The following is a 72,089-nucleotide window of genomic DNA, read 5'->3' on the forward strand; positions in this document are numbered from 1 at the left end:
TATTATTGTTACAGTATTATTATCGTTAGCCTATTGTTATTATTAACATGTAATAGGCGTCCACACTGAAAGTGTGGAACGTGTTGGAGCGAGCGAGCAAGCATGCCAGGCAAAACTGAATATTGTCTCATGTGGCTCATCATCTTCCTCTGATTTCCTTACCTGAAAGTACTAAGAACTTATTAGATTACACAAAAAATATTCCCTCACACTTCCTAAAACCAATACTCCTCTTGTATTAATTTTAGGTCTAGGGCTTGGGACCTAGCAGGTTAATAATGAACTTTCCTTTTTGCTCGCTCACAAAAACCACTTATACCAAATCTCTCGGTGCGCTCCGATTCGAATCAGATCGGAAATTCAGAGTTTCTTTAGTCGATCAGGGTATTGTAATAGTTTGACTCCGATTCACTCAAAATTTACCCTCCCCCCCAAAAAAAAAAGCCAAAAGGTACTGTTTGTTTTGAAAAGGCAAAACCTGGTTACTCTCACCAATCGTCGAAAAATACTGCTGCGGGACTCACGCAACCTTAGACAGCTACTTCTTGCGCAGCCGGCTGTTACGCTAATCTGCCTTATAAAAAAATCGTTTCATCAATTTACGGAAAAACTATCGGGAATTACGGGTTGCCTATGAAATGAAAATAACTGAGGATTTTTATGCGATTTCCAAATTGGTGTCTATTTTTCTTGTGACTTCAAAATTGGCTGAGATATCCAAAAAAGTTCGCTACTGTACATCAGAGTTTTTCCTCCCGACCCCTGCCCCCATTTCCTACTGATGCGATAAATCTTTCGCTCGGGTACATATGTCGAGGATCCAGACTGTGACTAAATTTGATATTCTCGCTCACTTCGCTCGCTCGAACAATTACGGTATAATTACTCGAGAGATATTAATGAATCTTCACAGTTGCAGTATTTTTTCGTATTTTATAGATATTAAAAGTACCACTGATATTACAGATAATCCAAGACATGAATGCATACATTATATTCTCTCCCTCTTATTTCAATTCTTTTAACGTAAATAGCTTAGTACTGTATACTACCACCAACACCACTACTATTTTCTTATTACTTCTACTGCCACTACTACTACTGCTACTAGCAGTAATAGCAGTAGTGGTGGTGGTGGTGGTAGCAGTAGTGGTGGTGGTGGAGCTGTGGTGGTGGAGGAATTGTCGTGGTGGTGGAACTGTGGTGGTGGAGGAGCTGTTGTAAAGCTGTGATGCTGATAGTCGGAGCTCCAGCAGTGTTAGTGGTGGCTGTGATTGTGATGATGGTGGAGGCGTTGATGAGGAGGGGTTTATGGTGATGATGGTGGTGATGTTGATAATGGAGGTGATGATGATGATGGTGGAAGTGGCGATGGTGCTAACAGTGGTGGTGGTGTTGGTGGTGGAAGTTGATAGTGGTGGTTGTGATGGTGGGAGCTGAGGGGGTAGTAGTGGTGGTTGTTGGTGTTGATGGTGGCGGTGATGATGATAAAGGTTGTGGCAATGATACTTTCCGTGGTCATGGTATAATGGTGTGTGGTGATCGTCATGTTGGTGGTAAAGCTGTGGTGGTGATGATGGTGGCGGTGGTCGTCATGTTGGTGGCAGAACTGTGGTGGTGATAGAGCTCCAGTGGTGGTGATGGTGTTAGAGCTGTGGTGGTGGTTTTAGCAGAACTGTGGTAGTGGCGGGTGGCAGTGGTGGTAGAGTTGTGGTAGTGGTTGTGGTGGTAATTGTGGTGAAGCCGTCTTACTTGTGTGGTAGAATTATCGTGACTGCGGTAGTGGTGGTAGTGGTGATGGTGGTAGAGCTTCTTTAGTAGTGGTGGTGGTAGTGACTGAAGAAGAACTGTCCCAGTGGTGGCGGTCGTGGTAGAGCTTTGGCAGTGGTATCAGTGGTGGTAGAGCTCGTGCTGTTGGTAGCGATGGTGGTGATAGAGCAATAGTAGCGTTCATTGGTAGAATGTAATAGTTGTGGTGGTGGTTGTGTTGTTGTTTACAGATTTCCTGCATCTATAGTGCAGGCCGGGCCATACATTAGCCGGGTCAGTGGGGTATGGGCTGATTAAAAAAAGTAAGGGTGGAGATAGGGCCTGGGGATTTCGCAACACACACGCCCTGTCTCCTGGCTGGCTTTGTTGTATGTGTGGTGGTGGTGGCTCGTTCGAAGATTTCCTGCACATATAGTGCAAACCGGGCCATACATTAGCCCGATCAGTGGTGTATGGACTAGTCAATAATAATAAGTGGGGAGGATAGGACCTGGTAATTACCCAACACAGACGTCCTTTCTCCTGGCGGGCTTTGTGGTGGTGGTGGTAATATAAATGATAGGACTGTGGTAGTGTCGGTGATGGCAGAAGGGCTATGGTAGTAGCTGTGGTGATGGTAAAGCTGTAGTAGTATTCAACGTCTAAAGAACACAACAGGTCAAACCGCGGCCGGACGATAACGCGTCTATGTCACGCGGCCTGCAGTGGTGCTCGCTCACATAAGTTCTCTTACAGTCACCGTGCTGTTCACAACTACTCAATACCTACTACTAATTGTACAGTATTCGGGTGCTATGAGGACTCCAGAAAGAAGGTGAAAAGTATGTTTCTTTACAGTCCCAAGAAATGAAGTTCGTCAAAAGTGGATACATTTAGGTAAAAGAAAAGACATCTTTAAACCATAGTGCGAGTATGCAGTCGTTATTTTGTGCAGAGAGCATTTAAAAGGTCACTCAAATATGAACTGCTGGATATGCCAATACCTCAAAATCAAAGAAGACTAGAGGATGATGCACTTCCAGCGCTGAATTTACCAAATTCTAAAGGGAAGAATGTCCCACTACTACTAAAAAAAAAGAAAGAAAGAAAGAAAGAAAGAAACACTGATGGATATTTTTTAAAAGATACTTTTCAATACTCATGAAAATATTAAATGGGCGGACATATTCACTACATTTTTCTTGCAATAACTCTTTTTTACAAGTTTGTCTATCTATCCATCTTTCTATTTATCTATCTGTCGCTCAGTTTATCTAATCTTTTCTGATTTTACATTGCATGAGCTTCGAAGGAAAACCTCAGTAACACCATCTCTCTCTCTCTCTCTCTCTCTCTCTCTCTCTCTCTCTCTCTCTCTCTCTCTCTCTCTCTCTCTCTCTCTCTCTCTCTCATTATATACTGACATGTATATAATGTTATGTAGATATATAAACGGGTATACAATATAAAGAATTGTATATATAAAGGGGGCTAATAAATAATCACTACATTGTCTTTGCAAAAACTATTTTATACAAAACTTTCTAGCTATCAAATATATAATGAAGAGAAGACGGAGAGGGGTGCAAAGAGCAGCGTGGTGGACTGAAGAGGTGAGACAGGCTGTGGCACAAAAGAAGAAAGCATACAATGAATGGATGAGAAATAGGGGCGTGGAAGAAGTTGAGAGGCGGAAGAGAGAGTTATATGTAGAAAGAAAGAGAGAGGTGAAAAGATTAGTAAGAGAGAGTAAGAAGAGAGTGGATGAGGAATTTGGAAGGAATTTGAGTGTAAAGTGGAGGGACTGTAAGAAAATGTTCTGGAAAGAGCTGAAAAGAGTAAGACAGGGTGGAAGTGAAGTTAGCAGGGGAGTGAAAGATAAAAATGGTAGATTACTAGTGGAGAAGGGAGAAAAAGTGAGCAGATGGAGAGAACACTTTAAGGAATTGTTGAACATAGAGGATGGAAGTAATGCGAGTATAAGTGGCTGGGGAATGGCTGGGAGAAGGAGGGAGGTGAGAAGACAGGAAGAAATCAGTAGAATAGAAGTTGTGGAAGCAATGAAGAAAGTTAAATCGGGGAAAGCCCCAGGAATTGATGGAGTGTTTGGTGAAATGCTGAAGCATGGGGGATAGATAGTAGTAGAATGGATGTGGAAGATGTGCAGATTGGCCTGGAAGGAAGGTAGAGTCCCGGAGGATTGGAAGCCAAGTATAATTATTCCCTTGTACAAAGGAAAAGGGGAAAAAGAAGTGTGTGGTAATCATAGGGGCATTTGTCTTCTTAGTATAATAGGAAAAGTGTATGGTAGGATACTTATTGACAGAGTTACAGAAAGAACAGAGAAATTAGTTGGAGAAGAACAGGGAGGCTTTAGGAAGGGAAGAGGTTGTATAGAGCAGATATTCATTCTTAGATCTTTAGTTGAAAAGTTTCTAGAGAAGGGAAAGAAGTTGTATGCGGCTTTCATGGATTTGGAGAAAGCATATGACAGGGTAGATAGACAAGGATTGTGGAAAGTGTTAAGAATATGTCGAGTAGATGGGAAGTTGTTGAATGCTGTGAAGAGTATGTACGATGGTGCGAAGGCTGCAGTGCGTGTGGATGGTGAACTAAGTGAATTTTTCTATTTGAATGTTGGGTTGAAACAGGGATGTGTCATGTCTCCATGGTTGTTCAATCCGTACATGGATGGGGTAATAAAAGAGGTACAAGGTAGGGTAGTGGATGTTGGAGTGGCCCTGGTGAGAGAGGATAGTGTTTGGAAACTCACTGTACTGTTGTTTGCAGATGATACTGTGTTGTTGAGTGAAGACGAAGGGAAGCTGCAAGGCTTGGTGGATGAGTTTGGGAGAGTGTGTAAGAAACGGAATCTAAAGGTGAATGTAGGGAAGAGTAAAGTGATGGTCTTTGAGAAGGGTGAAGTCAGTGAATGTACAGCGAGGTTGGATGGTGAGGAATTGGAAAATGTGAGTACGTTTAAGTACTTGGGTAGTGTGATGAGTAAGGATGGAGGTTTGGAGGGTGAAGTGCTTGAAAGGGTACAGCAGGAAAGAAAGGTTGCTGGTTCTTTGAAAGCAGTGATAAGAAACAGGGAAGTGAGCATGGAAGTGAAAAAGTTACTACATGACAGTATTGTGATACCAACTCTAACGTATGAAGGTGAAGCTTGGACGTTGTTGGAAGGACACAAGTCAAGAGTGAGAGCAGTGGAAATGAGTTATTTAAGAGGAGCCTGTGGAGTCACATGGAGAGACAGGCTGACGAATGAGGATATAAAGGAGCATTGTGGTGTGGATGTGGATGTGATAGGAAGCATTATGAGTAACACACTGAGGTGGTTTGGCCATGTGGAGAGAATGGAGGGTGAAAGACTGACGAAGAGAGTGTATGTGAGTGAGGTGGAGGGGAGAAGAGGGAGGGGGAGGCCGAGGATGAGATGGAGGGATGGGGTGGAGAGGTATATGAGAGAAGGGGGTGTGAGCTGGGAGCAGGGCAGTGAAATGGCGGGGGACAGGGCGACGTGGAGGCGATTTGTTTGTGGCCACCCCAAACGGGATTGAGGCGTCTGACAATAGATAGATAGATAGATAGTAAATTATGAGAGAGAGAGAGAGAGAGAGAGTGAGAGAGAGAGAGAGAGAGAGAGTGGCGAAATTAGACAGGGGATGCAAAGGCAAAGGAATTTTTAGAGATGTTATAGGATAATTTCCTTTATGATTATATCATGGAGCCCACTAGAGGTAATAATATACTAGATTTGGTTTTATCTAATAAAGAAAATGTCATTAGTGATACAGAAGTTAGTGGACGACATAGTAATAGCAATCATGAAGAAGTTAAGTTCAAATTTATTTGGGATGCTTAGTCTTCTGAAAATCTCTTCGCCGTTCCTAATTTTCGTCTCGGAGATTTCGATGGATTGAGCATATTTTAGAACCGTATTCCATGGGAAGACTCGTTACTTCAGGGAAAGCCAGGTCAGTGGGGAACCCCAGGTCATAGGTGAGGGGCAGGAAACGGGTGGGTATGTGCGCCAGGTCTCTGGGGAAGGTCAGGTCATAGGTGAGGGGCAGAATATAGGTGACAGTGTAGTTCAGGTGACGGGGATTGACTCAGCAGTCGTTCTGCCAGTGAGAAAGATAACGAATTAGCAAATATAATACACAGGGGCCCAGATAGGTATATCTCTTTCAAAACCGTTTAGAACGAATAATTCAGAACCAAGATGGTTAGACAACAGAATAAAATCTCTCACGGGCAAAATAAAAGAAATATATGTATATAAACAATAAGTTGAGAAGAACAGTTACGTAACCGGTACGCGATTTTGAAAAGAGAAGTAAAGACGGAGATACGAAAAATAAAGCGAGGTTATGAAATTAAGGTTGCTAGTGAATCGAAAGAAAACCCCAAGGGTTTCTGTCAAACGTACCGTAAGAAAAATAAAGATAGGATAGGACCTCTCAGAACAGAATCAGGTAACATCACCAGTGAAGATTAAGAGATGTGCTTCATCCTAGATAATTAATTATTTCATATCAGTAATTACCAAGGAAAATCTTGACTTGGTCCCTCAAGCAGCAAATATTTACAATGGTAGTACAGAAAATATTCTTAGTAAAATAACCATTAGTAAGGAGGACGTATTGAAAGAAATCAATGAGTTATAACCTCAAAAATCGCCAGGTCCGGAGAGTATAACTATAAAACAAACCAAAGACGAGTTATGTCAGCCACTTTTAACGTTACTTAATGACTCTTTAATTTCGGAGAAGTTCCAGAAGCGTTGAAGACGATAAACGTAGTGCCCATTTTTAAAAAGGGTGATAAAGCATCTGCGTCGAATTATCGTCCGATAAGCGTAACGTCAATAGTAGGAAAAATGCTAGTCAATTTTGGTAAATAAAATTTGGGAGCACTTACAAAGATTTAATCTTATAAATGAAAGTCAACATGGATTCAGGCAAGGACGATCACAAACTTGTCATTCATCTCGGAGGTCTATGAGGCAGCAGATAGCAATAAATTTACGATAATATTTATCTGGTCTTTAATAAAGCTTTTGACAAGGTCCCACACGAAAGGTTAGTTAGAAAGGTTCGAGCACACGGTATAGACGGCGATATCTTAAAATGGATAGAATCCTGGCTGGAGGGACGAAAGCAGAGAGTATTAACCCGTCACGTCCCGAGCTATTTCGCACCTCCAGCACCCCCCAATCCCGAGATATTTTCGAAAAAAAAATTTTTTGCTAAAACCTCTGCTTTTGGTGAGAAACATCGAAAAATCATAAAGAAACCGCTCACCTGGGGTTTAAAATAGTCGATCCAGGTAGCAGTACCTCCTTACCTTACTGGGTTTTCTAACAGGCTGGCACCAAAGAAAACGAGTTCTATGGGAGGGTAACTATTTCACACCACTCATAAACGATATTCATTTATTTACTTGGTACGAATTTATATGTAGTACAAGAGTATATTGGTTTTCAAACAGTATTATAGGCATTATAAGCATTGTTTCACTCACCAACTCATCACCATACCTGACCTTTTTTTGCCACATTACCTGATCATCATTTCTGACTGTTTCTTCCTCTAATGCTATGTAAACTTTGTCCTCCACATTGTCATCGATTGGGGAATCACTCTGGCCCTGAATGTCTTTTTTGGCCAGGTCACTGATAACAGGTGAATTGCCGAGACAATGGCATGCAGGGGGGGGAGGTTATGTGGTGTAAGGCATTGTCCCTGCTTGGCATCTTGTAGAGGAATAGAGGAAGGTGTCCCGTGTATACGTAGGAAAAATCACGCGCGAAAATTGAAAATTGTGCAAATTATGAACCTTGCAATTGCGCAATGTACCAGTACGTTGTCAGAACTGGCAAATGCAAAATGTTGCAACGTATCCATACATCGCCGGGACGTCTCGGGTTAATAAGTGGAGCTAAGTCGGATTGGGGATTAGTAACTAGCGGTGTACCACAGGGTTCAGTACTCGGTCCCTTAGTATGTATTATATATATAAATGATTTAGACTTAGGAATCACTAGCAGTATTAGCATATTTGCCGATGTTACCAAAAAAAAAAAAATAGGGCCTATCATTAACTCGACTGACGATTGCCATAACTTACAAAAGGACCTCGATATATTGTTCAAACGATTTCAGGCTTAGCAAATGGAATTTAACATTGACAAATGTAAAGTACAGTCTCCAGCAAAAGTCGAGCGACCGGCTTGACGAGCTGGTTGTTATATGTGGCACTGCCACACCCCCATTTTCACCCCCCCTCCCTCATTCCAATTCATTCGTCTACCCTCAACCCTCCCCATATTCAAGGGCAAGAGAGTAAGGGCTTGTCGCATTCCCTCAACCACTCTTCCGTCATCCATTTGTCTTGGGAAATAGTGGTTTTGTTATGATAATGAATAAGAACACAATAGTTATTTATATACCACGATCTGAATGCAGGGTGATATAAAATAGTAGTATATTCGTATGACAGTAAGCTCTGTAATCATACAATTTATCATTTTGACGATTGTATCCAGTCAGTGTGTCACGAGTTGGCACGATTCTCTCTAAATAAACTCGTGACATTGAACTTTGGTGGGAAACAGCGAATTCTAGTGAATTCCCATAAGTATCACTCAGTCAACCGCCACGTATTCACCCGACCGGGGAGTGTTTTCATAACATTTTTCACTGTTTCATAAGTGATCGTCCTTGCGCGTGACATTAGCGCTTTCGCTGAGTGGTTTATTATGGGCGTGTTTCGCTCACTCTCTTTTCGTTAGCTGTTACCAGTTGGTGGCTGGCCTCAGTCCTCGCCTCACTTGTTTGAATTCAGTCAGACTTAGAGCGCTGTGGAACTAGGTTCGTTGGCCCAGCAGCGAATTCCTGAATCCCCACCTAGCATGAATCGGCGAGAGGTTCAGCGTGTGTGGCAGTGTCCTTCCTCAGTAACAATGCCCAGTCCATTCCGCTTAGCCCACTCTCTGACCAGTATTTCTTTTTCCTAGGCTTAAGAGTTTAGTTTAGCTTGTGAGTGAGCGAGTGAGTGTATTCTCTTTGTTATTTTGAATTCATTTTGAAACATGTAACATAAATTTGTTTCATTGTAATTAATAAATTTTCAGTTCTTTTCTTTGAGCCTGATGTAATGTAAACTTGTGTTTTATTTCTCCACATTATGCTTATTTTAGTTATAGCTCCTAGTTTGCATAAACACTTTGCATTATTCTTAACTGGTACTTAGGCCAGTCCTTTTGTATTAAGCTTAAAATCCGTTGTGCAACCAGGAGTTAATGCACCAGCAAGAACCTGTTTATCATTAATAGCATTAGTTATGAGTCACTTTCTCCAGAGGCCAACAGTACTAATAAACAGCACATGTGAGTAATTAGTCTCTGCTGTGTACTGTTGAGAAAGTTTGTAAATTCTCGTCCTTAGAGAATCGGCAAAATAAGCCGGCATAAAGAAATCATTGCTTGATTTTCACAAGTCAGTTCATTGTCCTGTTCTCAAGTAACATTTTAAAGTATCAAGTATTATTGAATATTATTCTTTAATATTGTATATTCCCAAAAACCCCGTGACATTTGGCGACCTCATTCCAGGATATTAACTCCTAGCTCTAAAGTTATTCACGAGACAATACTCACTCACTCATACGTAGGTATTTATCATTAAAGTCTATAGGCACTATCCTACTGGTGATTATTAATTCATTTTTATCAATTTTAAGTAATAGTTTTCACAGTCAGTGTTTTGTTTAATTTTCTTTCTTAACCAGTCTAACTACATAAAACTGGTCACCACTAACCTGTGCCTATATTCTTTATTCTCGATTATTGGCATCTTTCTCTGCAAAACAGCAGTCAGTGCTTATTCTCTAGTTCACTTAGCATCAAGTCTACCAACTTCTGTGTACAGGAAGCTAAAGATATGGGGCTTACAGACCCCAAAGAAGTAAAAGATTATGTCCTCTCTCGGCTTAGTCACGAGCAGCAACGCGAGAATGATGCTCGTGAAGAGCGTAGAATCCAACGCGAAAACGAGCGAGAACAGCGCGAGGAACGCGAGAGAGAACGTCAACACGAGGAAAAACAACGCGAACTCGAGTTAGAACAATGTGAGAGAACGTCAACTCGAGTTAGAACAACGTGAGAGAACGTCAACTCGAGTTAGAACAACGTGAGAGAACGTCAACTCGAGTTAGAACAATGTGAGAGAGAACGTGAATACGAGCGAGAACAACGTGAGAGAGAACGTGAATACGAGCGAGAACAACGTGAGAGAGAACGTGAATACGAGCGAGAACAACGAGAACACGAACGTGCCGAGCGAGAAGCACACAAAAAACATGAACTTGAAATGTTGAAGCTCAAGCGAGATTCCTTGGCTTCAGACACATCTGGTGCAGCTGGCCCAAGTTCCACGAGCGCTCTCCCTGCATATGTTCTGGCGACCCCATACATCAAGCTTCCCCCATACAAGGAAGGCGAGCGAATCGAGCCATTCATAGGTCGTTTTGAAGACATGGCTCAGCTTTACCAGCTGTTTGATGCAGCTAAGCGGCTCCAGTTCCTTAGCTTGTTTGAGGGCCCTGCTCTTGATATTCTCCACAGAATTCGTGGAGACAATCTCACGTATGAGAAGATGAAGGCCGCACTCGTCAAAGCATATGGTCTCACAGTTGACGACGCCAAGAGTCAGTTCATGAGGGCGCGTTTACAGGAAAAAGAGACTGCAGTTCAGTTTCTTGACCGTCTTACTGCTTACTTAGATGAGTGGATGGAGAAAGATGGAACTCCTTCCACGCGTGAGGGGGTGATCGACCTTATGCTGCGCATGCAGCTAGAAAAGTCGTGGCCTACTGAACTTATGGCTCAGCTTAATATCTGCCAGGTAAGGGATGCCGGCCAAATGGTGGAGAAGGCTGATGCATTCTTCACTGCATACGGGTATCAAACTTGCAAGCAGCATACCTGGAACAGGAAAGCTGATAAATCTGTAAACCGTCTCAGACTGAACCCCAGCAAGGCCGTTCTCAGAATAATGGCCAAGGTCCAAAACCGCAGAGGAAGGACCAGGGGCAAAACACTCAGAAGCCTGAGTGGAAGGGGTACAACAGGTACCCTAACCAGCAGCAGTATCAGCCACGCAACCGACCGTCAGGACTGTCCTTTTCAGCACCAGCTCAAGTGAATAGGAGGCAGGAGGCGAACGCAGCCTTCATTCCTCAGCAGCAGCACGGTGGTCACTTCCCTACCAGTAGGGGTACTCCCCCACAGTTCTCTAGTCCCACAGCGACAGTGAACACTCTGCCACAGGAGGTCAATGCTCCATCTCCCCTGACATAGAGTACGACCCCTCAAGTGTCTAATTCTCAGGGCACCATGTTTGCTGCATCATTTATTCAGCAGCCTAATCAGTGGCTGGCTGCTTCCTCCACAGGCTCTCCCACAGGTGACAGTGCCTTCCTTGTTCAGCCAGGGTTTGTGGGAGGCATTCCTGTGAAGGTCCTGAGAGATAATGGATCCTCAGGTTGCTTTGTCAAGCAGAGTCTAGTTCGGCCTGAGGAGTACACAGGTCGACAGAACCAAGCTCAGCTTATTGATGGATCATTGAGATTGTTCCCTGAGGCACGTATCCAGGTGGCATCTCCATTTTACACTGGTTCAACAGTTGCAGTTGTCATGCCAGAACCCTTATTTGACCTTATCATAGGCAATATTGCCGGTGCCAAGGATAGTTGCACTGAAGATGACGCTACTCAGACTTCAGCTACAGTAACATGAGCCATGGCTGAGGCTCCAAACTGTGTCACCCCGGTGACCATTGAATCGCCGCAAGATCTGATGTGTAGCCAAGTTGTTGTTCAAGAACAGCATTCTGACCAGACACTTGCTGCCATGCAAAAGAAGCAAAAGGGTAGAGTGATAAAGTATTCACAGGAAGGTCGAACCAAGTTCCTTCACAAAGACGGCTGTGCCGTGAGTCACGAACACCGCAGGGCGAGGTTCGACTGCAGTTCGTCGTCCCCGCAAAGTACCGCCAAGCCGTGTTAGAATGGGGTCATTGTTCAGCCTCAGGAGGTCACCTGGGCAAAAGGAAAACCCAGGGCCGTATCCGTGCTAACTTTTTTTGGCCAGGGATGGGACAAGAGATAAATTGTTTTGTGCATTCCTGCAATGTGTGTCCACATACCACTAATCAGGGACATGTCCTTCCTGTACCATTTGAAACCACACCCATAATCTCTGAGTCAGTTGAGAGACAGGGCAGTGGTGAAGTGGGTGCAGACCTGACGTCTCACCCATTGGCCCCACAGGACACAGTATGTCCAGGGCCTGTACATACATGTGTACCATAAGTTAAGGGGGAAGTTTGAGAACCCTGCAGAGACAGTCCGAGGTTGTGTAATGTGACCTGCCCGAGATTGCATGGGGATTCTCAGCTTTCTGTCATTAATCGTAAGTCTAGAGTTAGAGTTTAACCAGTAAACTGGTTTCCATTGGCGAATCGCAGCGTTTGATGTCCTGCACAGCCACCCAGTCTTTCCGCTCATGACCACGTTCCCTGGTTAATTTAGTGAATTGCAGCATTTGATGTCCTGCACAAACGCCCAGACTTTTCGCTAATTAAGTTTAGGGTTTAACCTGTCACATCCCGAGGTTTTCCGCACCTCCGATATCCCCCAGTCCCGAGCCTTTTTGGAAATTTTTTTTTTTGGCTCAAACTTTCGCTTAAGTTGAGAAACGAAGGAAAATCACCAAGAAAGGGCTTACCGTGGTCTATAAGAGGTCAGAACAGGTGAGGTTCCCCATGCCAGGTATTGTATTCTTTTATGGATGTGTCAGGTGCTCACGTTTTCTATGGTAAGGAATACTGGGAGAAACAACACACAACACCTCTCTATTTATTGAATTTGAACTAATAAACAATAACGGTAACAAAATAATGGATTTCAGACACATATATGTGAAAAATAAGCATTGTACCATTGCGCAAGCATAGCGAGTTAGGTCCGAGTCGTAACATGCTATATGCTAAGTTTCTTGTATCAGTCAACATATCATTTTTTCTACTTGTATACTTCTGTTTCAATGACATTTTACCAATTACAACTGTTTGTAAGTGTTTTCAGATGTTTTCATTCATTATGATGATATGCAGCATAAGTTTAGCGCACATCAGCTTAGTAAGCGCACTCGCTATGACTCGTATTTCAACATACCCAATTGTTTTATCACTTTCCTATTATTTTTCCCTTTACATAGAACCTTTCTTCCACCACTGTAAATGTTTTCAATTATTTACATTCATTACGAGGGCATTTAGCGATATGCTAGCGCATATTCACGTAGCAACCACGATCTCAAACACCCGTGTTTCATCTTCTACTTTATTTATTCACTCCAATTATACTTTCCCACTTACCTTACACACGTTTACACCCCTATACTGCACTGTACATACTTACTGGCATTATTTATTCAAGTAAGCATCAGAATATCGCATGAAAATACCCTCGCAATGAATGTTTCGACCAACATAATACTCACTAACTTATATACTAATTCTTTACATATATTACACACTTTCCCACTTGTTGACTTCTATTTTCAATTATTACGGGCCTTATTCATTCAACTGAGCGTCAGGATATCTCATCTCTATACACACGCTATGAATATTTGACTTAGAATATATTTCAGCACTTACAATAATTTGAACTTATATTATACCCGTAAGCATTTCCAATAATAATAATAATTATATAATTACGGGCCGTATTTACTGCACTGAGCGACAGAATATCGCATCATAAAACCCTCGCTATGTATGTTTCCACTTACAGCATATTTATACACTTACATACAATTTTTGCACTTATGTTATACCTGTATGCGCTTTATACTAATATTTGGAGATCAACATGACTGATAATTTCACTGAGCGTCTGTCTGTCGCATTTACTTCATAGTTTCAGCGTCCTGTCGCATTCACACCATATCAGAATTGCATCAACGTGTGATATTCGCTGAAACATGGGTGAATACAGAGACCCACGTCACACTCCACGCACTCATAGCGGGTGTCCTTCCTCTGTGTCGTGAGTCTCACCCGGGAATTGCTACACACGTGACACCTGCGTTGGGGCCTAGGTCTGTTTGGCTGGGGAGGGATAGGAGTGGGGAAATGGCGGCCGGATATTCTCAGGGGAGTTTGGGCAATAGGGGCAGTGCGGGTGCGATGTTGGGGCCTTTCTACAGCATAACGTGCAAACATCTCTCTTGTGAGCTCCCTCACAAACCCTTCAAAGGTTTCCTGAACTCCTGTTGTCATGGCGTGAAGGTGGTGGCAATTCAGAGCAGTGATGTCTAGCAAGTGAAAGAACAGTTTCTTATACCACTTCATCGTGGTCCTGGCACACACTACCGTCGATATCATGGAGTCTGACTGGTCCACGAGGCGCATGTTTATGTTATAGTCCATGACACACTCAGGTTTCCAAATATGATGCCTGTTCTCGTTACGGTAATCAACGGAATCAGTACGGTGCATCAAGGGGCGGTGAACTGTTGACAAGAGGCTTACTTCTCTATTGTGGTTCCACACAGTTGCAAGGATGTTGTTGGCTTTGAAGAAGACAACCTCATTCCTGGCATGTTTCCGCCCTACCTTGGCCATGTGATGCCGGTTCACCTTCACGGTTCCACAGACTCCCGTTTCATGCCTGTGAAGATAACGAGCGAGAAGAGAGCTAGTGTACCAGTTGTCCAGGTAGAGGACGTGACCACGATGAAGGTAGTCTTCTATCATCGTCTTTACCACTGCTCCCGACAGTCCAATACTTTGATCTTCTATTATGTCTGTCTGTGCACCGGTGTACAAGACTATGTCTTGCACGTATCCAGTCCTACAGTCGCACATAACAAAGATCTTGAACCCAAAACGGTGCCTTTTGCTGGGTATATACTGCCTAAATGAAATATTGCCTCTCCACAACACGAGACTCTCGTCTATGACGAGGTCTCTATAGGGATAGAATGAGGAACGAAAGGTTTGCCTCAGGTGATCAAAGACCAACCTAATTCGCCTCATTTTATCAGTGTCGTTCGCATTTGCAGGATCATGAGCATCATAGAAATGGAGGCGACTTAGAATTTGTTGAAACCGATTACGGCTCATCACTTGCCCAAATATTGGGGTAAACATAACAGGGTCCCTTGTCCAGTAAGCAGGAATTCTATTCTTTCGTATAATACCCATCAAAAGGACCAGGGCAAAAAATAGGAACATTTCTGAAAGGGAGACAGGATAATCATATATGATAGAATGCCTACTCTTTGTTCCCAATCTTTCACTCTCAAGGCGCTGGGTGCTTGCCAAAAGGTTGGTTTGGTATACAATCTGCTCCACAAATGCCTCACTAAAAAACAGGTGGAAAAAATCTAACCTGGTGGAATTACAGTGAATTCCGGGAGCAATGCAGCCAGAGTGCCCCTGCTCAGTGAAGGGGTGAATGAGGGGAGAAAAATCACTCCCATCCTCCCAATTCCATCCCACAAATCCCTCGTCCCCATCATCCCCATCACCACCTTCGTCTGGGTGGAGAGGAGATCCTGGTGGGGAAGGTGGGGGAGAAGGAGTGTGGAGTGCTTCCCCACTGTCACTCCTCTTCCCTCTACCTTTACCCTTTCCCTTTCCCTTACCCTTACGGCCTTGAGGAACATTAGGGGGCTGTGGGGATGAAGTAGTGGAATATTGGGGAGCAGAAGACGTGCTGGGGAGTGGTTCCTCCCCACCTTCCCCCCTCCATGACCACACCACGTGCTTTCTCACGCACCCTAGCTCGACCACGTGTTAGGGGATATTGGGGAGCACAAGACGTGCTTGGGAGTGGTTCCTGCCCACTTTCCCCCTCCATCACAACCCCACATGATACTGAACGCACCCGCACTCGCCCACGTGATACACTACGCCACCTCACACTACCTAGGGAGAGCAATGACTCACTAACATCACTCTCACTTTCCCTAATCCTCCCTGTACTTTCCTTTTCACTCCCCACTCCCTCCACGGCACTTCCTAACTCCCCAAACAAAATACTAGGCCCATACCTGCTTGTCCGACGTGGTGTGCGCTCTGGGCCATGATGAGTGATTACCTCATGTCCATACCACGTGGCAGCACGTCCCACGACTCCGTCCTCGTACTCGTCCTCGTCCTCATCCTCGTCATCGAAATCTGGTTCCAAATCACGTTGGGGATAGGCATAGGATGTTCCACGTGGTTTCTCGGCCTGCTGCTCCTCTCTAGCAGCACGGTAAGTCACGTACTGCCACTTTCTGGGAGACGGGACTTCTTCGTCACTGCTGGTGGTTTCTTCCTCCTCTGGTTGCACATAATCTTTATCCACAACCTCGTCGTCCAGTGGGGAATCACTGTCGCCTGTAAAGGGGTCCAGGGCGACTTGAATTTCGCCCTCTGAGAGACCTCTCTTAGCCATGTCTGAGCAGGACTGTTGCTACCAGGTGAGTGGACGAGTGGCAGGTTAGCGCGGGTCGCGCGGGGTTGCCGGGTGTCCCCGCCTGGTGGCAGGTAGGGGAAGGTCATGCGAGGATACGTACCGCAAATCAAATGCGAAATTTGAAAATTGTCGAAATTATGCACTTTGCAATTGCACGACGTACCGGTACGTCGCCGGGACTGGCAAATGCAAGTTGTTGCAACGTACCCATATGTCGACGGGACGGGGCGGGTTAACCAGTAAACTGGGTCAGCATTTGATGTCCTGCAGAGACGCCTTGACTACGTTTCCTGGTTAATAACGTAAACAGTGTACTTTATGTAATATAAGTACTGATTGCTAGGCAGAGAGAGAGAAATGTCATTTTTGATGCTCCACCTTGATTGCTTTTGCAGGTGCAGCTGGCGGATGCAGCATTGCCATGCAGAACATCTGATCATCCCTGACGCATGCTGCCGTCTCTTCTATTCTGCCTCATCGTCATTATTTACTATAAATTTGTATTACATGATTTTACACATAGGTACAGTTACACCACAACTGTCACACCTACACTATGTTTTACATACATCACGCTACATAACAATTAGTTGTTAATGTAAATGTAGCGAACTTTTCGCTCAGTTTGACATGAGTACAGGATTTTGCACTGTCGTCTCAGAGTTTTTTTCCTCAAGCTTGCTTCTATTAATGTAAATACAATTTTTTGTTTTTTTTTTCACTCACTGGCGACTGTGATTTTCTCCTGTAGCAGGATAGCACACACACACCACAGTGTGAATCTTGTGTCACTGAGTTAGAATTTATATGTATGTAAATTGAAATAAAAATTTTCTTGAGGAAAAAAAATTGATTTTGATTGATTAGAGTTGGCGTGATTCTCTCTAAATAAACTCGTGACATTGAACTTTGGTAGGGAACCGCGAATTCTAGTGAATTCCCATAAGTATCACTCAGTCAACCGCCACTTATTCACCTGATCGGGAGTGTTTTCATAACATTTTTCACTGTTTCATGAGTGACTGTCCTTGCATGCAACATTAGTGCCTTTGCTGAGTGGTTTATTATGGGCGTGTTTCGCTCACTCTCTTTTCGTTAGCCGGTACCAGTTGGCGGCTGGCCTCAGTCCTCGCCTCGCTTGTTTAAATTCAGTCAGACTTAGAGCGCCATGGGACTAGGTTCGTTGGCCCAGCAGTGAGTTTCTGAATCCCCACCTAGCGTGAATCGGCGAGATGTTCAGCATGTGTGGCAGTGTCCTTCCTCAGCAACGACGCCCAGTCCATTCCACTTAGCCCACTCTCTGACCAGTATTTCTTTTCGTTTTTCCTAGGCTTAAGAGTTTAGTTTAGCTTGTGAGTGAGCGAGTGAGTGTATTCTCTTTGTTATTTTGAATTCACTTTGAAATGTGTAATGTAAATTTGTTTCATTGTAATGAATAAATTTTTATTTCTTTTCTTTGAACTTGATGTAATGTAAACGTGTGTTTTATTTCTCCACATTAAGCTTATTTTAGTTATAGCTCCTAGTTTGCATAAATGCTTTGCATTATTCATAACTGGTACTTAGGCCAGTCCTTTTGTATTAAGCTTAAAATCCGTTGTGCAACCAGGAGTTAATGCACCAGCAAGAACCTGTTTTTCATTAATAGCATTAGTTATTGATTGTCAGGGGTGGAGTCACTTTCTCCAGAGGCCAAACAGCACGTGTGAATAATTAGTGTCTGCTGTGTACTGTTGAGAAAGTTTATAAATTCTCGTCCTTAGAGAATCGGCGAAGTAAGTCGCATAAAGAAATCATTGCTTGATTTTCACAAGCCAGTTCATTGTCCTGTTCTCACGTAACGTTTTAAAGTATCAGGTATTACTGAATATTATTCTTTAATATTATATTCTCAAAAACCTCGTGACAGTGTGTAACATTAAACAGTTGGAAGCTATAAGTAGATGTTTAGTGGTCGGTGGTGTGCTCCTTCCCTTACACGACGTAATCACTGTTACTTTACAAACTCTATTACAGGTCATTATCATTAGTTACTACTAATACCCCATGTGTGATAATAGCAAAGTGTTGCTGATAAGGAAAACACATGATCAGTATTATTTGGTTATTGATGTCTTAATACATGATATCGGATAACGTTGGGCAACAGGGACTGGATGATTTGTCTGGTGGTTAAACCGCCTAAGCTGGTTAAACCAAGGCCATGACATGGTTGCTGGCATTACCCAAAGTCGTTCATTATTTAGATGCCATTCATTGCTGCTGACAGTATTATAAGTATCAAGGTCAAATTCATACACAGGACAGCGAACAGTAGAGTGAGCCGCGTGGTGTGCTGACCCCTCGCACACCATACAACCAGGGCCGGATTACCAGGTATAGGCAAACTGGGCAACTGCCTACCAGGCCAAGGCCTGTCACAGGCCATCCAGACTTCCAGAGCGGAATAAATATAAGCTTTGGGTCCAAATAAGTGCCATCATCCATCAGGCCATCAAAAAAGGCCATTATAGGTTATGCCAACAGTTCACCGGAAATAACGGAAAAAAGAGATGTATATGTTGCAGGCAAACCGTCTGCGATGCCTACCAGGCCACAGCATGGTTAATCCGGCACTGCATACAACCAACTCCCTCCACCCCTTGCCTCAGCCGATTATTGCCACTCACTCCAGCAAGAGACGCGCCACCACCTGATAACAATATCAGGCATATGACCTTGCCTTATGTAGTTATAACTGCAATAGGGTGTAATTTGCAATTCACATGTTTATAACTAAATTGGCCAAATGGATGATCTGCATAGTAACCAAACAAACTTGTCTCGATTGCAGCTTACGCTAATCAACATTATCGTGACATTCAACAGATAATTCAGTTTATTCGTTTTCAGTGACAACATTTTCAACAAGGGTTTGACGAGTTACAGTTCACGCTGGTCAGTGTTACTTATAGCAATGTAATAGATGTTGCGGTCAGGTTAATCTTATGATTATTAGCTCTTCAACTTGTGTCCCACGTCTGTTACTACTTTCCTCTATCTCTGTGTGGCCATGGTTTTTCCCATTAACTATCGTCAGGCGAAATGTCAATTGCCTCAGAGAGGGAAGGGTGTTAATATGGACAAACGGTTTTGGTTACGCAAATACTTAATAAGGAAGACTAACTGACTTCCGGTATATTTAAGAACATTTTAAAACAATATGAAACAATGGGCTCAGACACTGGATTTATATGGTAATGGAATGTTGTGGGTAACTGAGGGAGTGATAAGGTAATCCTGTCAACACCGAGTAGGGCCACCCACCACCCTTGCTATCGCCCCAGTTGCCCTACAATAACACGTGGTATAGTGACAATAATGAATGTTTTACTAGAGATCTGGTGTTCTAGCTGACTTGCCCTGCAGAATTAAAGGCTACGTTCAGACTAATGTGTTATAATCCACTATTCCACTGCATATCTGATTGAATAACATGTAGAAAATAAGGTCTTACTGTGTACCGATCATTAAATGCTTATTTGCCATATCGTTAAATGATATCACTATTATGGTATCCGGACAATTGCCCCCCGGACAGTTGCCCCCTGGACATCTGCCCCCCGACAACTGCCCCCTTGATAACTGCCCCCTGGATAACTGCCCCCATAGGATTATTTCCCCCCGGACAACTGCCCCCCGGATAACTGCCCTCGTAGGATAATTGCCCTCCGCGTTTAACTGCCCCCCAAACTGGCAGCACAACAAACATACGTCAAAGCCACCAATACAGAACATGTTTAGTAAGCTGGCTTTATGAAGAGCAAGCCGTGTTCGTCGACCCACGGTGTCATTCTCACTGTTCCGAAAACATAAACCAACCTGATCAGTTGAAGTGTTGGCTGGTTATGACAGCTTCTATTCTGACAGTCTTTCGGAGTTTTGGGGTAAAGCCGGTTGTATCAGTCTGTTGTTGCCAACTAGACCAATACTGTTGCATTACTGTTGGCTATGGGTGTGATTTGCATATCTAGCAATGGTGTAAGTACATCCAACCATGGAGTTCATTCCAAGTGAGCGTGACAAGCCAAAGCTCATTTACAAAGGCCACATATAAGTGAAGCAGAAGACCTTAGCTAATGACATGGTGTCCTATGAGTGTGAAAGACGTCGGCACAACAACTGTAAGGCCAAGCTCAAGGTGCGTGATGGAGAAATTGTTGGCAGCTTCAACACATATACACATGCTGTCAAGGTGGGTCGTCCAGAAATGCTAGCTGTTTGGCGTGACATCAAAAATCAAGCAATCAGCTCACACAGGACTTCACAGCAGATCATCAGCCAAGAAGTTCAGGGTATTTCAGAGGATGCCTCAGTACAGTTGCCATCAATAGAACACATCAGACGGGATGTTCGCCGCCATAAACAGAATGTCAGTGGACCTAATCCATTACCATCAAGCACTGCTGATATGAACATACCTGACGAATAGAGTCAATGCTGGCGAGAGGAGTTCCTGCTGTATGATAACTGCTCGACACAACAGCGTATCCTGATTGTTTGCACTAGAAAGAACCTACAACTTCTGGAAAACTCAGTGAATTGGTTTGCTGATGGAACATTCAAAGTGATGCCAGCAATTTTCTACCAGCTTTATACCGTTCATGCGTTAATACACAACCAAGTATTTCCATGTGTTTACTCTCTGTTACCGAACAAGCAGCAATCCACTTACCGGGAATTATTCGAACAGCTGCTGCAAATCAACCCAATGCTGAGCCCAGACACTGTGCTGATCAACTATGAACAAGCCGCAAAGAGTAGTAGTGAGTCATGGTTCCCTGGAGTGACAGTGACTGGCTGCTTCTATGACCTCTCGCAAAATGTCTACTGTAAAGTGCATTCCGAAGGACTCCAAAAAACATATCAAGCCAATGCGGAGTTTGCACTTAAAGTGCGCATGTTGCTGGCCTTAGCCTTCATACCGCCCAACGAAGTGCTGAATGCCTTCAAAGTATTTCAGGAAATTATGCCCCCCGAAGCTGATCCTGTCATGGACTACTTTGAAGACACATACATCAGATTGATAAACGACAAGCTAGGCGAGCTTCGTTATTCCTGACTGACATGTGGAACATTCATGGCCGCCTGATGGAGGACTTGCCTCGCACCAATAACCCCGTTGAAGGGTGGCACAACCACATACAGTCAAGCATATCTGCGTGCCACCCAAACATATGGGAGTTTCTCCAGACACTGAGAAAAGAGCAAGCCCTCAACGAAGTGGTCATCAACCAGATGTTGGCAGGTCATCCGCCACCACCAAAAACGAAGCGATATCAGGACTTGACGCAGAGGATTTTCAACATCGTCAGACAGTTTGAAGAACGAGACATCGTTGATTATCTGCGGAGCATCACTCACAATTTGCAGTTTTAATTTTGAAAATGTATGCATGCACCTCTTCAACATCGACATGACCTATGTGACATGACATGTAACATGACCTATGTTTCAACGACCTGATTATATTGTAAGAAAATACATTTATAAAAAATACATTTATAATAATGTCTGTCTCTTGCCTGTCGTGGATGCGGGGGCAATTATCTGCGGGGGGCAATTATCCTACGAAGGCAGTTATCCGGGGGGAAGTAATCCTATGGGGGCAGTTATCCAGGGGGCAACTGCCCGGGGGGCAAATGTCCTAGAACCCACTATTACTGTATATGGTGCAGTGGACAATATTGTAATGCACACTTAGTGGTGATAATAAAGACGTGTTTATGAGCATTGGTGGAACACACACACACACACACACACACACACAGTATCCCGTCGACTCAGGGCCCATTTTCCTCTCCCCATGCCCCCACCACAACGTGTGACGGCCAGCTACCCCCCCTACACACACACATCACCGACAACTAAACATCTACTTATAGCTTCCAACTGTTTAATGTTACACACTGACTGGATACAACCGTCAAAATGATAAATTGTATGATAACAGGGCTCACTGTCATACGAATATATTACTATTTTATATCACCCTGCATTCAGATCGTTGTGTATAAATAACTATTGTGTTCTTTTTCGTTATCATAACAAAACCACTATTTCCCCAAGACAAATGGATAATGGAAGAGTGGTTGAGACAATGCGAAAAGGCCTTACTCTCTTGCCCTTGAATATGGGGAGGGTTGAGGGTAAACGAATGAATGGGAACGAGGGAGGGGGGGGGGTGAAACTGAGGGTGCGGCGGTGCCATATATACCAACCAGCTCGTCAAGCCGGTCGCTCGACTTTTGCTGGAGACTGTACCTTATGTAGGCAAGACCATTGGAGATACTAAAAACAACTCAGATAACAAAGAAATCAGTAAATTGGAGTGCAAGTGAGATCTAGGAGTTATGGTTAGTAAAGATCTCAAACAGAGGCAACAGTATAATACTGCCAGAAATACAGCAAATAGGGTCCTAGGATTTATTTCGAGAAGCGAGAGCATTTGGTCATCAAAAGTAATAATGCAACTTTATCTAGCACTAGTAAGGCCACATTTAGACTACGCCGTGCAATTTTGGTGTCCTTACTATAGAATGGATATAAATTCCTTGGAAAATGTACAGAGAAGAATGACAAAAAATGATACATAATGTTAGGAATCTATTATATGAAGACAGACTAAAAAGACTAAATCTGTACTCACTAGAAAGGCATAGAATAAGGAGAGACTTAACTTAGGTGTTTAAGTGAATGAAGGGAATAAATAAGGGAGGTATTAGCAAGGTACTTAAAGTGAGCTTACAGGATAGAACTAGAAGTAACGGTTCCAAACTAGAAAAATTCTATTTTATTAAGGAAATATGTAGAAATTGTTTTGGCAATAGAATATTGGACAAATGGAATAACTACCTAGTGATGTAGTTGCTGCCATTCCATTGAGAATTTCAAGCATAGGCTAGATAAGCATATGACAAATAAGGGGTAGGTATAGAAACAAAAAATCTTATCACCAGTACTAATTCATTCTTTTTCTTTTTCAGGTTACACTATGTTGGTCTCTTTTTCTCCTCTCACACATTACACGCGTGTGTACACACGCGTGTTATGTGTGTTTCTCCAATATCAGACCCTCGTGTTGTGTCTGGGATAGATTAAAACTGCTCTGTCACTTCGAGTTGCATGGGGCTGCGATTTGATCCTAATGAGTTGTGACTGAAATATATCCTTCCATAATGGATTACCTGGTTCGTCAAAAAAAATCAGGTTTTCAGAGCTTTTATCACGCCTTGTCGAGTGGTGTCAGTGTCTGACTTCTATCTAAGAGGTCCAGGGATCGATTCCCAGTTAGGAGTGTATATATATATATATATATATATATATATATATATATATATATATATATATATTGTTACGGAACAGAGAGAGATAATGAACACTTCAAGTGAGAACACCAAAATCACTACTGTCCCGCAAAGTTCCAGGTTCAAAACAAAAGAGTTAGGTAAAATTACAAGTTAAAGTTTAATGCTCAAACTAACAACTAAACATTCAGGACTCATAAGGATAATGTAATGGCAAAAAACAGGTTAAATATATGGTTAACTGCAATAGCCTCTATTAACACGAAATTAGCAAGTGTAAATTTATCTAAGTCAGCCCTGATAAAATGAGAAAACTGGATAATGCTCAGTTAATGCAAGATATATTATTACAGATACAAAATATTATTAATAATGGCTGACATCAAAAATTCCACATGAATCACAAAAACCTTACCAGGCCTACGAATTAACACCTTATGCTATACAGTACAAGAACAAAATGTAATAACACTTATACTCAAATTACACAGCAGCCAGATGGTTGGAGACTTCCTGAGCACTCACAAAAATAATAACAACTGTACAGGGGAGGACAGAGATGTGAACAAAATGAGGAGTAGATCTAAGTGGCAATTAATGCAGAGACTGAGCTCATTATATAGGGGCCGGCAGAGCTTGATACAACTTGTAAGAAGGACGCGCAAATGAAGCCATAGGGGACAAAGAGTTGACACTCCTGCTCTGAACAACAGAAAGAACGACTTACTCTACTATAAGGGAGGAGAAGGGGGGAGTGAGGTAGAACACGGAAGCTTGGTCACTATGGAAGCCACGAGGCGAATCGTGATCAAACATGCAGCATACTGTACGTTAGAATTATACAAAGGATGATGAAATCATAGGCTATGTAACACCTCCCCACAAAAAAAAAAAAATTACAAAGGAAATTTCTTATTACTCTAAAACAATCTGTCTAAAGTCTAGATAAGCAATCTGCAATAACATTTTCTTTCCCCTTGACATGTTGTATATCCAATGAATACTCCTGAAGAAGTAGACTCCATCTTGTCAATCTCTGATTTTTATCTTTAAACTTACTAAGGAATTTCAGTGGGTTATGATCGGTATAAATGACTATGGGGTCAAAACCAGAACTCAAATAAAATGAAAAATGCTGTAAACCCAAAATCAAGGCCAAAAGCTCTTTCTCAATAGTTGAGTAGTTCTTTTGAGGTGGAGTGAACTTCTTACTGTAATAAGATACAGGGTGTTCAATACCCTGATCATCCTCTTGCAGCAAAACAGCCCCAGCTCCTGTATCACTTGCATCAACAGCCATCTTAAAAGGCTTAGCAAAATTTGGAGTAGCGAGCACTGGCTGACTTAATAGGATAGCTTTAAGTTTACTGAAAGAGGATTCACAGTTATCGGTCCAGACAAATTTAACTCCCTTTTTCAGTAGGTCTGTAAGTGGTGATACAAGAATTGAAAAGTTAAGAACAAATCTCCTGTAATAACCTACCATTCCCAAAAATCTTTGTAGTTCTTTCCTACTTTTAGGTCTGGGAAGATCACTTATAACCTGAACCTTAGCTGCTGGTGGTGCAACGTGTCCATCACCAATTACGTATCCAAGGTACTGAACTTTAGCTTGACCAAACTCACACTTTGATAAATTAGCTACAAGATTAGCCTGAACCAAACGCTCAAGAAATTTACTGACATGGCATAGGTGATCTTTCCAGTTGTCACTGAAGATTAATACATCGATGTCGCGTGTATAAGAAAGACCGATGGGTAAATGATCACTTCCCAAGGAGTCGTCATAAGGGTCCCACGAGAAATCTTGATGTATACCAGGGGAGGCCAAAGATAAGTCAATGGCCGAAAAGTTACCAGTACGATCATCTACACGAGTCGCTCTACCATCGTTCAGAAGACAAAGGTTGGACTGTAGTATTAGGTCGGCTACTTGCTCCCCACGACCATCAATCATCAAGCTACCCCATTGATAGTGATGGGTGTTAAAATCGCCCAACACTAACTTATTCCCAGGCAGATGTTCAAATATTGAATATATAGCATCACTATCAATGAGGCCATGTGGAGGACAGTACAGAGAGCAAATTGACAGATACATGTTATAAAATTTTACTCTGCACGCGAGCGCTTCCAGAGTAGAATTTAGAATCACTTCCGTTTGTGGGTGTGATTTGTGTGTGTAAATGGCTACTCCGTGACCTTCATATCTTCTATATGGGTGGTAGTGTTTTAACTGTGGAGGATCAGGGTGATCCTCTAGGTGCGTCTCCTGTAAATAAACAACGTCTTGCCTGTGTATTGAAAGCAAGATTGCTATATCTTGTAACTTATTCCCAATACCTCTACAATTCCACTGTAATACAGTGAAAGCGACGGTTTAAGATTTACGTTGGGGGCCAGTGTGCTTTGTCTTTTTTTGTCACCTGCCGGCAGGCGAGCGACTACTGGGGGACCTATCCTGGTGCTTGTTTACGGAAACCTCCATTTTTTTGTCAATTACTAGGTTCCCTGACTCCCCTGAGGAAGAGCTAACCTTCTCCCTCGCCGGAGTGGGAACTGGAAGAACATGAGGACGAGACTGTTTTGTGAGGGTGGTCATGTTACTTTTACTAGACTTGTCAGGCTTTGCTTTAGGCCGTACTGATGGAGAGGCAGCAGTAGCCTGAGAATAGGTTGAAACCTTAGGGATGTCAGTGAGAGAGTTTGACCGGACGGGAGGCCGAGATGGAGAGGTACTGTGAGTGGCAGGAGAGAGAAGGACAAGATCAGTCTGCGTCTCTCCAGAGCACATCACAGGACGGGACATTACCACCGAAGCATAGGACCTATTTGGGGTGGGAATTGCATGCAACTCCTTCACCATTTTCCTAGCTTCGTAATAGGAAATTTCCTCAGTTGCCTTCACTGTGCAGACCTCCTTCTCCTCCTTCCACTTGGGACAGTCCCTAGAGGAAGTGGAGTGAGTGCCCTTCCAGTGAAAACAACATACTGTCTCAGATGTACAATGGTCCGCATCATGACCTTGGGTTGCACACTTGCCACACACTGACCGGGAAGCCCGAGAAGTCTTTGTACCATGCCCATATAACTGGCATTTCAGACAACGGAAAGGGTTGGGGATGTATGGCCGCACATGAACAATTTCGTAGCCGATTTTTACATGGCTAGGCAGTGACACTTTACCAAAAGTTAGAATGATGGTCGCAGTCTTTGTCCTGACACCTTCCGAAAATCTTGTTATGAAGTGGGCATCGATTACATCTTGTTGAGCAAGTTCCTCTATGATCTCTTCCTCACTCATCACCATGAGATCCCTGGAAGTGATGACACCCTTGCAGGAATTCATGGAAGTTGGGATCTTGGCTTCAACATCATAGATATGAAACTTGCACAGCTTCAGCAAGTCCTTAACCTGGGAAGAATTGCAAATCTTTACGAGGAGGTCTCCATTTGCAAGTTTTTTTACTTGTTCCACCTCCCCAGCACAGCCATCAATAACCTTCTTAATCATGAAGGGATTGAGACTGCTCAAGGGAGTGGAACCTAGAGCATGAATGGTGACAAACTCCGCGTTTTTAACATCAACGTCACGAGGCAAACGAGTCTGGGGCCGTTCTGTCTGGGGGCTGTCAGTCCGTGTAGTAGTCGGGGGTCGGTTAGGACTACCTCCCCCCCTGAGGGGGGGGAGGCAGTAGGGGCGTCTGCCATAGAATCCACTCCCCCTAATGGGGGAAGTGGAAAGGAGGAGAGAAAACAACCAAAGGACAAAATACCAGGGGTAGACCACCTATGCCTGAGGTTGCCCTCTCAAACCACTCCAGGGAGGCCCGACCGTGTTTATTCACGCCCCAGAGCGATCAGTGGGGGGGACCCTCGGTGGGCGATAAGCAAAGGTAAACTCAGTTTATTAGAACAGACACCTAATGTTCAAGACTAACAGGGAGGGGAGGTAACTGAGAACTAGCTAAACCTAAGCGTCACCAGAAGGGTGAAAAAAAAAAAAAAGAAGCAATGCCGGTGAGGTAGCCATACAAAGCTAGAGAAGAGCGCAACGAAAAATACGTCAACACCCTGCACAACCATGCCTCAAAGTCCCCTGGGAGCAGAGTCACTTTCGCATGTTCGTTCTTTCAAAGATTCCCTGCACATATAGTGCAGGCCGGGCCATACATTAGCCCGTTCTTTCGTTCAAAGATTTCCTGCACATATAGTGCAGGCCGGGCCAAACATTAGCCCGGTCAGTGGGGTATGGGCTGGTTAAACAATAGAAAGTGGGGAGGACAGGACCTGGGACGCAAAAGTAGTGATTGAGGACGCCCTTTCACAATTTAACTTAAATGCACAAAACATTCCCATTGTGCTAATAGTTATAACACAATGATCATGAATATGGAAACACTGACGCCAAAAGCTGTCTGAGTGGAATTCACAATGCTTTTATAATAACGATACTTCAGAACGCATGTCCACACGACCAACACTATAGAAAAAATGTTAACTCTTTATAAATGAGGGGTACGTGGGAAAAGACAACAGGTTTTCACAAGTCTTTCACACATACACGTACAGTATACACACGACTTATATATAATGATAACTAAACAATCACTTGTGATTACGAAGGCAACTAAACGATTATTTTATACATGAGGAGATATAAAGTGAACTAAAGATTAATAGCCATCATCACAATATCGATAAAGTTTGCATCAAGAACATACAAAACGATAGTGATGTATAATGAACCGACTAATTCGTTAAAGTGCTGCGAAATCAAACCCGCTTATGGCCGTACCTTTAAAACTGAGAGTGATGGAGAGTGCAAGTTCCCATTTTTTTATAGCAATTTATGAAGCACTCGGCAAAAATAAAACGTGTCTAGCTTTTCTTTATCGTTCCTGGTTATTGCACATTAATGAACCACGAAAGACTAGAGTATGCCTCTCCCCCTTCATTATCTCAAATGTAATAATATACAGAGTCAGAACACGACCGGTGCTGAAGACGGACGCCTTCATGTGGTGGCATAGACAGAAGCTGGTGGTTCAGCTACCAGGCTATACTAACGTTCCTCAGCAGAAGAGCAACGTCAATCTGCAATCCGCCGGGTTCACGTTTCATACAAACCTGGGACCACAATGATAACAGAATACCACCCCTACTGTACAGTCATAAGAAAAAGTATCGTTACCCCCAGGACTAATCGATGCTAAACGACCGTTAGCTGGGCTATGTGAGCGGGTCCTTGCTGTTCGCCCCTCCCCTATCTAGTGTTGCCATATCACAATCCCATTACAAGAGTTGGAATAATGAGCAAGAACGAGCCACCTGGCAGTGAAATATATAGGACGTGTTTGCGTTACCCTGAGCGCCCCGCCGGGGATTAATAATGAAACTCGGCAGGTTTATTATTTTCCTACTGTTCAACGCTGATTATCTATAGAATACAACAAATAAATTATTTTGAATGGTATTAAATCTATATGCATCGAATGTGTGTGTGTGTGTGTGTGTGTGTGTGTGTGTGTGTGTGTGTGTGTGTGTGTGTTTAATGATAGTCTAGCAGGGGTGCACGAGATCATTTGTTTGCTTTAGATGGGTGGTTAAATTCTTCAGATGGATGCTTCAGAAGTCTAGAGGTTGTTTTCGACGCAGGGGGTGGGTATACAAAATATTGAAGCAATGAGACGGGTATACAAAATATTAAAGCAATGAAACTGAACATGTATTATTATTTTCCTTCTACTCAACATTTATTATATGTAGAAAGCAATACACATCATTATTATACTGAAATTTACTAAGTTGGCTTGTATCGGCTGAAGTAGTATCATACGTTTGGCATGGGTGCACATACTCATTGCCCGTCCGTATGTGTGTTGCCGACTTCAGACCATCCGGTTATATTTTTATTTAATATTTTCGGTGTCGGATAATAAAGCGTATTGTCTCTATGCACAGAGGCCAAACGATCTAATTAGCTCTTATTACCTCTAGCACAAATTCTAATATCTGTGTCTCACATAACCGACACTGACGGGTTTGAGGTACAAACTTCCCTGTCCCGTCATTCCACAACACTTCGTCATTGTGTCATAGTGCATAGCTCTGAAGGGTAACGATAGTTTTTCTTATGACTGTACATTCTTCAGGGGGCTATGGAAGGCCAAGATGGGGACGATGGTAGTGAAGGTGGGATGTGAGGAGTGCCCGGGTACAATTCGCTCCCCTTGCCCTAACCTTCTACAGGATCTGTGGGGCCCCCAAAACTACTGCCGAGGACTATTCCTCCTCCTTCCCAGGACAGATCACAGGGACGAAATCCTGTTCAGGTAACGTTCATTCTATGGTTTAAAGATAAGAAAATTGAGGTGAGATTAACCCCCTCACCAGGATGTATTTTCTGTTTTATTCTTGTTCCTACTAGACGGTCTTATTCAACTTAGGAAAGCTTTACCGTAATGATGGGAACAAAGAAAGCTTCACCTAAATCTTCCAGTTCGAAAAGTTCCTCCTATTCTCCCTATGAACGTTTAGGGATAATAAGAAAAAACTAATATTTTCAATTATCATATGTGTCTTCCTTCACAAAAACTTAATAGTTTGCATCGCCTGTGTAATAATGTTGCTATTATGTTATTTTTGCAAGTCGATTAAATAGTCTTTCCCCCACAGGTGTTGCGAGAACGACTTATTTTATTGAAGCACAACCATCTAGTGTAGAAAGCCCTTTATTTTAATGTCACAGTATTAATATACTCTGAATTCATTACCTCTGTTGCTAAAACAAATTTTGTATTTTCCTCGTTTCGTTTGGTAATTTTGCTCTCAATTAAAACGGAGATGACGACGGCGATAACAACAACAACAATCAGAACACCGTAAAATTGTCCTAGGACAGTCTTAATAAAGATAAACTTCCCTCAGTCATTACCTACTGATTGCTGAGCTATAAAAAGACCATGAGGTCAAGGTCACTGATGTGCATGTAACCTGAGGTCATCATAGTCTATAAATCCACCAAGTTTGGTGGCTCTAGCTTTAGTCCTTAATGAAAATTTTGGTGACATCCAGAATATGCAGAAAAGTCCCAATATTTGACCTCAGGCAGTCTCAGAAAATAATCAACCGATTGGAACTATACTCCTTTCCACACCGCGTCTGTTTTAAGGCTATTTTGTAGTAAAATTTCATCTTCCTATCTTAAGTGGTTCTTGAGATAGCATGGCTGACTAACTTTTCTGTTTTCCGGATAATATCCGGAGATCCGTCTGACGGACTGCCACCATATTAGGCCAAAAGAAGTGGACAGTAGGGTGGGTCGAATTCCTATGAACTTAGTTGCTGGTTTGAAACATGGTGGAAATGGTGCTCCATCACGGTCACTCCGCCACTGATCAAACGGGTTTTTTGTATTATGTACGCGCCCTCCAGCAACTTTCACACCAAAATCGAGGAAATTATGACAAAAATTAAGAATTTGAGTGACACGTGTTAGAGGATTTCTCGCACGATTTAGCTCTGAACGAAGCATAAAATCATCTGCTTGCCTGTATTCAGTATGTACAAACAGTATTCTGCCAATTAAAAAAAAAAAAAACTATAAATTGCAGATGTATAAAAAACACCAAACAGTGACAAACGACATAAAGCATTTCTGATCTATTTGATTAGGAAACGTAATCACGATCCGGGCACGTATGTTCCAGTCAGAAGTGTTTTTTACTCTCACGCTTCGGGAAATCTCTGCGAGACCGCTTACAATGCAGAAACATGCCATGTCGCACTTGATGCCCATAGACTTTTTGCGTGGTCGATCTCTGATGCAACTCTCCACACCCTGAGGATGATAATGGTAGCGTTGGTCCAAGATTATGGGTTGGCTGTCATCCACTGTGACGTTCTTCAAAAGTGGAGGGATTGTGGCAGATGATTTGTCTAGCTGCACTAGCTCGGTGTATTTCTTGGCCTCGAAATCTGTTTTCAAAGCAGATTTGTCACCCTGACATTGTCGCTGTCGTTCTTGCGCGCTCGTTGAATGAGTGCAACAGCCATGTAACATACATGTGAATCTTTATCAGCAACAGCCGACAGCAGGATAGTTTCAAGATGACAGAAATAACTGTTATTGCTGAGTATTGGATGAACGATGCCCTGATCTTCTGCTGACAATTCTCACAATAGTTCTATGGGACTGGGACGAGGGTTAGAATGATGAGGAAGGTTCTTGAAACTCCGAGTAAGACGTGGAAGTATAATTAGTGGAATATTACAGGCTGACAAACTGGACACAACGGGCCGGCGTGCGGCCAGGAGGAAGTCCCGTGCTGATCTGTTAGGCGGGACAAGGTTGCCAGATGCATGATTAATGGGACTTAACGTACTCGGTAGGCATTGTGGGTAATACATGGTAAATACAGACATGTGATATGTAATAAAATAATGAGGACCTTGTACATAGACAGACTATATAGTACGTGGTTGCATAGCTTATTCAGTTCATGGAATCACGTATCTCACACCTCCCTTCCCCCTATGCACTCGTAGTGCAATCTCGAGCGGACTTTCTACTCGTTTCAGCGAGTCAAGGAGAACGGCAAGGGATGGTGGGGGGATCAATTGACGGCCTTCTTTCCTGGCCTGAGCAAGGGAGCACAGGGGACTGGGGCGGAGGGTCGTCACTAGGAGGGGACACTGGGGGGTCATCACTAGGAGGGGACACTGGGCGGAGATGGCGTCTGTTCCTCCACCACACACGACCACTGGGGAGGCGTACCTCATACTGTCGAGACCTGCCACAGCCCATAACGACCTCGACTTTGTCCCAGCGGTGTGATGTCAGGTCTTGGATCCAGACTCACTGGCTGACAGTCAACCTGGGGAGGGGGCGGGCATGGACGTCGTAATGACTTGTTGCTTGGTCCGGTCCGGGCTGCACACTCTTCTGCTTTGGCCTGCCATTCGTCAGAGAAGGACTGGGGGTGGGCTGGTACACTGGTTCGAAGGGAGCGGCCGTATAAGATTTGTGCAGGAGAGCGTCCGGCAGGGGTAGGAGTGTTGCGGAGTTCCAGGAGGCCTCTGTCAAACTCCTCGCAGTCAAGGTTCCCTGTCGGTGCTGTCTTCATGATGAGGTGTTTGACAGCCTTGACAGCTGCCTCGGCATGGCCATTTGACTGGGGGTAATGTGGTGAGGTGATGATGTGATGGATGCCCCAGCGTTCTGCAAATTGTTTGAAGTCGTTGATGGAGAATGGGGGTCTGCCGTCGGTCCTGAGGCGGAGAGGTACTCCGACATCTCGAAAGTAGCTGCAAAACATCCGAACGACCCTGGTGGAAGTGGTGTCCCGGCCACAGGGGACAACCACAGGCCACCCAGAGAGCCTGTCAGTGATCACCAGGAAGGATTTCCCGGCCACCTGAAAAAAATCAGCAGACACAGACTCAAAGGGCCGCTTCGGATGGTCATCACACATGTATGGTTCCTGCTGTTGGCTGGATTGGAGATGTTGGCAAGGCTCACAGGCTTCCACTGTGCTTTTGATGTCGGCATCGATGCCAGGGCAGAAGTCTGTTTGTCTGGCTCGACGCCTGGTGGCTTCCACACCTCGGTGACTGTCGTGGAGGCGGGCCAAGGTGCATCGGCGGAGGGCAGCAGGGACAATGATCCGGGGGCTTTACAACACAGGCTCTCCATCTGCATAGAGGCTGTCTCTTAGCTTCCAGTAGGGGAGACGGAGGTGTGAATGTCATAGTGGTTGGTAGGGAACCCTGTGAAGACGTAGGTGAGGAGACGACTGTAGGCTGGGTCTTGAGTGGTGGCGGTGCGGAGCTCCTGGAGGGTCCTGTCGTCGTCGATGAGAGGTGCCACTGTCTGGTCATCTGGGGAAGTGGCAGTGTGTGTGACTAGGGACCGGACGTGTGCAGCTGTTGTTGTACAGTCCTCTTCATCATCAGGCGTGTGGTGGCTAACTGGGGCTCGGGAGAGGGCATCTGGTATGCACAGTTGCTTCCAGCAAGCCACACGGGCGTAAAAATGTAGGGGGCAATCTTCTCCTTGAGGCGTTGGAGGCAAGGATTCTCGATGGCATCCAGCGTGTAGTGGTTCAGGATCGGCACTAGAGGGCGATGGTCTGTCATGAGAGTAACGTGCTGTAGGCCAGACAGGTAAAGTCGACACTTGGCCATGGCCCAGGCAACTGCCAGGATTTCCAGCTCAATTGTGGGGTAGCGGGTCTCGGTGTCACTCAAAAATTTGGAGCCACACTGAACTAGCTGCTGCTGGCCTTGGCCATGATCCTGAAGGAGGGCATATCCAATGCTGTAGAGACGGGAGGCATCTGTCTGGAGGACCACAGATAAGGTCGGGTCGAAGGGTGCCAAGACTGGTGGTGAGAGTGGAGCTTTCTTGACATTCCTGAACGCTTGATCATGGTCCGGTGTCCATGTGAAGGAGCGCTTGGGGCTCATAAGGGGGCGTAGGGGCTGGGCTGTTGTTGCTATGTCGGGGGAGAAATCTGCCAGTTGGTTCACCATGCCCATAAATGAACAAAGGTCAGTGAGGTTTTTTGGAGTAGGGAAGTCTCTGATGGCTCTGACCTTCTTGTCAGCTGAGATGCCCTCTGCTGAGATGTGTAACCACAGAAGCAGACTTGAGGGGCGGCGACCACAAATTTCTCTTTGTTCAGGGTTATGCCGTGGGCACGACATCTGGTGAGCATCTGGTGGATCCGTTTCAGGTGGGCAGGGAGGTCATCGTCGAAAAGCAGGATGTTGTCTACAACTTTCACACAGTTGGTGACACCCTGCAGGGCCATGTCCCCAGGGAGACAGTATGCGTCCCCAGTTGCTGCAAAGCCCATTGGTCCGTGGCAGTGTTGGAGGCGGCCGTAGGGCGTGATAGATGTGGTGAGGTGGCGGTCTTCCTCCACAAGCTCCATCTGCCAGTATCCATGCAGTGCATCCGCTGTGGTGAAGAATCTTGCAGATGGAGTGACGCTGCGGACTGCTGCAATGGGCGTAGGCGAGGGATGGGTGGGACGGGAGACCTGGGAGTTGAGACGGGCGAGGTCCACTGTGATGCGGACGCCTTTGGGCTTAGCTACCAGGACCATCGGGTGACACCACTCAGAGGGCTCCTCGCCCGCAGATGTGATGATGTCCTGCTGCACCAGGGAGTCTAGTTCCTCCTTCACCTGATCCCGGAAGGCGAAGGGGATGGGCCTGGGTGTGTGGATCACGAAGGGCGTCGCACCTGGCTTGAGGTGGATCCTCAATGGGGGGCCTGTCATCTTTTTGAGCGGCGTTGTCTGGAGGTCGGCCTTGGAGACGAGGACGTCGCTGAACTGTCGAAGAAAATACTCCCTTGTGACAGCAGGTGAGGTCATGGCTGAGATAGGCAATTCTGCGCACCTGTTGATGTGTGTCACAGCGAGAATGGGCTTAAGGAACTTGGGTGGGACTATGGCCAAGTCCTGACAATGGCCATACGACAAAAGAGGAGTTTGGATGCTCTCGTGGACTTGGACTGTGGCGAGGCAAGACTTGGGACCGAGCTGTAATGTAGCCTGGAAGCATCCCAAAGCTGGAGACATCGAGGAACCATCTGCCGTGAGCACATCTGTCGTGGGTGGGGGTGATAGGCTGCTCCTGGGGATGTCGAGTGCATCCAGGTGTTGTGGGCCAATTACTGTAATGTCTGCACCTGTGTCAGGGATCATCAGGAGGCTGGAGGACCTGTTGCCATGGGACAGATGAACATTGACGGGCTTAGGGGATCTGTCGCTTGAGGCATCATCTACACATCGACATCTGCTGTTGTTCTTGGGAGAGGGTGGTGGGGAAGTTCTGTTGGGGTAGGAGGAGCCGTTTTGATCCTTAACTTGACTCTTCTTCATGGACCTGGAACACTTGGCAAAGTGTCCCTGCTTGTTGCAAGCATTGCATTGGGTATCCTTGGTGGGGCATCGAGGTGCGCGGGTTCAATGGCCTTTAAGCCTGCAGCTGGAACATGTGCTGTCAGCCGCAGGGCACTTCCCGGGGCTGTGCTGGCGCTGACAACATCAGCATGGGTTAGTAGTTGAGGCTTGTGATGTCGGAAGTCGCTGAGAGGATGCAGTCTTCCTTTGACGTTGGGTCTTCTTATATGAGGAGACGGCATAAAGTTGACCTGGTGCGGTGTGTATTACTGAAGCTGCCACTCTTGTAGCTTCATACGACCTACAGCAGGTTACAAAATCATTAAGTGAAGAGTTGGCGTCGAGGGCGAGGAGTTTCTGCAGTAGTTCCTCGTCTCACACACTTGTCAGCAAAATCATCTTGGGCTGGATCTCAGCACAAGTAACAGGGTCGCCATGGCAAAGGTCTACCTCAGAAGCTATGTCCTTAAGTCGTGCATAAAAGTTTGCAAATGATTCCCTTGCTGCTTGCTTGTAGGAGAGCAGTTCCCGGCGGTGCAAAGCTTTGTTGTGGAGGCCCCGGAAATGTCCCTGCAAGGCATCTACTACCTCTGTCACGGAGAGGTGGGAATCTGGGGGAATGGCGAGGGTGTGCTCCAAGAGACGTTGGACATCTACAGATATGCACGATCGTAGCTGGATGAGCTGTTTATGATGTGGCATCCGGTGTAGGTCCATCATAACAGCAAAATCCTCAAATCGACGGCGCCATTGTCGGTAAACTTGATACGTGGCGTCAGCTTGGAGAGGTGGGGGGCTGGGGACTGTGGGTTTGCTCTTAAAAGAAGGAGTAGTGGTGGTGTCAGACGATGGAGAGGGTGTGAAGGGGTTGACAAGAGTTGATACTCGGGCAGGTGAAGGGCGAGTAGGCGATGTCTGAGGTTCAGATGGTTGAAGAGGCATGGAGGGGTCGCCAAGAGGTGATGCTTGGACAGGTGAGGGGTTAGCAGGTGATCTCTGGGGGGGCTGGGGATGCGCTGGGGCTGGTGGGCTTGTCCTCGTTGCCAACAATGTGAAGAGACCCATAAATTTCCGATTATCCTCTTGTCTTTGCTGTTCTAACTGACGACGGTGGGCTTGCTCTTCTATGCGTCTTGATTCGTCCTCTTGTCGTTTTCTTTGTTCCTCTTGCTGGTGGGGGACTTGTAAGTAGTGGATGAGATGAAGTATGTCTTGGCTTCCGTCCCGCGGAGCGGGAGTATCTGGCAGGTGGGGGGTGAGGGGAGGAGGTAGAGGTGGGGAAGTGCTTTCCTCATACTGTTCCTCATTCTCCCCGAGTAAATCCTGTTGGTCAGACATGTTGAGTGTGGTGTCCTTGCAGTCGGGAAGAGACGGAGAGGAGCTGGCAATACTCTAGTCATGTGCAAGTACTTGTGGGAATTAACAAAATGCAAGAGAAAACTGGTGAATTTGCAGAAGATTTCTGGGAGTTGTGGCAGCGCGGTGGTGTGTGCATTTGTGTGTGTACGTGCGTGTGTGCGTGTGTGGCAAGTTGGCGGGCCAGTCAGGCTGGGAGGGGAGCTGCGCTCAGTCACCCCAGAGGCATGGACAGGAGGGGATGTCTGAGTCGCTCTCCGCTGGGCTGGTTGCTAGGGGGCCTCTGGTTCGCTCTGGCATGCCAGAAACACTAGGAAAACGCACAACACGGGACTAACAGTGCACTGAGACACTAGAGCACTGTAAAATCTACTGCACTGAAACACTGGGGCACTGTAAGATCCACTGTGGTAATCCCTGGGCAGGAAGCTGGTGCACTGTAACCGCCTTGACTGCAAAAGTCTTCCATTGGAGAATGGAGTAACTCACTGCGCCATGTGGGACTGGGACGAGGGTTAGAATGATGAGGAAGGTTCTTGGAACTCCGAGTAAGACTATCTATCTATCTATCTATTGCCAGACGCCTCAATCCCGTTTGGGGTGGCCACAAACAAATCGCCTCCAAGTCGCCCTGTCCCCCGCCATTTCACTGCCCTGCTCCCAACTCACACCCCCCTCTCTCATATACCTCTCCACCCCATCCCTCCATCTCATCCTCGGCCTCCCCCTCCCTCTTCCCCCCTCCACCTCACTCACATACACTCTCTTCGTCAGTCTTTCACCCTCCATCCTCTCCACATGGCCAAACCACCTCAGTGTGTTCCTCATAACGCTTCCTATCACATCGACATCCACACCACAACGCTCCTTTATATCCTCATTCGTCAGCCTGTCTCTCAACGTGACTCCACAGGCTCCTCTTAAATAACTCATTTCCACTGCTCTCACTCTTGACTTGTGTCCTTCCAACAATGTCCAAGCTTCACTTCCGTACGTTAGAGTTGGTATCACAATACTGTCATGCAGTAACTTTTTCACTTCCATGCTCACTTCCCTGTTTTCTTATCACTGCTTTCAAGGAACCAGCAACCTTTCTTCCCTGCTGTACCCTTTCAAGCACTTCACCCTCCAAACCTCCATCCTTACTCATCACACTACCCAAATACTTAAATGTACTCACATTTTCCAATTCCTCACCATCTAAACTTGCTGTACATTCACTAACTTCACCTCTTTCAAAGACCATCACTTTACTCTTCCCTACATTCACCTTTAGGTTCCGTTTCTTACACACTCTCTCAAACTCATCCACCAAGCCTTGCAGCTCCCCTTCGTCTTCACTCAACAACACAGTATCATCTGCAAACAACAGTACAGGGAGTTTCCAAACACTATCCTCTCTCACCAGGGCCACTCCAACATCCACTACCCTACCTTGTACCTCTTTTATTACCCCATCCATGTACAGATTGAACAACCATGGAGACATGACACATCCCTGTTTCAAACCAACCTTCAAAGAGAAAAATTCACCTAGTTCACCATCCACACGCACTGCAGCCTTTGCACCATCGTACATACTCTTCACAGCATTCAACAACTTCCCATCTACTCCATATATTCTTAACACTTTCCACAATCCTTGTCTATCCACCCTGTCATATGCTTTCTCCAAATCCATGACATGGAAGTATAATTAGTGGAATATTACAGGCTGACAAACTGGACACAACAGGCCGGCATGCGGCCGTGAGGAAGTCCCGTGCTGATCTGATAGGCGGGACAAAGTTGCCAGATGCATGATTAATGGGACTTAACGTACTCGGTAGGCATTGTGGGTAATACATGGTAAATACAGACATGTGATATGTAATAAAGTAAATGAGGACCTTGTACATAGACAGACTATATAATACGTGGTTGCATAGCTTATTCAGTTCATGGAATCACGTATCTCACAAGTTCCACCATATAGAAGAAATTCTTGGCGCCATCCTGACAGGAACTGTTTGCTCTCACTTTGAACCAAACTGGCACATAAAAGTTGAGAATGTATGAAACAAGTCGTTTCATATTGGAGATGGCTCTTCTGACGACATGTAGAGCCGCAGTGTACAGTTGGCTTTAGTTAGCCATCTGGCATGGCTCAGTGGCCCTGGCTGCGCAGATGGTTTCAAAACTACATTTTCGGCTCCTCCGACTTGCACTGCTAGACATGCGCTGTGCAAATATCGCTGATCTTTGAAGAGATCCTTCTCAACTTCATATGGTAGAGTGCAAGTTTTTCCACACACCTGTTCATAGTCTATAATTGTCAGATCCTTTGGGACCTACCCACTTCCCCTCTGGAGCCAGTTGGACCCGTCGTTGCACCATCAATGGCTTCAAAATACCGTCTGAAAACTACTTTGATGAAGATATAACAGACAAGGCATTGTAATGGTCACTCCAGCTGGGTTTCCAGCACACGAATCGCCCCATTTTTCTTGCCAGTGTTTACGTTCATGCCATCACAAACAATAGCTTGCAGTGACTCTGCTGAATCGGTCTCATGGACAACCGACATGATCTTGGCGATATCCACTGCTTTTCCACTTTTAGGGGAGACATGATCTATGTAAGCAGCATCAGGGAAACCAATTACTGAGTTGTGGTCTTCCTTGATGATGACCCTCTCACCATGAGGGGTTTTACTCAGAGTCTTGTCAAATTTACCATCAAAACTCAGACAAACTACCTTTGTCATGAAGCTTTGATGCTGTTGAACGGCAATAATCCTCCAGTATCTTCTTTGACGCCGAAGTTTGCTAGGATCAAGTTTGTTTTCCTCAGCAAGAATACCCATGTCCTTCAGTGCAGCATTCACTATGGAGCATATACTCTGTTGCTCATTTGGCATCGGTCCGACACACAACATAGTTCAGGATATGCCAATCTCTTCTGACCCTGCTTGCCTCTCTCTACTTCTTCACTACCATCATCATCATACTGATCATGTGATACATTATCATCCCTACATGCTGATACTGCATCTTCATCATGCGTGGCTTCCTGAACTGACTTTTCATAAAGTTTCTTTTCATTTGTCTGCGGCAAGTTCATTTTCTGCTGTCTTTTGCTTGTCTACTTTGCTGATGTACATTTTCCTACAACTGTTTTGGTCCACTCAAAAGGGCCACTCTTCAGGAGGTATCTTGCAAACCCTGGCACAACAACACTCAGACCTCTCTTGAGCATCAGCATTTTTGTGGCATTTACAGCAGCAGGTATCCAATAGTACATCAAAGCTAGCCAACTTCTCCAAGTAGGTACGTGAAGTCCTCTTGTTTGCAGAGTATTTTATTATCTCCTGAGCTTTAGTTATCAGCGTTTCACACAGATAACAATGCTCTTGTAGTCATTTCTAGGAATCGATGCCTTCTCATACATTTCTACTACTTGGTCAGCAATAGTTTCAGCGTGGGCCTGAGTGCTTCATAATGGATCTGTCATTTTGTGTTCCAAGAATTCTCTGATGACAAATTTGCATGTAGGCAGTTGATGCACTGGAAGACTACGAGGTAAACCAAATACGGAATCTTTGACCTTTCCCTCCTGCTGCAGGTAGCCATCATTCCAACACAGGGTATAAATGAAAGCAAAAAGTTAAAACTAACAACTGACAAGCACAGCTCGTTTATGTAACCGGTAAGACAGCCGTCAAAATCGGTATCGTCACCATCAAAGCTGCCAAAGTTCGTATTATCGCTAAAATATTACTGCGCTCATTCGGTGCAAGCATATAGTAAAATTGCCAGAGAAGCGTTGGCCGATTTTCAATAATACAGTCAAATTATGTGAATATCGTGTTTCGGGCATCAAAATATCCATGTTTCGTTTAATTTAAAATTTTCAACCCCCCCTGGGACGGGACAGCCATCTGACTTCGTTGACCAAGTTTGAAGACTTGTGCCAAATTGCCTTTGAATATCTCTATTCTAAAACAAGTAATAATAATAATAATGACTAGAACACCGTTAAATTGCCAAAGGAAAATTTTTATAAAGAATAACTTCCCACAGCCATTACCTACTAGAAGCTGAGCTATAAAGGGACCTTGAGGTCAAGGTAACTGATCTTGTGCATGTCACTTTAGGTCATCACAGTCTGTAAGTCCACCAAATTTGGCGGCTCTAGGTTTAGTCCGCCATACACAATTAGGTGACATATTTAGAATATCCGGAAAAGTCCAATTTTTGGCCCCAGGCCATCTCAGATAAGAGTCAACCAATTGGAACCATACTTTTTCCCGCACTGCGTCCGCCTTATGGCTAATTTGTAGTAAAATTTCAGCTCCCTAGCTTAAGTTGTTCTTGAGATAGCGTAGTTGACTCATTCTTGTGTGTTCCTGATAATGTCAGGAGATCTGCTTGAAGGATTGCCACCATCTTGGACCAAATGAAGTATACAGCTGTCCGACTATGTTGACCAAGTTTGAAGGCTCTAGACCAAATAGCCTTTCAAGTATCGCAGTTTTGAAAACAAGGAATAATAAATAATAATATTGACAAGATTAATAAATCTTTCCACCAGGATGTGGGAATTTTCAATAATAAGAAGAACAAGAAGCGGTGCCAAGGTACACCAAACCCGTTCCCGGAAGTCATTTTAATGCTGACGTATAAACACAACATATCTAGTCGAAGATGTCACATCAAATTTGTAGTAAATCGGATGAAATGTGACTACTTTATGCCCATTTGAAATTTTATGCCTGACTCACCTGACATTGACCCACTACGGTTAACTGGGGGGGTGACCCCTTTGATGTAATGAGGCATGTTCTAGGATGCAGATTTGAAAGATGCACCTTTAGGCTTTGGTTTCATGTCGATATGACGAATTTGAATGGAGTTACGGCGAAAAAGCGATTTTTTTTTTTTTTTTAAATACATTTTGGGGGCCTACAGCCTGGGCTTTGGCGCAGTTTAGCCCAGAATTTAATCAGGTGATCAGAAGGTCATAGCCCATCATACCTGTAATTATAGTCATAATCGCATCTGTAATTTTCACGTAAAGTTGTTAATAGACAGACAGACAAACAAACAAACACACAGACAAACATAGTGAAAACAATACCAGTCCCGAGCCCCTCCAGGCGGGGACAGGTAATCAACCGATTGGAACTATATTCCTTTCTGCACTGCGTCCGCCATAAGGTTATATTGTAGTAAAATTTCAGCTTCCTGGGTTAATCCGTTCTTGAATATGGCTGACTCACTTCTCAGTGTTCCTGATAATATCCGGAGGTATGGTTGACTGATTGCTACCATATTTTGCCAAAAGAAGCGGACAGTCATCCAACTAAGTTAACCAAGTTTGAAGGCTGTAGGCCAAATAGCATTTAAATATCGCAATTTCAAAATAAATATAAAAATAAATAAATAAATAAATAATAATAATAATAATGATAATAATAATAATAATAATAACAAAAATAATGACAAAACCGGGAAAGTTTCTAGCAGGAATGTGGGAAGTTTTAAAAATAATACTCACAAAATCAAGAAAATATTCCACAGGGATATGAGAAGTTTTGAATATATGGGGGAGGCGGTGGCTGAATCGGTAGAGAGGCGGCCTGCAGTCCTGATGGACCCAGGTTCGAATCCCGGCTGTGGCAGGGAACAGTTTAAAGATTTGAATTTCATAAAAGCAGACTTTCCTGATCTACCAGATGACCCGCCGACATGTCGTAAAAGTACCCCCGCTAATACCAATACACTAGTCCTGTATGAGACAGCCCTAGCATGTATTCAATATGGACGGTGGGTGTTAGAGCCGAAGTGGTGACATGTGGAGGTGTAGGGGGACTACTAGGCCTTGGGATAGGCTACTGCCTCCGAGATATAGACCTTACGCCTTTGCCCAGAGTAGGACAAATATATATATATATATATATATATATATATATATATATATATGGTCAAAAACAAGAACTTTTCCCACAGGGATGTGGAAATTTTTAATAAGAATAATCTATTTATAGCCATACTCTTCAGTCCCGTAAAGGGTGGCCACAAACAAATCGCCTCCATGTCGCCCTGTCCCCCTCCATTTCGCTGCCCTACCCTTATCTTATATCCCTCTCTCTCATATCCCATTGGAGCCCAGTGTCCGGAGTATTGGACAGAATTGGGATTTTTTAAGTCTTTATAAAGTAGGGAACTCCCGGATAGGGACCTATGAGCTTCGCGACTATGAGCCGATAGGCGGAGGGCGGTAGGCCTAGTGCCCTCCCAGTGCAATGCCTCGCCCAGCACCCCCGGGATCCAATGGGTTAATGTCTGGCAAACCTATCAGTCTCTTTAACCCATTGGAGCCCAGTGTCCGGAGTTTTGGACAGAACTGGGATTTTTTAAGTCTTTATAAAGTAGGGAACCCCCGAGTAGGGACCTATGAGCTTCGCGACTATGAGCCGATAGGCGGAGGGCGGTACGCCTAGTGCCCTCCCAGTGCAATGTCTCGCCCAGCACCCCTGAGATCCAATGGGTTAAATCTCTTTACTCCATCCCTCCACCTCATCCTCTGCCTCCCCCTCCTCCAAACCCCCTTCACCTTACTCACACAATCTCCTCGTTAGTCTGTCACTCTCCATCCTCTCCGCGTGGTCAAACCACCTCGATGTATTTCTCTTAACGCATTCTATCGCATTCACAACCACGCCACAGCGCTCCTTCACTTCCTCAATCGTCTGTTTGTTTCTCCACGTAACTCCACATACTGCACTCCTCTCAAATAACTCATTTCCACTGCTCTCACTCTTGATTGTGTCCTTCCATCAAGGTCCAAGCATTGTTTCATACGTTAGAGTGGGTATCACAATACTGTCCTGCAGCGACATTTTTACTTTCATGCTTAATTCCCTATTTCTTATCACTCTTTTCAAAGAACCTGCAACCTTCCTTCCCTGCTGTTCTCTTTCAAGCACCTCGTCCTCCTAACTTCATCCTTACTCATCACACTACCCAAGTTCTTAAATGCACTCACATTTCCATTTTCTTACAATCCAGCATCACTGTGCATTCAGTGGCTTCATTTCTTTCGAAGACCACACTTTACTCTTCCATACATTCTTTAGATTTCGTTTCTTACATACTTTCCCAAACTCATTCAGCAAGCCTTGCAGTTCCTCTTCGTCTTCATTTACCAACACTGTATCATCTGCAAACAACAGAACAGGAAGTTTCCAAACATTGCCCTCTCTCAATAGCACAGTCCCAACAACTATTGCCCTGCCTTGGACCTCTTTTATAACTCCTTCCATATACATCCCTCTTTTAATCCTACCTTCCGATAGAGAATTTCACTCAGTTCACAGTACACATGCACTGCAGCCTAGCACCCTTTTACATACTCTTCACGCCATTCAGCAGTTCCCCATTTACTTCACATATTTTTAAAATTTTCCACATTCCCTGTCTATCAATTCTGGCATTTGCTTTCTCCAAATCCAAGGAGGTAGCATACAACTTCATTCCCTTCTCTAGAAACTTTTCCACTAAACGCCTTAGGATGAATATCTGATCTACACAACCTCATCCTTTCCTGAAAGCTCCCTGTTCGTCTCCAACCAATATCTCTGTTATTTCCCTAACTCTGTCAATAAGTATCCTATCATATGACTTTTCCTATTACACTGAGAAGACAAATGTCCCTATGATGAACACATACTTCTTTTTCCCCTTTTCCTTTATACAGGGGAATAATTATACCTGGCTTCCAATCCTCCGGGACTCTACCTTCCCACCAGGCCAATCTGCACATCTTCCACATGCATTCTACTATTATATTTCCCCTATGCTTAAGCATTTCACCGAACATTCCACAAGTTCCTCGGGATTTCCCCATTTTGACTTCCTTCATTGTCTCTACTACTTCCATCCTTCTGACTTCCTCCTTTCTCCAATCCCTTCTTCTCGTAGCCAATTCCCAGCCAGTTATACTAGCGTTATTTTAAGTCTTTGTTTAACAGTTCCTTAAAATGTTTTCTCTATCAGCTCAGTTTTTAATCCCTTCTCCACCAGCACTCTGTCATTTTTATCTTTCTCTTCCATACTACCTTCTTTATCACCGTCATATTCTCTTATCGTCCTTTCAGAACATTTTCTTACATTCCCTCCACTTTGCACTTGAATTCCTTCCAAATTCCTCATCCATTTTCTTCTTACTTTCTTACTAATCTTTTCACCTCTCTCCTCCTCTCTACAAATAACTCTCCTCCGTCTCTCAACTTTTCCATGCCTCTTCTTCCTATCCGCTCACTATATGCTTTCTTTGCGCCACAGCTCGTCTTATCTCTTCACTCCACCATGCTGTTCCTTGCACCCCTTTCGTCTTCTCTTCACCCCGCACACCATCTCGCATGGTGCACAGATTTCTTTTGCGGATACCTTGTACACACCTTTCACCTCCCCAATCTAATCCAAATCATATCACTCCTACAGTCGCCCCCCCCCCTTTTTTTTTATCCTGCAACCTTTCTACTCCCTTTGTACGGACTACTTCCTCCTGCCCTCTCCCCTTCTGTTCATCTGACGTATTTGTACCTTGACTTTCACCACCACCAAGCGGTAGTCAGGGTCCACAAAGTAATAATAATTAATGATAATAATAATAATAATAATAATAATAATAATAATAATAATAATAATAATAATTTTATAATTATTGTTGTTGTTGCTGTTGTTGTTGTTGTTTTACTATTGATGGGTTGATGCAACGCATTACTGAAGAAAGGGGCCGCCATTCAACGGAGCAAGATGCGAACCAGTGTCCTACAGAGAGAGAGAGAGAGAGAGAGAGAGAGAGAGAGAGAGAGAGAGAGAGAGTCATTCATTCATTTAATTAAGGCAAACACTCACTTGTAGATATCCATTTTGTTTCAAACCCCCCCTTTTTTTATCAGAACTGTGAAATATACTGTCACAAAGGAGATTAACTATTCAACAAGGCCGTATACCAGCGCTTACACTCCTAACAAATATTTCTTATCCCTCTGTCTATCATTCAATCCTTAACGTCCCCATTATTAGGGTTAGGGCTAGGGAACCCAGTGCAGATATTTAAGACAAGATTGACCAGTTGCTCCTCTAAGTGGTACTACGTGAGCAGTAAACCTCAGCCATGCCTTTGATGTTAATCTTGCTGGAGCACCATAAACTTGCAATAATTTATATGCTCACTAAATACAGCAAATAACATTGGACTGCAAATATACCAACATTTTTTTCTTCCAGGTTCCTTGAGGAGGTGGGTCTTTGGGAGAAGCCAGAGACTCGGGTGGTGGTTGTAGGTGGGGGGACTGGAGCTGAAGCAAGTTTACTCCATTCCGCCTTCCGCAACACCATCAAGGCACTCCACATAACATACAACGTCCGTCCACACAACGGTAAAGAGTTTGATGGATAAGGATGAAGGTAGGACAGATTCAAGGCACTGACGGAGAGAGTGCGCATGCCGTAGCTTAGAAGGAGAGTGAGGTAGGTACAAGGCTCAGACGGTGAAAAAGAAGATGGTGGTAGTAAATACAGGTATGGTGTAGGATTGGTTACTGTTGCGGACTGACTTAAGTCTGTCAGTATCCACCCCACAAACTCGTCGCAGTTATATATCAGATGCACGTCAGGGCGTCACTTGAACATTAGACCAGTACGATACCGACCAAAGTACCAAGTCCTCAATCCCAGTGCCTTCATACCCCCAGTCACACTGACGTGTGCAAGGAGGGTCATATGAAGGAACGGTTGCTACCTAGTGATAGTATAGCAAATTTGAAATAAATTTATTTTTGGGGGGATGTTTACGACGTTTTACCAACATTTTAGCCATTTTAGGTGCTCTGTTAACGATTTTTTTTTTCTTCTGTTAATTACTTTCTTGCACCTTTTGAGAGCAAGCTTGGTGATCATTGCTGATCTGGTTCGGGAACTATGCTTGTGTAGGGTTGAGGGTCTATATATATATATATATATATATATATATATATATATATATATATATATATATATATATATATATATAGACCCTCAACACTACACAAGCATAGTTCCCGAACCAGATCAGCAATGATCACCAAGCTTGCTCTCAAAAGGTGTATATATATATATATATATATATATATATATATATATATATATATATATATATACCTAGGCTGCTTCCCCCAAGGAAAGGGAGGTAGCCGAGACAGGACGACACACTCCCCATTTACTCATCCATTCAAACACATTCATTCGCATCTTAGCCCCAAAGGGGAGAACGGACAGATCCTCACCGCACCACACCGCACAAAGGTCAACTGCGCAATGCAATCAGTGACATCCGCAGCAGGGCCCGACAGCAGAGCTGGTTTACCCCTGCCACATCATAACAGACTCATCCCCTTACCCCCACCTGACCTGAAATAGCTGATCAGACCAAATGCGGGAGAATATCCCCTCAGGGCTGCGACATCACTTATTCATTCACAATTTCTCTCCATTTATTTCTGTCACGCACAGCCACTCTTCCTTGCTCAACAGCCATCCCTCTCGCATCCATTGCTCTCTTCACACTGTCCATCCATCCTATTCGTGGTCTTCCTCTCAGCCTTACACCTCTCACATCAGATCTAGTTATCTTTTTCACCAATCGCTCATTATCCATTCTCTCCATATGCCCAAACCATCGCAACACCCTCTGCTCAACTCTACCAGCCATCTCCCGAACAACTCCAGTTCTCCTTCACACTTCATCATTCCGCACTCGATCCATACACGTCACTCCACACATACTCCTCAGACACCTCATCTCCATTACATTCAAGCTCTTCCTCTCTGCTACACCCATATTCCATGTTTCAGCCCCATATAATGCAGTCGGTACCACAACACCCTCATACAGCCTTCTCTTTACATCCATTCTAAGCGAACGACATCTAAACACTTTTTTCATTCCTCCCAGCACCTTTCCTACTTCATTTATTCTAAACTTCACTTCTGCATCTATTCTTCCATTCACAGCAACATGTGACCCTAGATATTTAAAACACTCTACCTCCTCAAGCAACTCGCCATTCAAAACCAACCTCGTACACCATCAGATAAATTACCAATATGCCGGGAATCGAACCCGGGACTCTCAGGTGAGAGCCAGGCAGCTTACCACTACACCACGACCAGGAAAAAATTAATCAAGTTGTCACAATCTTGTAACCAACGTCCCTCCGCCCCCACTGTGGGCATGAAGAGGATGAGTTAACCCCCTGGCACTCGGGCAAGTAGATGCTTTTAATCTATCCCAAACACTTACGGCAAGTCAGAATGAAGAGAGAACCTGTATTTTTTTCACAGGAAAAATCATCAGAGAAATTACCAATATGCCGGGAATCGAACCCGGGACTCTCAGGTGAGAGCCAGACAGTTTACCACTATAGCACGACCAGGTCAAAGATAACTCTCTTGGTCGTGGTGTAGTGGTAAGCTGCCTGGCTCTCAATTGAGAGTCCCGGGTTCGATTCCCGGCATATTGGTAATTTCTCTGATGATTTTTCCTGAGAAAAAAATACAGGTTCTTTCTTCATTCTGACTTGCCGTAAGTGTTTGGGATAGATTAAAAGAATCTACTTGCCCGAATGCCAGGGGATAAACTCATCCTCTTCATGCCCACAGTGGGGGCGGAGGGACGTTGGTTACAAGATTGTGACAACGTAAGTTTACTTGGTCGTGGTGTAGTGGTAAGCTGCCTGGCTCACACCTGAGAGTCCCGGGTTCGATTCCCGGCATATTGGTAATTTCTCTGATGATTTTTCCTGTGAAAAAAATACAGGTTCTCTCTTCAACCTCGTACACTTCATCACTTTACTCTTATTATCATTTACTTTCAATTTCCTCCTTTCACACACCCTTCCAAACTCCTCTGCCAACTGTCTCAATCTCTCCTCTGAATCAGCCACCAGTGCAGTATCATCTGCAAACAGCAGCTGCTTCAGATTCCATTCTCCACCATCAACATTCACCAGACTCAGACCTCCACCTAAAACTCTTGCATTCACCTCCCTTACAACACCATCCATGTATATATTAAACAACCAAGGCGACTTCACACATCCCTGTCGCAGCCCCACTCTCACCGGAAACCAATCACTCACAGGATTTCCCACTCTTACACACGCTCTACTATTTACATAAAAACTTTTCACCCCTTTTAGTAACCTACCATCAAGTTCATACAATCTTAAAACAGTCCACAAAGCCTCCCTATCAATTCTATCATACGCTTTCTCTAAATCCATAAATGCCCAAAACACATCCTTGCCTTTCGCTAAATACTTTTCACACACTTATCTCACCGCAAACACCTGATCCACGCATCCCCTCCCTCTCCAAAAGCCACACTGCTCATCACCAATCACTGCCTCTGTACCCTCTCTAACTCTCATAATTAACACTACCATACACCTTACCTACAACACTCAACAGATTTATACCCCTAAAGCTAGTACATTGATACTTATCACCCTTGCCTTTATACAACGGGACCACACAAGCACTTGCCCAGTCAACTGGTAGTATATATATATATATATATATATATATATATATATATATATATATATATATATATATATATATATATATATATATATATTGTTACGGAACAGAGAAAGATAATGTACACTTCAAGTGAGAATACTAAAAATCACTACTGTCCCGTAAAGTTCCAGGTTCAAAACAAAAGAATTAGGTAAAATTACAAGTTAAAGTTAATGCTCAAACTAACAACAAAACATTCAGGACTCATAAGGATAATGTAATGGCAAAAAACAGGTTAAATATATGGTTAACTGCAATAGCCTCTATTAACACGAAATTAGCAAGAGTAAATTTATCTAAGTCAGCCCTGATAAAATGAAATACCAGATAATACTCAGTTAATGCAAGATAAATTATTACAGATACAAACTATTATTAGCTGACATAACCTTACATTAATTACAAAAACCTTACTAGGCCTAAGAATTAACACCTTATGCTACACAGTACAAGAAAAAAAATGCAATAACAGTTATACTCAAATTACACAGCAGTTAGATGGTTGGAGACTTCCTGAGCACTCACAATAATAACAACTGTACAGGAGAGAACAGAGATGTGAACAAAATGAAGTGTAGATCTAAGTGGCCATAATGCAGAGACTGAGCTCATTATATAGGGGCCGGCAGAGCTTGATACGACTTGTAAGAAGGACGCGCAAATGAAGCCATGGGGACAAAGAGTTGACAATCCTGCTCTGAACAACAGAAAGAACGACTTACTCTACTATAAGGGAGGAGGGGGGGGGGAGTGAGGTAGAACACGCTCGTGATCAAACATGCAGCTTACTGTACGTTAGAATTACACAAAGGATGATGAAATCATAGGCTATGTAACACCTCCCCACAAAGAAAAAGAAATTTACAAAGGAAATTTCTTATTACTCTAAAACAATCTGTCTAAAGTCTAGATAAGCAATCTGCAATAACATTTTCTTTCCCCTTGACATGTTGTATGAATACTCCTGAAGAAGTAGACTCCATCTTGTCATTCTCTGATTTTTATCTTTAAACTTACTAAGGAATTTCAGTGGGTTATGATCGGTATAAATGACTATGGGGTCAAAACCAGAACACAAAAAATATGAAAAATGCTGTGAACCCAAAATAAAGGCCAAAAGCTCTTTTTCAATAGTTGAGTAGTTCTTTTGAGGTGGAGTGAACTTCTTACTGTAATAAGATACAGGGTGTTCAATACCCTGATCATCCTCTTGCAGCAAAACAGCCCCAGCTCCTGTATCACTTGCATCAACAGCCATCTTAAAAGGCTTAGCAAAATTTGGAGTAGCGAGCACTGGCTGACTTAATAGGATAGCTTTAAGCTTGCTGAAAGAGGATTCACAGTTATCGGTCCAGACAAATTTAACTCCCTTTTTCAGTAGGTCTGTAAGTGGTGATACAAGAATTGAAAAGTTAAGAACAAATCTCCTGTAATAACCTACCATTCCCAAAAATCTTTGTAGCTCTTTCCTACTTTTAGGTCTGGTAAGATCACTTATAACCTGAACCTTAGCTGCTGGTGGTGCAACATGTCCATCACCAATTAAATACCCAAGGTACTGAACTTTAGCTTGACCAAACTCACACTTTGATAAATTAGCTACAAGATTGGCCTGAACCAAACGCTCAAGAAATTTACTGACATGGCATAGGTGATCTTTCCAGTTGTCACTGAAGATTAATACATCATCAATATAAACAACACACCCTACCAAACCCTCTGTTACAACATTCATGAGCTTCTGAAATGTGGCTGGTGCATTCTTCATACCATATGGCATTAAAGAACATGCATAAGTCTTTCCTAGTGTTACAAAACATGAGATCTCCCTAGCACGTTCAGTCATAGGCACTTGCCAGTATCCCTTTAACAAATCAAACTTACTTATGTACCTAGCCTTTTCGATCTTCTCTATGCAATCTTCCACACGAGGGAGAGGGTAAATGTCTGTTTTGGTTATCTGATTAACACGTCTGTAGTCGATGCAAAGCCGCTGTGACCCACCTGGCTTAGGGACTAGAGTGACAGGAGAACTCCACTCGCTCTGACAGGGCTCAATCATCTTGTGGTCCAACAGGTAGCCAAGCTCCTTCTCGATGAGAGGAACTTTCACTGGGTTCACACGGTAAGGAGGCAATTTAACTGGCTTTGCGTCTCCGACATTGACATCATGCATCAACACAGTGGTTCTTCCTGGAGTGGCACGGAACACTTGCGGGTACTCCTGCAGTAATGCCGAAAACTCCTGCCTTTCCTCGGGAGCTAGATGAGAAAGCTTAGTCTGGAGATCATTCATGATATCAGGATTCTTACCCAAACTATCACTCAGGCTCATGCTGCATGGGAGAACTTCACTTGCAGACTCGGGTGGAACAGCTACAGTGCAGACTGGGTTATTTTCGTCCCGCCTGTGATATAACTTTAGCATGTTGATGTGACAAAGTTGCTTGTTCTTTCTACGATCTGGTGTGGCGATGACATAGTTGACATCACTGAGTTTCTTCTCCACGAAATAAGGACCACTAAACTTGGCTTGAAGAGGTTGCCCATGCACTGGTAGCAGAATCAAAACCTGATCTCCTGGCTGAAAGTGGCGTAACCTGGACTTCTTATCATACCAAGTCTTCATCTTCTGAGCAGCTCCTAAATTCTCTCTCGCCAGCTGTAAAGCAGTGGACAGCCATTCTTTGAAGTTCATCACATACTCCAGCAGGTTGACGTCATCTTCCTCCGACAGCCAGCATTCCTTGAGTAGCTTAAAGGATCCTCTTACTTCATGGCCAAACAGTAGTTCAAAGGGTGAGAAGCCCAGTGATTCATTTGGAGATTCTCTTGCGGCAAATACAACGAATGGAAGACCTTTATCCCAGTCTTTCTGATGTTCCAAACAGTATTTCTTGAGCATCGATTTGAGTGTTTGACGATATCTCTCCAACGCTCCTTGGGTCTGGGGATGGTAAGCTGAAGACGTGATCTGGGTGATGCCCAACTCTTTCAGAGACTGCTTGAAAACATTTGACATGAAATTACTTTCCCGGTCTGACTGTACCTCCTTGGGTAGACCAAACTTTGTGAAGAACCCTAGCATTTCCTTAACCACGTTCTTTGCTGAGATATTTCTAAGTGGAATGGCTTCAGGATAACGAGTAGCTATATCAATCAGGGTCAACACATAAGAAAATCCTGAAGAAGTCTTAGGAAGAGGGCCCACAATATCCACCAACACACGGGTGAATGGCGCCTCAAAAGGTGGAATGGGAACTAGACGTGCAACCTTTTTGGTCTGATTACACTTCCCCAGAACTTGACAGGTGTGACAAGACTTACAATACCAGGAAACATCCCTGAAGATACCTGGCCAGTAGAAGGGTTTCAAAATGCGTGCCACAGTCTTCCTCATTCCAAGGTGTCCTGCCAAACTGGAATCATGAGCCACTCTAATGATATCCTGCCTACAAACACGAGGGATGACAACTTGATGTACAACCTCCCATTCACAGTCGGCTGATGCTGTTGGGGGTCTCCACTTCCTCATAAGTACTCCTGACTTTATATAATAACAAGTAGAAGCACCAGCTGACTCTTCCTCACTGCAAGCAGAGTTAGCTAGACCTTTCAACTCAGGGTCAGCAACCTGCAACTCAACCAACTCTTGACGAGACAAATTATCAACACTACACGGTACTGCCTCATCTGGTGAGTGGTCCAAATTAGCAAGAAAAGTGTCAGCTAGGATAACATCATCATCATCATTATCCTCTAAGTCACCAGTAACTTTAGACTTAGCCCTAGTGACAGCACAAGCAGGGAACACATCCATCAGGGACATCACAATCCTGGGTCGCAGTCACTGGCTCACTAGACAACTGAGGAGCTGGACACACTTGACTTCCACCAATATCATTTCCAAGTAAGAAAGTTACACCTAACATTGGGAGTGTCTCAACCAACCCAACCATAACAGAACCATTAACAAAACCAGACTCTAAATTCACTCTGCACAGAGGGACAGAGAAGTAATTATTCCCTACATCTTGTAAGATTACAGTTTCATCAGAGGAATTAACATTAGAGCCTAGAACACTGGTCAGCATAAGGGATTGGCAAGCACCTGTATCACGATATATTTTAACTGATTTCCTGTCATTACTGTCCAGAGGACTGACAAAACCATCAGACTGGAAATTAGCACATGAACTCTTGAGAGTGTCACCCACGTCACTGCTCAAAAGAGGAGCTCCATCATTAGAATTTAAGTTACCCCTCAAAGCAGGTTCAGTTAACTCAGTTAAAGAATTCCGGGAACTCTCCTGTCATTACTGTCCAGAGGACTGACAAAACCATCAGACTGGAAATTAGCACATGAACTCTTGAGAGTGTCACCCACGTCACTGCTCAAAAGAGGAGCTCCATCATGAGAATTTAAGTTACCCCTCAAAGCAGGTTCAGTTAACTCAGTTAAAGAATTCTAGGAACTCTCAAGGGTGGACACTAGACCAATTGACTGAATATTTAAATAAGACTCCTTTTTGTTCACATCACGCTGTCTCCTGAAACATTTCTCCGTAGTATGACCAAGCTTACTACAATAAGTACATTTACTTTTCTGAAATCTAGAGGTGAAGCTGGTATTTACTTCCTGAGAAACATCATCTTTATTCTCTTTCCTGTTACCTGTACTCTGAGTAGAGGCAACGTACTTACTCTCAGCTTTCCCTTTTTCTTTAGAATATCTCTTGTGAGTGAGAACATATTCATCAGCTAAAACTGCAGCATCAGACAAATTATCTATTCTTTTCTCATCAAGATATAGGCTTACATCTTTATTAACACACCTTTTGAAGTCCTCCAGCAAAATCATATGCTTAAATTTGTCAAAATCAGAATCCACATTCTTAGAATTTAACCACTGCTCTAACAGATCTTCTTTGATTTTTGCATACTCAACATGGGATTGCTTATCTTGCTTATAAGTTGTCCTAAATTTAACTCTATAGGCTTCAGGAACAAGCTCATAGGCCTTAAGAATCAAGCTCTTAACTACATCATAATTATCACATTGATCCTGAGGCAAAGATGCATAAGTTACTTGAGCTTTGCCGGTGAGAACAGTTTGAAGAAGTACTGGCCAATACTTTTTGGGCCAATTAAAACCTGTATCTACCCTCTCAAACAACTGAAAATACTTTGGTAAATCAGATTCATTAAAAGGAGGGACAAGTTTAACATTTTCAGCCACATCAAAATCATCAGAGCTAGATGATCCAGTTCCACCTTATTTCATGCGATACTCATGGTCTGCCTGAATCCTAGCAAGTTCAACTTGTGCCTGAAACTCAGCCCTCTGAATACGAGCCTGAGACTCCACCTCCTTAGCCTGAGACTTAGCCTCCTTAGCACGAGCCTGAAACTCAGCTTCCTTAACACGTGCCTCCTGCAGAGCTAGCTGTAACTTAGCTATTTCAATCTGCGTTTGCTCATTTGGAGGAGTTACATTAAACAAGCTTTTATTAATAATACCAACAATTTGATCTTTAGAATGATGAGAGTGAACTGCAATTCCCAACTGTTGAGCAACAAGCTTAAGTTCATTCTTTGTTCTGTTTTCTACATCACACACTGTTTGCACATTTGACAAAAAATCTTTGGCTTCATCAAGCGTAGTAATAGTAGACATCATGAATAAATCACAGTCACAAAATATCAACCAATATCCTTATGATGATATCCTGAATATGCTGATAAGAGGTTGCCAAATTTATGTTACGGAACAGAGAAAGATAATGTACACTTTAAGTGAGAATACTAAAAATCACTACTGTCCCGTAAAGTTCCAGGTTCAAAACAAAAGAATTAGGTAAAATTACAAGTTAAAGTTAATGCTCAAACTAACAACAAAACATTCAGGACTCATAAGGGTAATGTAATGGCAAAAAACAGGTTAAATATATGGTTAACTGCAATAGCCTCTATTAACACGAAATTAGCAAGAGTAAATTTATCTAAGTCAGCCCTGATAAAATGAAATACCAGATAATACTCAGTTAATGCAAGATAAATTATTACAGATACAAACTATTATTAGCTGACATAACCTTACATTAATTACAAAAACCTTACTAGGCCTAAGAATTAACACCTTATGCTACACAGTACAAGAAAAAAAATGCAATAACAGTTATACTCAAATTACACAGCAGTTAGATGGTTGGAGACTTCCTGAGCACTCACAATAATAACAACTGTACAGGGGAGGACAGAGATGTGAACAAAATGAAGTGTAGATCTAAGTGGCCATAATGCAGAGACTTAGCTCATTATATAGGGGCCGGCAGAGCTTGATACGACTTGTAAGAAGGACGCGCAAATGAAGCCATGGGGACAAAGAGTTGACAATCCTGCTCTGAACAACAGAAAGAACGACTTACTCTACTATAAGGGAGGAGGGGGGGAGTGAGGTAGAACACGCTCATGATCAAACATGCAGCTTACTGTACACCCGTGGACCAAAGTTTCGGTACCCCCCTCGGTGGAAGGAAGTGGAAGTCAGGGTTAGAGAGAGGGCAGGTGAACGGACAACCGTGATTGGTACTTTGGAACTGAGCTACGAGGCATATAGTGAGAAACCTAATAACACTGGATTCGAAACATTTCCATGCTATTCACCTGCAAAACATTATGCGTTCTTAACATACATACTGTAACATATAACATAGACTACTGTGTTATCATGGTGTCCTGTGATACTGACCCATCTGTTTCGGATCCTCATCACACAAATAAAGCACCGAGCCAGTTGTATATAAGTTGCAACTTGTCATTATAACTGCAGTCATAATTTTTGTGAATGTTATCCCTGGATTGTCTATAGCTATAATAAAGAATGATTGTGAATTTAATGTTGATTTTCACAGTAGTTGTGCGGATGGTTATAACTGTGGCAATTATTTTATGTGGACGACTAAACCACATTGTGATGGACAGCGGAGAGCATTCACCAATAATTTACTATAACCAGATGAAATTAGATGCAAACAACACAAAATATTATGAGACAACGAAGACACAGCTGTGGTATCCTGTTCCGCCTTGTTATCAAGGCCTTGACTGTGGCTTCACCTCATACGTGCGTTAATTTTCCTTCAGTTTCTGCCTCTTTTATTACTCTTACTTCCCGGTATCCTCTTACTGCGAGTCGTCATATTCCTTGGAGGGTTTCTTGTCGTCCGGTCCTAAAACCCCTACTGTATTACATTATTCCTCGCATCATCACTTCCAAACAAACAACGTTAGCCCAAGACTGCTGAATCTGTTAATACCATTATTGCCACTGCCACTACTATTCCCCCTTTCCCCATTGTGTCTACTGCAATTCCCCTCACAGTACTACTACTGCTACTCCTATTACTACTCCACTATAAATCTGTATAATAATAAATATGATTGTCCTTATGTCTGTGTATCTGTTAATCATATTGTCCCTGTCCCACCGTCGACAACTCGTCACTTACCCCGGACTGCTACCCCAGTTGCACCCCACCCCCCTCTCTCCCACCCGCCATGAGCTCTATTCCTCCCCCACTCCGAACCATTTTACCCCTCACCTCCTTCTTGGGCCACCAGGCCTGTTGTTCACCTTTTACCGGTGAATATACGTGGCATCCATTAATAAGAATAATTAAAAAATTGACAGCAACAACATACATCTGCAGTATTCCGAACATTACATAATTATAAAAGTCGCAGACCCAAACGTGCCTATATTACGGAGCTCTGATATATTAACCACAGAACCGACCACACACCGTTCCTATCCTTGCCACTGGACCTTACCTGTAGCACTTCACCACAGTAATACAACCCACTGAAGTCCTTTGTGGGATCACTACACATGTTTGGGAAAAATAACAGCGCACAACATGCCTACAACCCATTAAAATACACCTGTGGCGTTTCACTGACATCCATTTAATTGCCTAGAAGTTAGCGGACAAACAAACACACGGCTGGACATAGACTGAGGCCGAATGTCTCGCATCGGTATATGACAAACTGACGAAACTATTACGATCCTGCTTTGTAGGTGTCATCATAGTTATAATAATAATAATAATAATAATAATCGTAGTAGTAATAGTAGTAGTAGTAGTAGTAGTAGTAGTAGTAGTAGTAGTAGTAGTAGTAGTAGTAGTAATCACATGTTAATATCCATGATACAGAGGAGGACAAACACCATAATCTCCCTGATAAAACAAGTGAAAACAGCTGTGACATATAAAACCAAACAGTGGCATAATATGCTGTAATGGTAGGGTTATAGTAATACTAAATTAATGTTTGACCGCAACCCAACCTTCTGTCATGGCAAACAGATTCTGCATTGCGTCAACACATGCTATTCCAGTGTGTGTCCTTCTCAGTATCGTGCCTAAAAACATGTGATTAATTATTATTATTATTATTATTATTATTATTATTATTATTACTGTGATGACACCTGCAATGCAGGATCACAAGAGTTTTGTCAGGTCGTTACATACCGATGCGAGACATTCTGCTTCTGTCTGTCTGTGTCCAGTCGTTTGTTTGTTTGTCCAGTAACTTCTCCTAGGCTATTTGATGGATGTCAGTGAAACATCATATGCTTATTTTAGTGGTTTGTAGGCATGTTGTGCACTGTTATTTTTCCCAAAGACGTGTAGCGATCTCACAGAGGACTACAGTGGGTTGTATTACCATGGTTAAGTGCTATAGGGAAGGTGCAGTGGTAATGATAAGAACGGTCTGTGGTCGGTTTTGTGGTTAATATATCAGTGCTCCGTAATATAAGCACGTTTGGGTCTGCAGTTATTAAGTGTAATGTTAGGAACACTACAGTTCACATCTACTATGTTGTTGTTATTATTATATTATTATCGGCTACCTTTAGAAGGCGGAGCGAACATGTTTTTAACTGCATCTGTGTGTGTGTGTGTGTGTGTGTGTGTGTGTGTGTGTGTGTGTGTGTGTGTGTGTGTGTTCCTATTATATCTCATGAACGGCTTGAGCTATCAACATGAAGCCTTCAGCGTATCAAGATATGGGCAAAATCTTGGACGAATTCGAAAATAGCAACTCGAGGTCAGAGTCAAGGTCACCAAACTAACTGCTAAAGGTCAACTAGTTTTTATTGCCTGCCTTTAGCACCATTAAATCTCATGAATGGCTTGAGTTATCAACATAAAACCTTCATGGTATCAAAATATGGCCTAAATGTTGGACTTGACAAACAGAATATTTTAGAGGGCGATTACAGTTTAGCTCTCAAATGCCTTCTTTTTTTTATTATTAATGCATGCCACGTATATTCACCGGTAAAGGGTGAACAACAGGCCTTCTGGCCCAAGGATGAGGTGAAGGGTAATGTGGTGTCGGAGTGGGGGAGGAGTAGAATCCATGGTGGTGGGAACTGGAGTAGCGGTGCCGGGACAGTGACGAGTTGTCGACGGTGGGACAGGGACAATAATTATGATTAACAGATACACAGACATAAGGACAATCATATTTATTATTATACAGATTTATAGTGGAGTAGTAATAAGAGCAGCAGTAGTTTTACTGTGAGGGAAATTAGACACAATAGGAAGAGGGGGATTACAGTAGTAGTGGCAGTGGCAATAATGGTATTAACAGATTCAGCAGTCTTGGGCTAACGTTGTTGTTTGGAAGTGATGATGCGAGGAATAATGTAATACAGTAGGGGTTTTAGGACCGGACGACAAGAAACCCTCCAAGGAATATGACGACTCGCAGTAAGAGGATACCGGGAAGTAAGAGTAATAAAAGAGGCAGAAACTGAGGGAAAATAATGCACGTATGAGGTGAAGCCACAGTTAAGGCCTTGATAACAAGGCGGAGCAGGATACCACAGCTGTGTCTTCGTTGTTGCATCTAATGTCATCTGGTTATAGTAAATTATTGGCGAATGCTCTCCGCTGTCCATCACAATGTGGTTTAGTCGTCCACATAAAATAATTACTACATTTATAACCATCCGCACAACTACTGTGAAAATCAACATTAAATTCACAATCATTCTTTATTATAGCTATAGACAATCCAGGGATAACATTCACAAAAATTATGACTGCAGTTATAATGACAAGTTGCAACTTATATACAACTGGCTCGGTGCTTTATTTGTGTGATGAGGATCCGAAACAGATGGGTCAGTATCACAGGACACCATGATAACACAGTAGTCTATGTTATATGTTACAGTATGTATGTTAAGAACGCATAATGTTTTGCAGGTGAATAGCATGGAAATGTTTCGAATCCAGTGTTATTAGGTTTCTCACTATTTGCCTCGTAGCTCAGTTCCAAAGTACCACTCACGGTTGTCCGTTCACCTGCCCTCTCTCTAACCCTGACTTCCACTTCCTTCCACCGAGGGGGGTACCGAAACTTTGGTCCACGGGTGTACATTAGAATTACACAAAGGATGATGAAATCATAGGCTATGTAACTATATATATATATATATATATATATATATATATATATATATATATATATATATATATATATATATGTTCGAATCTTCCTATATCTCTTGTATATCTTCGGAGAAAAAATACCAAAGGAAAATTACTTTTCCTTGGTTTGTGAATTTCTGCTCTGAACTCGGGCAGCTAGAACATGTTCTTTCCAGACTCGTCAAAATATTCCAACACACCAAAGATGTGGGTCTCAAACCTAAATTCATAAAATATTTCTTGACTTGCCTGGAGATCCCACAGCTAGGACACTCCATACCAATTACTCACAAACTTTCAATAGTAGAAGCTGTTCACGGCATGGCACAGCCTAAAACAATAGCTTCCATCCTCACCTTAAGTCTGACTTATGTCATCGGTTTTTATTTTTACTTCCCATCATTGCCAGGTCTCTCCACCAACTAACCAACTCCAACTCTTCATTTCGCTGTATGCAGCAGTGCGAGGGAGGTTTCCTCAGCAGCCAACCATATCATATCCAAACTACAACCTACCCTTCCACATTTATCAGTATGCATATGACATGGGCATAATGAAACCCTGTATGAAATTATCTTAGGGAGGGAACATATTAAAGCTTGTGTACATCGAGCGCTTCACTTATCAAAGCAAAATTAGTGTCACAAAGAAGTAGTGCCTTGCTCTGGTGTGGGCTGTCAGCCACATTTGATCGTATCTTAAAAGGCACCAAGTTCGACGTGAAAGCAGAAAGTAATTCTTTGAACCAGGTAAGTATGCTGCAGGTCACCAATTCACTTGCTCTACTGGCAGGTAACACAAGAAGAATTCAACTATGACATCCTCCATCGCCCAGGGACATTATGTACGAAATCTGCCTGCCTGTTCCAACTTATAGTTGAAGCAATTAACGTCATGGACAAATACCGAAACCTTGGTTCACCCAAATCATTCCAAAGCACACTAGAAACAGTGGAGAATATTTCGTCCCACCGAATGTCCACATCATATTTGAACCAGTATTGGGAAATAACATCATCCAACATATGCATTGCAAATAACATGGTTTACGCAAGGGGGAAACCAGAATGGCACATGTATTCCCCAGAAAACCATAACATGCTGTGTCAGTGAACATTTATTAGGGTCATGCTAAGACTGGTCCCACACACCTGGACTCCAGACCATAACATGGTAGGAAGATCATGAAAACAATTCACGACCGATGTAATGGGACTCCTACCAGACATGTTGCTACGAGCATTTCATAGAATGAACAGAAACTTTCAACAGACAACTATCACACTGCATCCGCTGGAGGATGAGTATACAGGGTGTTTCAAAAATAGTGTTAATAAATTTCAGAGAGAATAGAGTAGGAAAATATAAATATACTTTACTATGTGACATTTTTGGGAATTTGTCATATTTACTGTGATATTACACATTTTATGTTTAATAGGAAACTCAAGGGGATGGAAACGATCAGTAGCTTACCATCACTTCAATACCTATTTTTTCATAATCTTGTGTACACCGATGTAATGCTATTAACGAATCCTACGTAAATGTGAACCTGAAACAGCAAATCGTGTTTGTCTCATGGGTTTGAACAAAGCTTCGTGATTTGAAGGTACTGTGAGAAGGTGAAAGAACGATATACCGGCAGTCGTAGGTCCGCACCGGACATGGAGCCATACACGTCTGCAGAGTACACAGACATGTTACTTACGCTGGGTGCGGCAGGAGGAAATGCGGCTGAAGCAGTAAGGATGTAAGGTGAGCGATATCCTAACTGGAGGCAACCTTCTCGGCGTACTTTCTATCGTGCAGAACGACGACTTTTGGAATATGGCACACTGAATCCACGTGCAGTAAACAGAGGAAGGCCTCATGCTGAGCACCTACTCGATGTAGAAGAGGATATTCTCAAAGCCATCGGAGATGAACCATATACAAGTACACGTCGACTTGGTGCACGATTCGGTGTGGCTCATGCATCCGTATGGAGGATTGTAAACAGTCAAGGCCTGTACCCGTATCATCAATAGCCCATCCATGCTCTGAACGAACGTGCTTATCCCTAGTGAGTGGATTTCTGTAGGTGGCTTCTTACTCATGCGAGGGAGAACAACGGTTTTTTTGCACGTGTTTTGTTGAGTGATGAGTCTGTGTTCACAAGAGGTGGCATGCTAAACCAACATAATACACACACATGGGCGGCAGAAAACCCACATGTAACAACAACAAGTGGACATCAAGAACGCTTTGCGATCAATGTGTGGGCCGGTATTCTTGGTGGTCGTCTAATCGGCCCATTTTTACTACTACAACGACCCACAGGCAATGTGTATACCAGATTTCTTCAAGATGACCTCTTCATACTACTTGAAGATGAGCCCCTCAGAACACGTACGCGAATGTGGTTCCCGCATGATGGGGCTCCACCTCACTTTTCACGAGGTACGAGGAATTTCCTTAACCCCTTAACCGCGGGGCGTCACTTTCGTGACGCTTGGGAGCAAGGGATCATACCGCAGGACGTCGCTTTTGTGATTCTGTGTTATTTTGAATTCACCTGGGCTTCCAAGTGGGGGCTTGTATCATCTATCAGTACTGCCAATGTCCAACACTAGTCAGCACTCCTAATCTCATCTGTACTCCCATCCATTGTTGACAATTTAGCCATTTCTCCCCGTTCTTGACTCCCCTCTCTACCCCCCCCTCCATTACCCTATTTTCTCGCCTGCCCGGCCGTGCTACGCTAAGTAAATCTTCCCTGGAATTTTTCACTGATTTCATCCATTGAAATAAGCCCTGTGCCCTATTCTTATACCAAATAATATATACAAGAAAGAAATAAGGTAAGTGAGAGTGTCATACACCTGGAATTGGCTAATTATCACCTGACAACACCTCACGTGCACTCGTTCGCTAATTTTCGCTGTTTTTTCCCCCTTGAAATATGGCATATAATCTATTTTCGTAATAAATATACATATAAGGAGGGAAGGGAGAAGCCTAAGTGATATTTACATTCACCTGGAACTACCTAATTTATAATGTATTATCTAGATTTCCTGCCAATCATTTCAGTGAAATACATAGCTGTTTCAAGAGCTACGTTGGTAGTACTGAATATCCCCTAAGTAGGCCTCTACCCGGGCTGGCCCTCCTTTATCAGTTCTCTCTCATCTTCCCAAGAGGAGGTACGCGTCTGTTCCTCTTGCTGACTTCAGGGCCTTTTTCACCCCCATGCAAAGGGCCCTGTGACCTTTACCCCCTACTAAACCTCGTGTGGAAAGAGGTAAAGGGCTGACAATTGATAAAAGAGTGACTACGATCTTTCTATTGAGTAAAACAGTGCAAGTGGAATTGTAAATAATGTGTAAATAATGTGTAAACAGCAAGTGAAAGTAATGAATGTAAATATACGTGAACAATGGAAAATAGTTTTATAAGTTACTTCAAGTGACAGTGCATAACACAGTGTAAATAAAATAGAAATGTAAATAACGTAAATAAAATAGAGAACGTAAATAGAAATGTAAATGAGTAGTATTATAAGAATACGAGTATATACCCTAGGAGTAATGAAAGTGAAAGTTTCACTCTAGCATGTCTGAATACTATGAGTTATGAGAGTGAAGATGAAAGTGACATTCACTCTCAATGCTAGTATACAGGACAAGAAAGTGAATGCTACGTATTTTACTGAAAGAAATTGAATCCCTACAGTGACAATAAACTAATACTACTGAAGGAAACTTATGGATAAAGACTGTAGATATATAAAAGTGTTATATAGTAATAGAAATATAAAGTGTGAGGGGTTTTATGAATAATAAATGACAGAGTACCAAGAGCGAACTAGCACAAGTGCGGCGGTCAGACGCGCTCATAATTTTCATTGCTTTCACAGTGTTTTTTTTTTTTTGGAGTATGGATCCCAAACTACTTGAAAATCATAGAGTAGTGTTTATAGTGTTAATATCTGGCTGTGGTAATCATATTACGGGTTGTCGGGAAGTTTAAAGTGGAGACTTCGTTACCCAACTTCAGAGGTCTCCACAAGTCCTACGGTAACTGACGAAGGCTCAACAAACATTCCAGGAGAAAGCTGAAGGTATGTGCCATAAGCATATATATTTTTAATATTCTAGGACTAATAACTGATTTTTGGCAAATATTTTTTGAGAGTCTGTCGGAGCCCGAATAACCCCACTGCACACGCAAAACATCGGTAAACATGCCCGCCGTGTAGGGGTTAATGCTATGTACCCTGACAAGTGGATAGGTCGCAGAGGTCCCATCGCCTGGACACCTAGATCACCCGACCTAACTCCACTTGACTTTTATCTTTGGCGACACCTGAAGAGCAGGGCGTATGCTACACCAGTCAACACCTGTCAGGAACTGTGGCAAAGAGTTCAAAAGGCGTGCAGAGAAGTAAGGAACACACCAGGGGTATTTGAACGTGTACGCCAGTCACTTCTGCACCGAGCCCAAGCCTGTATCAACGAGGGGGGGGGGAGAAATTTCGAGCACCTACTGTAATTCTGTAGTGTACAATACATTGGTGTACACAAATGTATGAAAAAGTAAAGGTACTGAGGTGATGGTACTACTGATCGTTTTCATCCCCTAGAGCTTCCTATTAAACATAAAATGTGTAATATAGCGGTAAATATGACAAATTTCCAAAAATGTCACATAGTAAAGTATATTTATATTTCCCTACTCCATTCTGCAGTTTACGAACACTATTTTTGAAACACCCTGTATAGGAGTACAAAGGAAGTACAGATAACAGGAGGCCTGGAGGCCCAATAACGAGGTTTTCTGATGGAAAAAAAAAAAAAAAAGTTAATAATTCAAAGATCTAACCGTTTTGCAAGAGAGAAGGATAGAAAAGAGAAAGACTCTCCCCTACCCACCGCAACATCCAGTTAAACCGGCAGGACCAGGACTGACCCAAGGACCGAACAAAGGACATGGTACAGATATCTACATGGAATGTAAGGGGTGCAAATGGAGGTGAAAGAAAGATTGTCCACGTGATTGAGGGTGCGGAAGTGGATGTATGTGTGGATTAACTGAAACTAAATGGTGAGGCGAGAGTGTGAGAGCATGGGAGAATGGATAGGGTATATGCGCGGGAGTAGGTGAGAATGAGATGGCAAAAGAAGGAGTGTGTATTGTTGTGAGTAACAGATGGAAGGAGAATATAAGAGAGTATGGATCAGTTGGATCAAGGATTGTGTGGGTAAGACTGAAAGTTAAACTACAAATGTGGGTGACTGTGTGCGTGTTTAAGCCAACGCAAGATTCGTGCAAGCAGAGTGACAGAAGAGTTCTGGACAAATGTGGACGCGTGCTTGGAAAAATTTAAAAGGAATAAGAGAGTGTTTTTGATACGAGACATGAACGGAAAAGTAGGCAATGTGAAGGTGGAAGAGGTAGTTAGTGAGTGGGGTGTGCCTGCAGAGATTTTGTGTGTGTGTGTGTGTGTGTGTGTGTGTGTGTGTGTGTGTGTGTGTGTGTGTGTGTGTGTGTGCGAGGAAGAAGGAACCAAAGGCTGATCCCACAAAACAGTTCATCCCAAGAAAAGAAAACAAAAACAACACAAAATAGAGCCAAATTCAAGATCCATTCATTTCGAGATGGCTGGACACACTGCATTTGAAGACTGGAGATCATAGGAAGTAGGAAAAATAGACGGAGAGAGACAGTTCCAGAGTTGGCCTGTTGCATAAACGAGGGACTGGGAGTAACGGTTAACTCTTGCATTAGAGAGTTGGACAGAATAGAGATAAGAGTTTCTTGCTAGACGGGTGCTACACACCCGTCGTAAAGGTGGAGGGATGCAAGCAGACAGTTCAGAGGAGCAGTGACAGTTGAAGCAGCGATAGAAAAGAGATGGATGAGCATGGCAGTGCTTTAGTGGATATTTGTGCCGGGGGGGGGGTTGGTGATAGCTAATACCCTCTTCAGGCACAAAATGATCCATAGGTATGCGTGGCGAGTGATGAGAGGGTGGGTGGTGAACTGAATGAACAGAAGGCAATGATTGATTATGTGTGTGTGGATGAAAGGATGAGAAGGTGTGTAATGGATGCAAGAGAATATAGAGGTTGGGGGAGTGGACTTTCTGACCACCACTTGGTGGTGGTCAGAATGAATGTCCAAATGATATGAAGAAATACAGTAGAAGAAGGGAAGGACAGGAGGAAGTAGTTCATACAAGGAGGGTGGAAAAGTGACAAGAGGAGGGAAAATTTAAAGAGGGAAGTGGAGAAGCGATTGGGTAAATATGGACTCGAGCAAATGGGGGACGTGGAAGGTGTGTGCAAGATATTCACAGAAGAAATCTGTGCAACATGTGAGGTGGTGTGTGGGGTGAATAAACGATGAAAGGGGGTGCAGGGAACAGCATGCTGGAATGAAGAGGTGAGAGAGGCTGTGGCACAAAAGAAGAAAGCTCATAGTGAGTGGACGAGAAACAGGGGTGTGGAAGAAGTTGAGAGACGGAAGAGAGAGTTATATGCAGAGAGGAAGAGAGAAGTGAAAAGATTAGTAAGAGAGAGTAAGAAGAGAATGGAGGAGGAATGTGGAAGGAATTTGAGTGTAAAATGGAGGGAATGTATGAAAATGTTCTGGAAAGAGGTAAAGAAAGTTAGACAGGGTGCCAAAGAAATAAGCTGGGGAGTGAATGATAAAAATGGTATATTACTAGTAGAGAAGGGAAAAAAAGTGAGCAGATGGAGAGAACATTTTAAGGAATTGTTGAACATAGAGAATGAAAGTATTGCAAGAATAAGTGGCTGGGGAATGGCTGGGAGAAAGAGGGATGTGAGAAGAGAGAAAGAAATCAGGATGGAAATTGTGGAAGCAATAAAGACAGTTAAAATGGGGAAAGCCCCAGGAATTGATGGAGTGTGTGGTGAAAAAGCTGAAGCACGTGGGAGAGATAGTAGTAGAATGGATGTGGAAGATGTGCAGATTGGCCTGGGTGGAAATTAGAGTCCCAGAGGATTGGAAGTCAGGTATAATTATTCCCTTGTACAAAGAAAAGAGTGACAAAGATGTGTGTGGTAATCATAGGGGCATTGGTCTTCTTAGTGTAATAGGAAAAGTATACGGTAGGATACTTCTTGACAAAGTTAGGAAAATAACAGACGAATTAGTTGGAGAAGTACAGGGAGGTTTTAGGAGGGGAAGAGGTTGTGTAGATCAGACATTCACCCTTAGATCTTTCGTGAAAAAGTTTCTAGAGAAGGGAAAGAAGTTGTATGCAGCCTTCATGGATTCGGAGAAAGCATATGACAGGGTGGGTAGACAAGGATTGTGGAAAGTATTAAGAATATATGGAGTAGATGGGAAGTTGTTGAAGGCCGTGAAAAGTATGTATGAGGGTGCTAAGGCTGCAGTGCGTGTGAATAGTGAACTGAGTGATTTTTTTCTATCTGAAGGTTGGCTTGAAACAGGGATGTGTCATGTCTCCATGGTTTTTCAGTCTGTACTGTACATGGATGGGGTTATAAAAGAGGTACAAGGTAGGGCAGTGGATGTTGGAGTGGCCCTAACGAGACAGGGCAGTGTTTGGAAACTTCCTGTACTGTTATTTGCTGATGATACTGTGTTGTTAAGTGAAGACGAAGGGGAGCTGCAAGGCTTGGTAAATAAGTCTGGGAGAGTGTGTAAGAAACGGAATCTAAATGTGAATGTAGGGAAGAGTAAAGTTATGGTCTTCGAGAGAAGTGAAGTCAGTGAATGTACAGTGAGGTTGGGTGAGGAAGAAATGGAATATGTGAGTGCGTTTAAGTACTTGGGTAGTGTGGTGAGTGAGGATGGAAGTTTAGAGGTTGAAGTGCTTTAAAGGGTACAACAGGGAAGAAAGGTTGCTGGTTCCTTGAAAGCAATGATAAGAAACAGGGAAGTAAGCATGGAAGTGAAAAGGCTACTACATGACAGTATTGTGATACCTACTGTAACGTATGGGAGTGAAGCTTGGACCTTGCTGGAGGGACAGAAGTCAAGACTGAGAGCAGCGGAATGAGTTATTTGAGAGGGGCATGTGGAGTCGGATGGAGGGACAGACCGACAAATGAGGAAGTGAAGGAGCGTTGTGGTGTGGACTTGGATGTAATAGGAAGCATTAGGAGAAACACACTGAGGTGGTTTGGTTATGTGGAGAGATGGAGAATGAGAGATTGACGAGGAGAGTGTATGTGAATGAGGTGGAGGGGGGGGGAGAGGGAGGGGGAGGCCAAGGATGAGATGGAGGGATGGAGTGGAGAAGCATATGAGAGAGGGGGGTGTGATCTGGGAGCAGGGCAATGAAATGGCGGGGTACAGGGCGACATGGAGGCGATTTGTTTGGGGCCACCCATTACGGGATTAAGGCGTCTGGCAGTAGATAGATAGATAGACAGATAAAGATAGAAACAAAATATACTTGTTAGAAAGAACAAACATGGACATTTTAAGTGGGGCAGGAAGGGAACAAGTATGCACCAAGTCATTTCTGTTCTACAGAACTGTAAAAGAAAAGCAAACAGTCGCTGAATATTCTCATTATTAATCAAACGTGTCCCAGACGTCAATATCACTTCAACCTGGAAATAAACGACACTAGCTTAGTTACGGTCTATAAACTCAATATATTTGTCTAGCCGAATTTTAAATGTATCAATAGTTTTGCACTAAGTACTGTTGCTGGTAGCCTATTAATTTTTTCAACTACGCGAATATTAAAATAGTTTTCTCCCTATATTAGTGCTGCATCTCCTGCTTTTGGATTTCATCCCATTATTTCTTGTCACAGTGTTATGTATTTCGAACAAATTAGCATGTTTAACATCGTCAAAATTTTAAAGAACTTTAAATACTTGTCTTAGATCTCTGAGTCGTCGCTTTTTCAGAGAAATTTTTAGTTTCTTTAGTCTTTTCAAATGGTGAATTTCGCAGCGATGGTATTTTTTGTGTGGTTCTGCGTTGCACTCTCTCGAGCCTATCTTCGTCCATAAGAAGACCGGAGACCACTGTTGTACACAATATTCTAGGAGTGGTCTAACTAACGACGTTATGTGATTAAAGTTCCTTGCGATGAAGTCTAACATCTGGTTAGCCTGTTACTGGCTGCAATACACTATTTTGAGTTTTTGAGGCCTTTACCGATAAAAACTCCTAGATCCTTGTCGTACTTTACTTCCGTCAGTGGGGTATTGAACATACGATATTCCTATTTAATGTTCTTACCTCCAAAGTGTATATCTTTACATTTATCTGCATTAAATTTTCATCTTCCATTTTTCACTTCAGTTAACTTATCCAAGCTGTTTTGTATAGATTCACAGTCTGCTTTCATCATTACTTTGCCTCCAGTTATCGTGTCATCTGCAGATTTCGCTCCCTCTGTAGTGAGTCAGCATTCAAGGTCATGGATATAAATAATGAAAAGAGCTGGTACTAGAACTGACCCTTGAGGAACTCTGCTTGTAAGTACTAGTCATTTCGATGATCTGTCATCGATCACTACATGCTGGTTGCGATTCGTTCATCAATCACCAGTCCATGAGCATAATTTGTTTGAAAGGCCGTGGGCTTTTAGTTTTTGTAGTAGTTTTGGATGGGGGACCTTATCAAACGCAATCTTGACATCCATTTATATTTTTGCGTCCCAGTTATCGTACATATTTGTTAAAAAAAAAAAAATTAGGAAATTTATGAGGCATGGCCTATAGGTAGATGACATCCATTTATATTTTTGCGTCCCAGTTATCGTACATATTTGTTAAAAAAAAAAAAAAAAATAGGAAATTTGTGAGGCATGGCCTATTATTACGAAACAATTGGTGATTATGTGCTATAAGATTAGTTTTTTTTTCTTTTTTTTTTTTCAAATTTTTCTCGGTACTGACGTTAAGCTTATTAGCGCCGCGGTAATTTGTGGTGCATGTGTTTTAACTTCTTTTTAAACAATCGATGATTATTAGCAAACTTCCATTGATTATTTTAGTAATAGGAAAGGCTGACTGTAACATTCGCGCAGTATGCGTGGAGATATCTGATGAGGGCCAGTTCATCTATTTGGGTCAATTTTCTGAAGATAACATTTCGTGACCTGTCGCTTCATTGATTGATAATTTATCATCTGGTCCTAAGAAATCCGACTGAAGGATGGGAATGCTTACATTATATTCTTTTGTGAAAACACCGTGAAATGAGTCGTTCGTTATTGTTGTTGTTGCTTGGTAATCATGAACGAAACGACCTTCCGAGCTTATTACAGGGCCTATGCCGTCCTTTTCATTTTTCTTATTCCTAACAAAATGAAAAAATGAATTAGGGTTTGATTTTGCTTCACGAGAAATTTTCGCCTCATAGTCTTGTTTAGTTTACGGAATAATCTGCGGACACTGTAGTTGTAGTTCAAAATATTTGGTACCTTCATCGTGATTTCCTGTATGGTTATATTTTGTATATGCTCTTCTCTTACGACCAGTGATTTCTTCAGTATTCCTCTACATCCAGGCAGGTTATTAATGTGATTATTTCTTCGGATATTTTCGGTATATTATTTGGTTCAATCGATTAGTGAATATTTCCCAAATTTTTTCCACGTTATCCACCTGTAGTTACTCAATGAAAATGGTGCTGGAAATTTCCTTTCTCATATTATCGAAGTTAGCTTTATAAAAAAAAAAAAAAAAAAAAAAAAAAGGAACTAAAAGGCTGTTTATACTGGTCTTACAGTTGATGTTCACTTCAAGTTTAATGATATTAGCTGTTGTTAAAATTTTCACCTACATCAATAAAACTTATTAGATCACTGTCTGTTGCTAGGGCAAGGTCGAGAATGCTGTTACCGCGCATTTGTGTTTTCACTGCCTGACTAAAGATTGAATCGTTTATCAGTTCTAATAGTCTGTTTCCTGTTTTATCTGCACACGAAATTTTCTATTCAATAATCGGATTATTAAAGCCACCCAAAATAACGTACTGTCCTTATTATCGATTTTATTTCGTCGTTCAGAATTTTATTACTTTCTTCGCCTAACTTTTACAGTCTATATATTACTCCGAAAAGAAAGAGTTTATTACTCTCTGAAAATTTCGATATACAAAGAATCGTAGGTTTCCATCATCCAATTTATTGATCTGTACTGCATTCAGTACAGTCGTGATTTTTCACAAATTTTATAGTTTTGGCGATATTTCTCTGATTAGGTGCTCGTCACGAGGGTTTACCCATGATTCTGTAATCATAATTATTTCGGGATTTCCCGTAGTTGTTTAACTACTTAATTAATACTTCTTGCATTTCATGTACGTAATATTCATAGTGCAGCTGGAGCTAGTAGGTCTGTTACACACAAAAATTAGCCCTGTTTAATCGTTTAGATCCTCTGACGAAATTCCAACGCTTGTATGAGCGCTAACGGCCTGGCAGTCCCTCCCTTCCCATTAATCCTTTGATTTTCTACCTGCACTGGAGATGACATCAGGTGCACCTGATTATCCTGGTGGGTTGATCTCACCTCACTCGCCTCATGGACTGGACTGTTAACAACTGACCCTCGTTCTACCTCTGTCACTGCCTAAAGCACGCATGACACTGTCATCTAGGACCTTACCCAACCTAGCCTTTTCTATTCTGTTGAGGTGAAGGCCATCTCTACCGTACAAACTCCTGTCATGGCTAAAATTATTCCAAAAATCGACAAACATCACACCCTTCGTTCAGCACAGACCTTCTAGCCTACTCTTGACGTCCTGGCATCCTAATCAGGATCACAAAACTAACATCAAATATTGGTAACAAATCACAGACAACTAACTTCCTACCACGTTCCTTGAACTTCCTAATAAGGTCCTTATGCTTCCGGTCCTATACTCCCTAAGAATCTCCTCAGAGAGAGAGAGAGAGAGAGAGAGATACTGTCCTTGTACTTTCTAGGAATCTCCTCAGAGAGAGAGAGAGAGAGAGAGAGAGAGAGAGAGAGAGAGAGAGAGAGATAAGGTCCTTATACTTTCTACGAATCTCCTCTGAGAGAGAGAGAG

The 72,089-nt window shown here is 43.1% G+C and overlaps 3 protein-coding genes across 3 annotated transcripts; 2 read left to right on the forward strand and 1 right to left on the reverse strand.

Moving 5' to 3' along the window:
- Window positions 1-20,902: 20,902 nt before the first annotated feature.
- LOC145396809 (uncharacterized) lies at window positions 20,903-21,394 on the forward strand. Its single transcript, XM_080270097.1, has one exon. The coding sequence runs from the start codon at window positions 20,903-20,905 to the stop codon at window positions 21,392-21,394; it is 492 nt and encodes a 163-aa protein (XP_080126223.1).
- A 5-nt stretch (window positions 21,395-21,399) lies between these two features.
- LOC145396810 (uncharacterized) lies at window positions 21,400-21,711 on the forward strand. Its single transcript, XM_080270098.1, has one exon. It carries the CDS (start codon window positions 21,400-21,402, stop codon window positions 21,709-21,711), a length of 312 nt encoding a protein of 103 aa, XP_080126224.1.
- Window positions 21,712-34,168: 12,457 nt separating this feature from the next.
- On the reverse strand, window positions 34,169-35,536 carry LOC145396811 (uncharacterized). The gene has a single exon (XM_080270099.1). It carries the CDS (start codon window positions 35,534-35,536, stop codon window positions 34,169-34,171), a length of 1,368 nt encoding a protein of 455 aa, XP_080126225.1.
- Between the last annotated feature and the right edge of the window lie 36,553 nt (window positions 35,537-72,089).

This window comes from Coenobita brevimanus, chromosome 39 (genome assembly GCF_032717465.1).
Source record: "Coenobita brevimanus isolate Jiangsu-jjx chromosome 39, ASM3271746v2, whole genome shotgun sequence".
Lineage (NCBI taxonomy): Eukaryota > Metazoa > Arthropoda > Malacostraca > Decapoda > Coenobitidae > Coenobita > Coenobita brevimanus.

Excerpts from the sequence above, each read along its gene's own strand:
- LOC145396810 (XM_080270098.1), top strand. The coding sequence starts at position 21,400 with ATGTGGAACATTCATGGCCGCCTGATGGAGGACTTGCCTCGCACCAAT.
- LOC145396811 (XM_080270099.1), bottom strand. The coding sequence starts at position 35,536 with ATGAAGAAGAGTCAAGTTAAGGATCAAAACGGCTCCTCCTACCCCAAC.
- LOC145396809 (XM_080270097.1), top strand. The coding sequence starts at position 20,903 with ATGCCAGCAATTTTCTACCAGCTTTATACCGTTCATGCGTTAATACAC.